Source organism: Lathamus discolor, chromosome 16, assembly GCF_037157495.1.
Source record: "Lathamus discolor isolate bLatDis1 chromosome 16, bLatDis1.hap1, whole genome shotgun sequence".
Lineage (NCBI taxonomy): Eukaryota > Metazoa > Chordata > Aves > Psittaciformes > Psittacidae > Lathamus > Lathamus discolor.
In genome coordinates this window covers 3,656,167-3,726,932 of record NC_088899.1, presented here as the reverse complement: position 1 = coordinate 3,726,932, position 70,766 = coordinate 3,656,167, and the positions used below count along the sequence as shown (strand labels likewise).

General features: G+C 48.5%; 1 protein-coding gene across 1 annotated transcript; it reads left to right on the top strand.

Moving 5' to 3' along the window:
• Positions 1-35,160: 35,160 nt before the first annotated feature.
• Positions 35,161-70,415, top strand: DISP3 (dispatched RND transporter family member 3). Its single transcript, XM_065696481.1, has 21 exons — positions 35,161-35,265; positions 52,759-53,695; positions 54,919-55,138; positions 56,529-56,665; positions 57,078-57,212; positions 57,418-57,578; positions 57,951-58,090; positions 58,865-59,010; positions 60,441-60,602; positions 61,001-61,162; positions 61,561-61,683; positions 62,292-62,428; positions 63,099-63,280; positions 63,734-63,864; positions 63,973-64,148; positions 65,138-65,264; positions 66,415-66,560; positions 66,894-67,053; positions 67,437-67,550; positions 68,526-68,692; positions 68,947-70,415. Exons 2-21 carry the CDS (start codon positions 52,768-52,770, stop codon positions 69,307-69,309), a joined length of 4,017 nt encoding a protein of 1,338 aa, XP_065552553.1. The 5' UTR covers positions 35,161-35,265; positions 52,759-52,767; the 3' UTR covers positions 69,310-70,415.
• Positions 70,416-70,766: the final 351 nt, after the last annotated feature.

The window sequence follows — 70,766 nt, the reverse complement described above, 5'->3', positions numbered from 1 at the left end:
TCATGTGGTTTTATTATCCTTTGTGTGAAAAAGCAATGTCATATTGCCTTTTCCTTCCCTCTCTTGTGGTAATCCCCCCTCCAAGGTATTTCTGGTATTTATTCAGTGCATTTAGTACATCTGTAGCATACAGCCCTGCTTGAAAACCTGAGCTGTTTTGGAGATGATCGGGTAATGGCTTGCAGTTTGTTTAGCTTTTATTTAGGACTCCAGGGTGGAACATCTGGAAGCCGTTCCCTCTGCTGTGCTCTTGTCTCTTCATTCAGTTCATTTATGAAATATTTCTTTCTTTACTTCATTGTTTCAGATTTTTACTTCCCTCTCACATCCAGAGGAACGAGAGAAAGGTTTAATTCATTGGCTCCTGCATATACTGTTTCTTGGGGAATTCCTCCTGGAAATGCTGAGCTGCTTTGGTGCTTCGTTGAGTCCTGTTTCTGAGTTTCATGTTTACTCCATTAGCTAAAGATGATTATTTAACCAACCAGCAGAACAATTCCAAGCAGCTGCGAAGCTTTAGTTGTATTTTGCTTCTCAAATTTGCAGTGCAGTTTGCTCAAACCCACTGTCTGAGTATTTAAGAATCATTTCTTCCCCTCATGCATGCTTATTTATGAGAGGAAAAATAGACACTGATTGCATGGTGTAGCTGATGAGTTAAACAAATGCTCTGCAAGCCTCAGCCATACTGGAGCTTTCTGTATTGACCCTATATACTATTTCTCTGCATATACTAATTGCCAGGGTGGTCTATATTCACACTTGGCATAAACTGGCATAGGAAGTGGTGCTGATTTACACCACCTAAAATGCGTTTACCCTGCTAGTAATGATGGATTTAATCAACACTCCTGATGCCACTCGCAGAGCAGATTGTAATGAGAGCAGGATGGGCTGGGATCAATAGCATTTTGATTTCCTTAGGCCTGCAGTCCTGTAGGAAGCACAGTTTTACATTGTTATTCTCTCTGGACCATGGCTGGCAGCCAGAGTAGTTCCACGCACAGCACTAAGCTCTCGGAGGCATTGTGTCTCTTGGTTACCGACAATGGCATGCGAGTCTCTGGTGGGACTGTCTAAATTCACTGCAGGCCTGAAAAATAGAGAAATGATTCCCCAAATACATTTTCCTAATTCAGAGTTAAAAAAAGAAAACAGATTCTGCCTTGTTCTAACAAAGTTTTGCCTTCCCCTACCTCTGGGGAATCTGGCATTCTCATTATCACTGAAGTGATGGTAGCAGTCGCAGCCACAAAGGGACTGAATGCATAGGACACGCTCATATATTCTTACAGCTGAGACAAATACAGAGAGAGCAGGCAGGGGGGAGTTGGCAGGGAAGATGCAATACTGCCATCCCCAACTGCCGCACGTTGAACACTCATCTTTAGAAGATGTTCCCTAGACACAACTGGGGAGGTAATTGGATAACCCTGTGAAAAACAGCCTGGTAGCCAAATGTAGGCAAGAAGCTGAAGAAGTAGTGTACTTCTGTCCATGGCAAGCAGTAGGCATGAAAACTAGCTGTTCTCCGTTCTACCACTGCAGCCACTGGAAGTCTAGCCTCCTCTTCCATAAAAGTCCAAAGAGAAGCAAGTTGATGAAGAGCTGTTCATCCAAAGGACTTTGGACAGGATAAAGGATTTGTCTAATGTGACATCAGGCAGGATGCAAGGGCATTGCATTCACAGAAAGATGCAGTGGGATGTTTGTAAGCAGGGATGGGCTGCACACACCCAGGGCACATGGAAAGCGTGTGCAGCCATACTGCAGTTTATGCTTCTCTTGCTCCTATGTGCTTCTTTAAAGCTGGCTCTTCACATTGCAGCCAGGCTCCAGCTGCATGGAAGGGGAAGGCAACAGGATAAATCAGTTGCTAATACTCACTTTTACATGATAATGGAAAGTGGAATTCCACAACTATCACATCCAATTGGAATAACGTCACAGCATAGTCAGGACTGTTTACATTTTCGGGGTTGCTTTATCATCAGGGGACCTGAACATGCTCAATTGTGTAGCAATTATGGATGTAATAACTTGACAATGTTAAATATCATTAATGACTGATCTAAAGGAACTTGCAAATGATCATGTAGTAGTTACACAGTGTTTGCAGCATAAATACCAATTAACGTTGTAGCTGTAGTGCTTGTATTTAGGAGATTATATCAGGGAGTCCCACAGAGAGGGAAGGAGTCTCAAATGATCTAACACAGGAGAAAAGGGTGATAACATGAAGCTGATAATGAAGGAAAATCTTGGTCTTCCTTATTATACATCTGCTAAAGCAATAGGGATGCTTAGCAGTCATGCAAACCTGAACAGCAGTATGTATGTGTCCATATCTATGACAATCCATCTGTCCCAACCAAATTAGGCAAGGTAAAGGAATTAGTATGGCATTAAGCTCAAGGAATTTTGCTTTAGCTTAAGCTGCAGCAGCTCTATTTTTGGAGTAAAAGGCTTGGGACTCTGGGTTTTGCTCTCAGTGATTTATACAGTAATTGTCTGCACCATGCAGCACATACATTTATTTCAGCAGGAAGCTGGAACATGCTCCAGTGCAAAGATACTTTTGGACTCCCTCCAGAGCCCACATTGAATCCAGTGAGTGTCTGTCACAGTCACTGTGACAAGCCGCAGTGCTCTGGGAGCACCAAAATGGTACACCAAGAGTTTCTATCTCTGTCTGATGCACTAATCATCCACTAGATGTTTGTCACTCCCGTGAAAAGGGGAGGAAGGAGGCAGTTAGCCAGGGTTTGCTTCACAAGGAAGCTGGGGAAGAAGAGTTCGTATTTCATTGTAGACAGAAATTGCTGATGCTTTCTTTCCCCTTCCCTCAGCTGTAAATGAGACCTGGAGAGAGGGACAGAGAGGACAAGGAAAAAGAACTGATAAAATGCTGTACTGATCTTTGAAACCTATTTCAACTTAGGAACTTCAGCAGCAGCAGGGCACAGGGTATGTTCTGCTGCAGGGTGCTCATCCTGACGGTAAGAAACCAAGTATTAATAATATTTACATCAGCATGAATAGGAAGTAATCCCAGTAAAATCATGGTGTTTATCCTGGGTTTGTATCAGTATCAAAGAAAGCAAAATCTGTCTGATTCAAGTCAAGGGCTTTCTTTACTGTCATGGCTAACCCAGCCCTGCATTGCAGCTTCCCTTCCTGCAGGCTTAGGGATGCCCTGCTTTTCTTCAGTACAGTTTGAGATCTCACTTCTTGGCCCAGTGGTAAACACTCTGCCCTTCCCTTCAGAGATTGTGGCCTCTTTCCTGATTGGAATTCCTGATTTTATGTTCAGTCCTACTATATGTAAGAATAACTCCATCACAAGTGTTGGAGGAAACATCTTTTATGCCTGGCCTGGTATCCCAATTTCCTGCTGGGGCCAGTAATAATCAGGCATTTGTGTTTGAAAGAAAGAAGTTGTAAAAGGAATAAACAAGGATGTGTGGAGAGAGGGTTGCAACGTGTGTGGAAGAGGCAGGAAGAAAAGAGGGGAGATGCAGTGGAAAACTGAAGTGACAGGGTTGGGGCATTAGATGATGCATCTGGACTTCTTCCATATCACACCAGAAGAGGCCCTGCCCCAGAACTCCCACCTCAACGACTCTTGCATTAAAAATCTGCCTAGGAAATCCATCTCAGGAGGATACTGGCAGCTAAAGGCATGTTGTAGGGTGAAATCAAAAGACCTAAATGGATAGCTGTGAATATCAAATGCACATAAGAGCTGGGGAAGGCTTTAAATGTGGTGACTAGGACATGAGCATGGAAGAGCTGTACAAGGGAGAGCAGCTCAGGAAACACTGTTCTCTGATGTGTCAGTCTCTAGAGGTGACAGCTGTCAAGGCAGATGACAGCCTGATGGATTGTCACCTGCACTGACAGACAAATGAGTTCTAATTATTATGGAAGATTTTGGTTTAATGATGTGCTGCTTTTTTCCCCCTTTTCCAGAATCAGAGAGAGTTGTCTGGATTCTGATCTCTGTTAGATATTGCTACTGGTTGCCACTGAAACGGAAAAGCCTTCAGAAGATGATTCAGCTCTTGCTCCATTGCTCTCAGTGGAGTTGGTCTTCTCTGAGTGAAGTCAGGAGGATTCTGTAGGCACAAATGCATGCAAGACCAGGGGATGCTCACATTACCTGGGGCTGGCACTCTTGTGTGGCCTCAACTGAGTGTAACCTCACAGTTTGGAGTTTTCTCCTTACTCCTCTGTGGACTTGAGGAGAGGTTGAACTGCAATGCTAACTACTAATTCAGGAGACATTATAGACATTATCTATGCTTCTTTAGTAAACCATTCAGTTCCGCACAAGGATTAAAAAAGCCTCTCCGCCAAAGCATTGCTGTTCTACTCAGTGTGCTGGCTGACAGGCAGGGGCAAGCAGCCTTGGAAATGCACCATTCATCATCAGACAGGCCAGGAGTGAGACACTTCCTATCCCCAACAAATTCTGGAGCAGATTATCAGGACATCAGTGTTTTGTTGATGCTGTTGTGTCTTTTTCCCTGCCAGAGAAGTGATAGCAAGGGAGGGTCTGGTGATGACTTAGTTCTGTCACAGCTAGGAAGGGAGCAGGGCCATTCTCCATTCTTGTTTTATTATTATAAGCTCACTCAGTTTGTTCTTCCTGTGTGTTTCTTTGGTTTGTATGTGAATTGCTGCACACCTGCAGAGTCACTGCACAGTGGGCAGCTCCTTGATTAGGTCAGGGCTTTCTCCTGGAAGGATGTTCTATAGCAGGAAGGACTGAAGGTTTATCCCTGGCCTGCCATTCCATGTTTAGCCCCTGCCTTCTCTGCAGGCATCTCCAGATGCCACCTGCAGCTGTGATTCCAGTTACTGTACAAGATCAATACAATCCTGGTTCTTCTGGCAGGACAAATACGATTTTTGCACTCTGTTACACATGGCTGCGTTTCTGTTGGATAAGCCCCATGCTCTCAGCTCAAGCTTTAAGCCAGTTTACACTTTTATGTCAGATCACACACTGCCTGTGGGATGACAAGCAATACCTGATCCAACATCAAGTTAGATCAAGGCAGGCAGATAATGTATATGTTGTTTGGTAAGTGATGCTTTGTCCTCCCAGCTGGGGCAAATACAGAACAGAAAGGATGAAGATACCTGGAAAGGGAGAGGGAAGTGGGCTAAGTTGAAAAAAGAATGGCAGAAAGAACTAGAGAGAGAAGAGCAAACAGGACCTAATACTGTATTGTGCTGAGTTCCCTTTAAGAAGCATATACAGCCCTCAGCTCCCAGTGACTGCGCCAAAGGTGGCTTTTACTGAGTGTTTATATCACATTTTATTACTCCACTCCACAGTTACAGCCAGGATTAGGATGGAGGCAGGAAATGCTTTGGACCTTGCTGGATCTGACCCATGGTGAAAGAGAACAATAAGGGCACAGTTCAGGCGTTGTATAAGAGCCGGGGACTGGGCGCAGGCAGGAAATCTACTGTTATCATTTATCATCCCTGCTCCACAGCCCCTTCCGAAGCATCAGCAAAGATTCCTTGCCCTTTCCAAAAAGCAGGAAGCCATTTTGCTGGAGGGGAAACAGAGGCAGGGAGAGAGGAAGCCTCTGTTTTCCAAACTGGTTTGGATGACTCCGTTTCCTCCTAAAACATGCACCAGGTTTGGTGTTGCCAGAAGGGAGCCAGCAACAGAACCCGGGGGGTGCAGCATTACATCCCAAAGCAGCTGAAGGTACAAAGGAAGGGAGGAATCCGCAGCTACGGTGCCAACTGAAATAGTTAATGGAAGGAAACACTCACCTAACCCTTAATTATTTAGAACCAGAGTTAATTTTGCAGCTCCTCTGGCAGGTTTCTCTGGTCATTAGGGCACTGGCAATGAGTCTTTCCCAGCAATCCAGCTATCGATCAGTCTCTCTGAAGGGCCAATGTGTCACTGAGAGCTTGGAGATAGCTGTGTCTCAGGGCAGCTGCTGAGCAAGGCAGAATTTATCCATGCTTTTAAACTTTACTTTTCCTTCTTTCCTCCTTCTCTCAGAGACATGATAAAGACACATAAACCCAAAAAGAAAGAATGGTGGCTTCATCCTACTGAGAGGCTGTATTTTGAGGTTTTGGCTGGTTTCATCTGACTTGAAGAAATTCTTTTGATAATCTAAACCTTGGCTGGAGTAAATTGCCCAATCCCAGTAGATTCCTTGGGATTTACAACAGATGTTGAATGAAGGCTTTATCTGTTGCCCACCAGACCTGCATGGCCATTCAGAGCTCTGCTGTCCCTAGGGGCATAGGGCAGCATTGGAGGAATCATCTTTAACCCCCATCTATTGTGCAAAGATCTAAGGTGCAGGGATCACCTGATCCTACCCAGGACACAAGGGTTATTTCTGATGGAAGGAGGTCCTGAATAGAACCTCCAGCTTTCCTTGGAAAGATCCCTGGAGGGACAGGGTAGCAGTGTGTAGGAAAAGGGAATTAATTCTGGGCAACGCTCTGCAGTGTTTGTTTGCGTTAGCTCTCTACTTTCTTGCTTTCTCCTCCTGTCCACACTTTTAACATCACACAAAGGTTTGGGAGTAGTGGGAATAGCTTATATGTTATTAATGCTTGTAACTAGTGGCTGGGCTAAGCGAGCTATTACAAAGTCAGCTCCATTTCATGCCCTCTTTCCACTTTCTCTGCCTTCACTTTTCTGCTCTATTTGTCTGAAACGAACAGAGATGAAGTGAAATGACTTGAAGCCTCTCCTATTTCATACTCAAGACCTAGAGGGAGAGTAGAATGTTACTGTGTCTGGCTCACAGTTTGTGGCTCTGCTGCAAGCAGTTCCCTAGCAAGCACTAGCAGGCACAGAATCCTTCCCTCCCATTCAAACCCTAATTTGCGTGCACCACCCACCTCCTTTCTGCTCTTACTATCCCTATGCTCTGTACACTTCCACAGGTTGAAATCTGGCAGATGTTAAATGTTCCCTGAGAATTCCAGCAACGCACAAGACTACACAGGGAGTCCAGATGTGATAAGTGAACTAATACCTATGTGCTTTCTCACTCAGACCCAAAGGGATCTTGGGAACACAGCAGGATCCTTGCCCAGGTTCCAGGGAATAAGTGAAGAGGCTCTAAGGAGAAAAGGGCAGTGGCATTCAATTTAATGAGGCTTTTTCCTTTGGGACCTAGGAATTGTAAGGTAGACACACAACATCCGCACCCCACCCCGCAATGAGATGTTATAGCACGTCTGCTGTTGAGGCTTCTGCCTTGCCATGCTGGGTAAAGAAGTTGGGAGGTCTGCCTGGAGTCAGCCAGCTGTGGGAAGCCACCACACGCTGGGGTTGCATGGAGAACACCCATCAATTATGTCTCCTTGTGCTCTTTACTGGGTGAGAAATTGTTCTGGCTCTAAGTTTTAATCCTTTCCATATAGAAGCTTCCAACTGGTACAGCTTAGTTTTCCTGCTTAGCTAAATGTGTTTTCAACCACCAGCCTGAAACTTAGTGGATGGTAATTACACTTTAACATTAATATTTAAACCACAAACACAGTTAGCACTCTAATACCGTCCCCAAAGGCTACTGCTTATTTAAGTCTCATCCTTATGAGACTTAATTATTGTCAGGGATGAATCCTAAAACGCAGGAAATATTACAGCTTGAAGACTAAGCATTCCCTTGATTACTAGAGCTACAGGATTTGGGCACAGAGTGTGGAAAGGACCTTGGCTATGGTGGTACCACACTGCTACTAAAAATCTAGTGAGTTTTCAATCCTAAAGCCTGATTTTAAATGGCTGCTGAGATTTCTTTATACTTACACTTCTACAGAGGTCCCAGCATTCAGTTTAGCCAGAAAGTAAGTTCGCAAAACTTAGATGTCATTACCTGTTATACAGATGGAGAAACAGCAGTGTTTCAAGGGCCTGATCAAAGGCACCGTCAGGACTCTGTAGTCTTAGCCTTTCCCTCTCTGGAATTCATAGCTGAGGTGGTGAGAGCAGCAAGTGCCCACTGTTTCGAGCCTGCCACTTAACTGTTCTTCAAGCTATTTCTCCAATGTAACCTCTTTCAAGACCTTTTATAAGAAAGAACCCTGGGATCACACATTTTCAAACCAATTTGTGTGGCTGCAGTTCAGTTCCCAGGATACGAGGTGCTAGCTGACCATTTCAGATGCTCTTTGGTATTCTGAAACACTTTATTGTTTGCAATACAATAGGGCGATCTGTTACAGCAACACCAGTAAAAAAGCTACTCCAGAAGCATGAAGAGACTGGGCTGTGAAGGGAGCTTGGCTAAACAGCACCGACTTGATCCTCAGTCAAAACCAAGTCTGGGTGTCTCATGTCTCTGAGATAGCAGCTCCACACTGGGTGAGAGAAGAACAGTGAGCTGGAGCAGTGAGGAAGAATTCCTATGTGTCCTTACATTGACAGGCATCCCTGATGGATGCCACCCAGCAATAGGATGCCAACTGTTGTTGAGGAGACAGGCCATTGATAAAAGCTCATGCTCCCAGGGTCATCACAGGGGATATATATGAACTCAACCAAGTTCTGCCCTGAAAACCAGATAATGTCAGAGGGTTTTCTCAATCAAGTCAAGATTTGTTGTCCTTAGCAGGCTCCAGATCAAAGCTTGAACCAGAGCCAAATCAGATGAGGCTAGACTGTTTCCTGTTGTTCTGCATTAAAGGAGGAGTCAGTGTGGTTAGGCTAGTCCATAGCTGAAGTGCATCAGGATCAGGGCGTGTGTACAGAGGTGACTCTCCTTCAATTCTCCAGCTGCATTTCACTGAGGATCTCCTCATTTTTGATTTGAGTGCAAACAGATCATTAGCTGAAATTGCTAATTCCACCTGGCTTAGCACCAGCACTTGTAATCTGGCTTGTTTCCAGGCTTCAGAAGGGAAATCATGCGTTTTCAGAGGTCTGATCACAACTGAAGCCAGGTTTAAATTTGCCACCTTCTGTCAGGAATTCGGTCTTCAATGATGTTGCATTGGACTCAAGCTTACTCCAAAATCTTACACATCTTGGCAAGCCTCTGGCTCAACCTGGGATGAATTTCAAACCTGAGACTGTACCCTAAAGTATGTGAGGTGTCATTAATTCCATTTTGCATGGTTCTAATTAAAATCACAGCCAGGATGCTGAATTTTGGTTTTCCTCCTGCCTCCCCTAGTCTTTCTCTCAGCTTCTATTCTGTGCTGGCTCCTTGGTAGTGATACTGGATGTGGTGGAATCTTTTGTCATGTATCTTTAGATTAATTCCTAGTTTATTTAACAGCCTCAAAGCCTGTAATGAAGGGTGATGCAGACTCTACCATGTGTGTCCAAGGGAAGTTTGCTGCCATCTGCTCCCTCAGCCTAAAACTAAGGAGTGCATGAACTTCCAGAGAGAGATTCTTAACCTTCCACTGCCTGTGGATGCTATGAGCTGTTGATGTTTAAAGAGTAACCTCCAAAGATTGCTTATCCAACTGTGCTGTTTTATTTAGATAAACCCATCAGAAGGCTCCCATTATTCCCAAAAAGGTGTTTCTGGGCTGTGATAGCTGTGTGATAGTAGACTAAATCCATAATTTACGTTGATCAGGAAACAGGGCTTGTAAGCTCACTCCTGCCATGTTGGCAGATGATTTAAAAATAACCAATACAGGTATATTGGATGTGAAGTCTATGTCCTCTGCACACACGTGATGTATGTAGGATGCTGGAGCACCAGAGTAACTACTAGTATGTTGGTGTAAATGGTGACTCAAGGAGCAGTGAAACCAGGAGGATGTGAAGGACTCATACAAAGAGCAGGGCCATAAGTCACAGGTCCCATTCTGCTTCCACTTTAAACAGTGCGAAAAGCTTTTTTCCATACTGCCACAGTCCTGCATTTATTTTCTCCATATCCTTCTAGTCAAATTAGATTTGTCCTCCCTTTGAGTGTGTCTAATTGCTCTCTATTTAACATGCAAGTGCAATGTTTTAAATGAGAAGCCTTGATTTGTGGGAAGAGGCATTGACGTTCAATCTATATTTGAATTTATGGGCGAACAGCCTGTGGACTGAGATACAAGCTGACAGAGTCACTGAAGTCCCCATGGAGGCTGATGCTGGGAACCTGAATCACTGGTGTGCTTACCCTGATAAATGGATGGTATAAATATAGATCAACACAGGGGTGACTTTTGACTTTAACACATCTTGTTTGGCTGGCGTAGAGGTGGGGTGCACACTAACATGCCTTCTTTAAATGTCCCAGCTTGGTTTGCCTTGGATCTCAGTTGGATGCTGACCTGAACCATTCCATGTACATCTTTCTCATTTTTAAACACCAAACCTCATAATTTTCCAAGCATCATTTTGGGCTTTAGCCAAGTGACTCCCATTAAAGACAACAGCAGTCACATAGTACATTCTCATGTGCAATTTATCCCAAAGCATCCTGGGATGCAGCTATCAGCGATCCTTCTGCTTTTTGGCAGTTGCCAATCAGGAAAGGGGGGTGCATTTCCCTGTTGTGTTGTCTGGTGAAATACTATGCTGTGTGAAGCTGTTGAGCACCTGCTTCTTCACAAAGAGAGAAGGTTGAAACTACTCCCTCATGCCCTTTAGATGCTGCTGAAAAGATAAGGAGGGAGTTGGAGTCAGATGGGTAATTGCTAAAATGAGCAATGTGCTAAGTGCTCCCAATTTTTGGCAATGAAGCTTTGTGCACAGTGAGTTTAATGGAATAAAAACATGAGGGAAAACAAGGTTTTGCTGTTGATGTTGTTGGAGCTGACATTCTCCTTGAGGGTGTGATGTTAAGTGCTAATGCAAAGGACTGCGCAGCAAAGCCCATTTGCTCTACACAATCTTTATTATGTTTAATACGCAACTTCCAGAGCATGGTCTCCTGGCCCTTTATTTGTTAAGCTGTGGGTACCAGATGTCTGGGTAGCGCTTTGGTAGTGTTTGATATGTTAGTGACCCAACAGTGTCTGATGCAGGAGTGTGGATGATGACACAGCCTATAAAAGTGAAAATGATACAGTGCAGTTTTAAATCTCATTTTGTAAGAGACATTTCTGAGGTGCAGAGGTTAGTTTTGTCCCTTGGATGAATGCACCTAGTGCTTTAAGGAATAGTTTGAGCATTTTCCAAGACCCACTTCTTCTATGCTTCTTCTATAGATGTGAGAGGTGCCCTGGGAATACTGCTGATCAGGCCAATTCAATGAAGGGCCCAATTCTGTCATAGCACCTGACTCTATTCAAGCAATTGGACATAAAATCTTATTGATGACTCCGAGAGAGACTTGCCAAGAGATAATAAAGAATAAAAGTGGAGGAGTGTTCGTCTGCAATTACCTTAGCTGCTTTTAGTAACAAAAGAATGAATGATTTTGCATGCAAGTGAAGCTACACAGGGATTCATTTGGCTTACAGCTTTCTTTTCTTGTGAGTTCTCTGTACATTTGTCTTTTCAAAGTCTGTTTTTCTGCAAAGGGAGATTGACCATGACATAGAATGAGCACATGGTAGTTTTAGGAATAGCCTGACATGGCTTGTTCATCCTTCAATTTCGAAAGCACACCAGATCGAGCTATCTATCTAGTCCTTCTGCTGTAATTCTCTCCTTTTCTTGCCTTTTCCCCCTCTTCTTGAAAATTACAATAGTAAAATTGCACAGGAGCTGAGATCTTCTTGACTAAATTGTAGCACAGGAGTAAGCTTTCTGTGCCAAGACCTGAAAAAACATCCTCAGAGGATATAGGGAGTTAAGATGGAAATGCTGATACGACCTTAACTCTAGTGTCATCCCCAGCAATGCTTTAATTTATCCAATCAATTTCAGGGCCCTTAGGCTGGGAAAGGATAATGCTAGGGATATTAAATCTGTCCCTCTCTCCAATCTGTCACTGGTGTGTCAGAACACATTGATTCTTCTAGTCCTGTTTTTATTAACTGTCTCCTCAGTGTGGCTTCTCAGTCTATCACACACTAACCTGCAATTGCTTGCTGAGTGCAAGACCCCTGCAAAACCTCAGGATTCTCTGCTGACCCCATTCTACAGCACTGTCAGTGCAGATGTGATGACCTGCTATTACCGTGTCATTCATTCCTGTGTTCCTGGGAATTGCCATGGAAGGCTAGACTGGAAGCCTGTTTTGTCTTTACTCTCTCATTGACTAGTGATACATGCATCAAAAAAAGTTGTATTGTGCCCAACAGTAAATGTAAATCCCATGGCATGAGGAAGGGATGATGATGATGTGTCCTGCAGGGTTGGAGCTGATCACCCTTGTATTTTGTCTGCAGCTTAGTTTAGTTGCACACGCCATTCCTGCAGATGGCATTTCCAGCTTGCACTCTCTTGGGCCCTGGGGCAATTGCCTGGAGCAATAGCTGCTCACTGTGCATACAGCTCAGAGCTGAAGGGCAGGCACTTTTTGACTCAGCGTAAAAGCACCTAAGGCTGGCCTGATTGTCCCTAAATTATTTGTGAGCTTGAGTATTATAAAAAGGGCTGAACTCATCCCTCCTGTAGCTTGCTTAGTATGGCTTCAAGTCCTTTTTAAAGGCTGTCTACTTGTTAGCATCCTGTGGATTAGTTTCTGAATGTAGTCACTAGATCTCAGATGTCCACCTTTGTGGCCAAAGCTGGCACACCTTTATGCCTCTGCATAATCATAGAATCATAGAATAGCTAGGGCTGGAAAGGACCTTAAGATCATCAAGTTCCAACCCCCCTGCCATGGGCAGGGACGCCTCACACTAAACCATGTCACCCAGTGAAGCACATAGTCATGACCATTAAAGCTGGAAGCCACATTCTGATCACCTGCTCTGTACTTCTGCCTACCACAAGCTAAAGGCTCCAACCAGGCTGCCTGTCTCTGCAGTTTGAGCTGACTCCTGTTCATTTTGGTTTTAGAAACTGCCAGAGCTGGAAAATCCACAAAGCATCTTTCATACAAGTTGAAATGAATCAGGTTAATCAGAGAAGTAAATTGCCCAGGGAGCTCAGCAGAGTCCACATCCAGCACACCCCATGTCACATCATGAGTCCTACCTGACCGTCATTGCCACCATGGATTTATCTAGTCCTGTTACTCCTGTTTCAGGTTCCCATGATCACGTTTACAGCTGCAGCATCCAAATCCACCTGCAGCTTTGAAAATGTCACCTTCTTGCTACCTCCTGCTTACATTATCCACAGCCCCAGAGTGCTTTAAAGATGGCCCCAGTGTTCTAAACAGTGCAAAGGCGGGTACCGGCAGTGGGCTGCTTTGGAAAGCTATGGATTTTTACCAGTACTGAAAACCCTCTGTTGTAAAAAGAGGTATTTTTCCCCTCTGTAGTCTGAGGAACTGAAGCCTCTCTTTCTTGATTTATTTGCCCATAAAATTACAGGTGGTTTTGGCACCACTTCTTTCCCTGTAGCGTGAGCAAATATTTAGCAGCAAATCCTCACCTTAATTTCATTAGTTATCTGCAAGGGCTGGAAGCCTCTGAAATAATGGCTGATTTTAACAGCAAAATAAGCTCCCAGTGCCTTCTCTTCTTTCAAAGGTCTTTTTCTCCTTTTACTTTGAGTCTGGTTTTAATTCCCTCTCCTTCACCATCCAAGGACTTTCAGGTTTCTTTATTCTCATCTGAGATGGAGAAGAATAGGGAATTGCGTTTCATTACCATGTGCAATACAGTTTCATCTGGGGTAAGTTTCTCAGCCCACAAATAAACAGTGAAATAAGATCCCTATTTCATCCAAATGATTTGTCTTTTTAGTGCCAGCATGCATAGTTATCACTGTGAAGATCAGATTGGGAAGAAAGAAGCCATCCTGCTTCACTATACACATCAGAGCATGCATAATATACCAAGTGAGGAGGGGAAGTGGAGAAGAAACAGCTGACTAAAGTCTTTCTGAAATGATCCTATTCAAGATGCAGACTCTTATTAACTGAAGTTCTTCCAGGGACCCCAAAGCAGCTGAGAAATCAAGATAGTTTTTTTGCTAGAGAAGTCCCTGCTGCCTGGGATTCTTATGAATCTCACTTTGATAATATCTGTGATAGTTCTGCTGCCCCTTTCTTCCCTCCTGCTGCTGCAGCAGCGCTGGGGCTGAGAGGAAATCAGCAAACGAAAAAGACTCCCAATTGTTTCATTAAAAATGAAATATTCATGGTTATGGAGGATGATGCTGAGTGTCCAGATCCCCACTGGCTTACTGATAGCAACACCTGTGCAATCACTGCGAAAGCAGAGCTGCCTGCGAAAAAGAACTGAACAGCCAAATAGGTGAAGGCCAACTCAGGGCATTCTTCACTGGCTGATGGTGCCTTGAGGGAGACCACTGCAGGTCATGGGTTTCTCTCATTACTCTGTAGTTGGGAGGGGAGAACTCAAGGTGACTGAAAAAGCCATTTCCCTTCTGATGGAATTTGACCATCACCTTCCCCTTCTTCTTAGCCCTCCCCTCTGCAATCATTCAGCCAGGGCTTACAGTGATGGGCTTTGGGAATGGTCTTGGTCTCTGATAGCAGTCATGTCCATGTCTGGGTCTGTCCAGGCCTAAAGTTGGCCAACTCACTTTTCAAGTACTGTATTCTGTGGATCCAAACGATCTACACATTCCTCACAGAGTAAAAGGGGCGCTGTCTGAACCACAGTTTTACATCGGCATCACTGCCTCTTAATTTAGAGTTTGCATTGTCTGGGTATGCAGTTTGCAGCCTCTTGCAGCCAAGAAGCAAGACTTTAGTCTGATTATCCTTCTGGTTGCAGGAAGGAATATCCTGAACAGCGATCCCGGCAGCCTCAAACAGCTGAGCAGGGTAAGGTGTCCGATGGAAGCTCTCCATGACACCTCAGAGAAAGTATGTATTTATTTTAATAGATCAAAGGCTGAGCCATAGCTCCAGGCATGGAGGTGATTCAGTAGCACTCCTCCATCCAAATGAGAGCACGGCATGACATTTGGTCATGGAGAAGGCACATGTGTAGCACAGACACCCCTTCTGTCCTGGCCAGCTGTTGAGAAGTTGTGGTGGTGTTTTTCGTCCTGCTGCAGTGGATGGGATTGCATCCTGTCTGGCAGTGTGTGTGCATTCCCACTGCATTCATGGCTCTTACCGTGGCACAGCTCCTCTCTTCTCAGTGGCGAAACCTCGTCCTGCTTCAGAGGAGCAGGAACAGGCTCACACAGAGCAGGAACAGGCTCACACAGAGCAGACATCCTTGCGTGTCACATCACTGCATGGTTTCAGTGGCAGTTGTGTCCCTCCCCAGCCATGACTGCACAGCAGGGAGCAGAGCAGCTCTCTCAGCACACACAGAGCAGGTCAGGGGAACCTCCAGTCTCCAGTGATGCCTTTCAGCATCGCTGACAGCCCCTGCGTGGATCCATCACTCTGGGCAGATTCAACACTTGTAGCAGCTTAAAGCAGCAAAACTGTTCATTTTCCAAACTTGACTTGCAGGTTTTCTTCTATTTGTGCCTCTGCTTGTCCATAGAATCACAGAATGGTTTGGGTTGGAAAGGACTTTAAGATCGTCCAGTTCCAGCCCCCCTGCCATGGGCAGGGACACCTCACACTAGACCATGTCACCCAAGGCTCTGTCCAACCTGGCCTTGAATTCCTAGTGCCTTTCAAGGAATTCAGCCCCTCAACCTTTAGCCCAGAGGAAAAACCCTGTCCTGCTGTACCCAACTAACAGGCTCAGAGGTGAGCTGAGTTTCCTTCTGGCTTATTCTCTGTATTTACAGCATCTTTTAGGTAGGAATAGGAGGCTCTTCAGGGCACTGCTGGCTTTCCAGATAGACAAATTTGTAGCTATCATAGCAAATCAATCTCTTGCACATAGAATATCACTGCAAACAGGGAACACATCTCTCATCTAGTCCCTCTTCTGGGACGAACAGGCAGATCAGAAGTTCCAGGAAAATGAAATACATCTTGCTGAGGCTGGATCAATGTGCCGGTTTATGGGGAAGAGCAGAGTGCAGGCCGTGTGCAGGGGTGAAGGGGTGACAGCTGCTATCAAATCCTATCCAAATCGTATTAAAAAATGATGTGCTGAAGAGTTTGTGGGGAAGGCTCTGTGAGAAGAAGGATGAGGGAGTCAGAGAAAGGGATGAAGGTAGGTTTCACTGAGCAGGTTTTCTTGTTATCGCTCCTGAGAGCAGCGTGTGATCTGTATGAAGATGTGGTAGATTGCTGTGTTAGTGAATTTTAAGTGGGAAAAATCACTTTTGTAGGAAAAGCTTGAAGACAGGATTTCAATCACTGTGAGCACAGAGAGCACAGGCATTTGCAGAGTGCTGGTAACTACTTAAATACCCAGAGGAAGGAAAGTTGATCAGTTAGGACGGTAATCCCAGACCTGAGAGAACTCACTTCAAGAGTGCCATGAGAAAATCACTTAGAAGATCCCCCACAATAATGAGGTGCTGTCTCTCATCTTCACCCTAAAGGTATTTGTTGGTTTGTCTCCTTTTTAATCTGAATCTCACTTCCCCATGCATGTAAGAGGGAATATCTGCAGAGAGCCTTTGGAGGCTAAATATATTATCCATTACGCATCCTGGTATGAAGGACTGACAGCACTGGGTGGACAAATCCATAAGCAGGTAGCAGTAGGCAGACAGGTAGATAGACAGAGACAAGCAGACAGGCAAACAAATCCCTGTGTGCTGTATGCTTTACTTCTGCAGCTTCTATCAGCTTATTGACTCACTGTCACAAGTCAGTATCTGAATTTCTGCTCTCATCAGGAAATGAGTATGTGGTTTGGGGCCCAGGCATCAGCACACTGACATTTAAAGGCTTGAGTGAAGCCAGGTATTTGCCTGTTTGTGCTTGGTTGGAAATTCCTCCCAAACTTGGTGACTCTCAGCAAGTTAAACAGAGAATTGCAGCAACTGTTGCAATCAACTGATGGAAATACAGATTCCTGAAGAAACACATTGCATGGGGGAATAGCACATCTCAGGTGGAAAAGTAAGGGCTAAAATACATTGCATGGGGGAATAGCATACCTCAGATAGAAAAACAAGGGCTAACATCTATTTCTAGGCCTTGAAGATCAAAGTGTACGGGATGGAAGAGAAGGGTCTAGCTCCCATAAGTAATTTTGCAGGCACATCCACAGTCTAGAACATGTTCCTGACTGTGCCTCATCTGAGCAGTTGCAGCTCCAAGCTGAATTGCCTGGTTAGGTCATCTCTGCATCTCCTAATCATGTGTGGCATTAAACACTTATTCAATGAAACGCTTTTCTCCAGCACCAGTTATTAAGCATGAAAAGTTGATATTGAGCGAGGCCACTGAGCCAAGACAATTCAATAACTAGCAGGGAGCAGAGATTATTTCAATAGAAGTTTGCTTGAGCCAGATGGAGCTCCGGGGCTGCACTGGGACAATATGACACATGAAATCGGCCTCTGGCTTGTGTTGACAACTCTAACTGTGCTATTAAAAAGCCAACAATGAACTGGAGTGAGGAGTTGCAAGAAAGGACATGATAAGGGGGGAATTGGGGGCACTTTAGACAAAATGTAGGGAAGTGGTGGCTATAAAACGCAGCAAGGCATGGCTGGGAGACTCCAAATGCCTCTGTGATCCTCAGTGCCAGAGATGGAAGAAAACTGCTCTATTTCACCATGGTTAAGAGAAATGACCTGCCCTGCAGTGTGGGACAGGCTGGTCCACCAGTGAATTTCTAGCTAAAAGACCTCTGCATCCCTCCCTCCAGTTTCAGAAGGAAATGCTTGGTGTTTGTGCTGGCAAAAATCTCCAAGTTAACCAGTCCTCCCCTTAGATGTGGAGGCTGTTCCCCAAAGGCGCAGCTGGAACACCAGAGCCTATGTCTACCATGTGAGGCCTACACACCAGGTCTGAGACCTGCCAGCTCTGTAGAGAGACACGCAGAGATGTTTGTGCACTAAAAGACATGTTCATAAAACCAGAAAGCACATTTTGAAGCCAAGCTCCTTCTGCTACCTTCTCCTCCTCCTTTTCTCTCCTCTTTCAGAGTTGCTTCCTTCCCTTTCATTTCTTCATCTCCTTGTTGTTCCATATCCCATGCCTTGTCCTGCTTTTCACCCTCTCCATTACTAACCTGACCCTGAGAGTCCAGTTTGTAACCAGGAATGCTCAGAACCAACCCCTCTGTGCCCTTACTTTTATTCTGTACTTCATGGGATCTGTGCCTTGTTCTGTGTCCTGGGATGCTGCTAACAGCCTCTTTAGGGAAGGAATTGCCATCCTACAACAAGCCGGGTGGTATATGACATCCAATTATCCAAACAGAATATAATGTAATTTCACCCATGGGCAGCGCTGAAAGGAATGAATTTCCTCTGAGTGTGATGTATGAAGCGTCCTCTGCTATCGCTGTTTGCTGAGCTTCTTGCTTTATTCCTACCTCCCCAGCAAATCTCTAAAGCTCAGAAGACGCTGGAGCACAGCACATTTCACAGCTGAGGAACCAAGATAAACCAGAGACATTGCAGCTTGTTGTTTAAATCCCAGAGCAAACAGAGGCAAATTAATGGGTCTTTCTATATCCCTCCCTTTCACTCTTCTGTTTGTCTTCTCCTTTCTTGTTTTCTCTCCTCTTTCCCTTTTCCTTTGTTCTCTTCCTTCTTTGTTTCTTGTTCTGATAAACATGATTCATGCCACAGCGCCATTCAGCCTTGGAGGCTTTGCTTTGCATCAGGGGAATGGCTAGGACAAGACAGGACAATTCAGGGATTTAGCAACTTGTATTTAGCCTGCTTTTCCCAGGGATGAGGTGCTGGTCAAGAAGAATGGAGCTGCACTGTGATGGGTTAGTTAAATCCTGAAGGGAAGGGCCAGCAAAGGAGCTGGGCTTTTTCCGATCTTACATCTCACAGGTTTTTGATAATAGTTTTAAATAACTTAATTCCTACACTCCAGTGAAGAAGTCTGAAGGATTCCCGACTGACTCTGCTTTGGGACAACAGTTCAAAGGTAAGGTGGCATCTATGGAAAGAGAAACACAGCTAGCAAAATGTTCAAAGCACCTAAGGCAGTTCAGGTGTCTGACTGTGGACAGGACAGGGTTACACAGCTCTTCGGATGCTTATTGGGATCTTGCTGCACGAGTCTTACTGAGGGATGCTTATTGGGGTCTGCATCATTAGGTGTCAACAGCCTACAGTAACTCTGGCCTTGTGTTTTAGCTCTGGCCTGTGGATGCAGGAGCCTGTTGTGCTGCCTCTGTGCACCAAGCGTGCCTGCACTAAACACCACATTGCTGCTCCTGAGTTAGAAACACTGAGCAAACCATACTCCTGAATGTGCAGTGCCTCAGGCACTTTGGGGAGGGGTAAACAGAGATCTGGGTCCTATTAACATGCTACCTTGAGCACTTAAAACTTGTCTTTTAGCAGAGTTGTGCAGATATGAACAGCAGGTTATGCCATGATTGATGAATGTCAGGTGTGAGGAAAGAGGAGGAGGAAAGGAGAAAGGAGTTACTAAGTTAATCCCTGGACCCAGCTCTGCTCTGGACCAGAGCCGCAGGGGCTGCTGTGTGATTCCTCAGGCCAGAACTGGGCCCAGCTATGACACAGCTTCTGTGTTTCCCAGTGAAATGCCTTGTTGCAGAATGGAATTAAGGGGACTAAGGGTTGATTTTATGTCTTTTTGATGCCCTAGGATAAGCTTTAGGACTTCTTTGTGGGCTTAAACAGCAAGGAGAAAGGCAGAGGAGGGAAGAAGAGAAAATAAGAAAGGAAAAGACAAACAGAAGTGTGAAAGGGAGGGATATAGACAGACCCATTAATTTTCAGCTCACTACTTCTGTGAGCTGAGGGTGGTGTCATTCATACCACTGCAAAGTTAGAGCCACTCAGCACCAAGCTTCGAATGTGTCCTAGTCTAGCTGAGACCAGCTGTGGGATCACCAGCATGTAACAGAGTGATGGCTTGTCTAATGAAGACTGCTGCTGGAAAAGGGACAACAATACAAACTTCAGAGGGAAACATAAAGCGTGTACACTGCCCAGCACTCATCACATAAAGGCATGCAAGTGGAACGCTGAGGACTCTTTGCAGGGCAGGCTCAGTGTGAAATTGCTTTGGCCAGAGCATCGTGCCTGTGTCTCCTCTCAGGCATTGCCTTGATTGGCACTGGCTCTGTGCATGCCACTGATAAAGAAGCCAAGATACCTCTGTGCCCTGCAGCAGGTTGTTGGCACATCCTTCCCTTCTGAAGGTTTAGAAAGGGGTGAGAGGAGAGTCTCCCCTTTGTAGCACTGGTGGGAGACTCAGGAAAGGCTGTGCAGGAGTGAAAGGAGCCCCCAGCACTGCCCTGCACTGGCAGGAAACATAAAAGCAAAAGCTGTGTTAATCCTTCTGGGCTGGGCTGTGATCGCAGCCTTTAATTGTAGGATCACACACAACCTCCTGCATCATGCACCACATCAAACAGCATGCTCTGCAAACTCCAGCCATATCCTGCAAAGCTGCTGCCTTCATGTTTATTTAAAAGAGCTGTGAAGCTTGGTTAAAAGTACATCCAATGGAAAATGACAGCAAACAGTGCTGAGAGCAATTGTGTGGATCCCAAAGGCCTGAATACAAGGGAAAACCCCTTTCCTATGGGAAAAGCACAGGGAATACTCAGGAGAGGCAGTCCTGCCAACCCTTTTTATGTTTCTCTTTTCCTACCCTCCTCTGCCTTTCTCCTTGCTGTTTAAAGTAAATACCAACCGGGTGCTTGAGGCATCTTTGGCCCTCTGAAGTGGTGGTGCCTATTTGATCTGCTATTTGAAAGGACGTTGGCACGTGCTATGTCTTTCCTGCTTCCTTGCTGCATCTTTGTCAGGGGTATAATTCAGGACTAATTAGTTCTCAGTTCTCAGGCCTCGCACAGGAGCATCAGCACCTGGTGGACTCTATTTGCTAAAGCCTTTCTGAGGCAGGAACACGCCACTCTTTCATCTTATTGTACAAATAATTAGAATAACTCAGCCAAAGCCCCCTGGGATGCAGTTCGTGCTTGAAACACTTCCTTCAGTGACTGGCTACTTTGGCAGCCAGAGTACAGAAGGGACTGAGACCTCCTGCCTATAGATGGCTGCCAGCCTTTCATCTGAATCCCCATGGGCTCCAACCCTTTCTAAGAAGCCCTATTTAAGAACTGTACCTCTCCGAGAAAGCAGCTGAACTAAAGACTGACATACAGGCTTGGGAGAGGTGGGATGGATGACAGATTGTCTATGTAAATGCAGTAGATTCTCTTCTAACTTTGTGGTTCGGGTACATAGTACATGCCCTGCTCTGGACTACATGGGGACCTGTTGCCTTTCTGTCAGACCCTTCAACTCTACATGGTCTGGGTCACCCCATCAGCTCTGTACAATGGAGAACCATGTCTGCTCAGTGGCACTACCTTTGGCTCTGGAGTGCTTTTGCACCTCTGAGACCAGTGGAGCTCAGCATTAAAGGTAACACCACCTCAGTCAAGTGGTTCTGCATGTTGCAAGGTTGAATCACGTTTATGTCCATAAAGACCAAGATCTCTGAGATCTCTTCTTTTTGGTGCGACATCTCGTCTCAGACAGACCTGATTTCAACCTCTCTCGGTCCTTCCACTGTCAGCAACAAAATCCCCTCACACAAATTCAATTGCTGCCTTGGGTGATAATTTTCCTGCTTTTAATGTATGTGCACATTGAGGTTGAGTTACAGTTGCTGTGGGAACCATAACTTTGAGTTTTATGATTCAAAAAGAAGAAGAAGAGTATATTTATATACTTTATTTTGCTTGTGAATTGACATGTTAATATTGATGCAATGGAAGAAGAAAGAGAAACAAACTTCTAAACAGAAAGCATAACGGCAAGTACTGATCTGTTTATTTTCCCTTCTGCAAAGTTCCCCTCACAAGCAGCATCCTCACAATAAAAAGGGGGAAATTATGTACTGTGAAGCAGACAAAGGGGAAGAAAGCAAGCAGCAGATAGCTGAGAGGTTAAATTATGTGTTTGCATTTACCAGCCATAGATGGCAACATGCTGGGAACCTTTGTCTAAAACCAGCAATAACTTGATGAACTGAGATGGGCAGAGTCCACAACTTATTGTGGGCAAATGGAATCATGCTGCTGTTGTTGCTCAGGGAATTATGCAGGGAAACAAAACAGGCACTGAAAAGCACATGGGGGAGACATGAATCTGTTTATGGTGTCCCCCCACTGCTCTGGGGATGCTCACAGGCTTGTGGATTTGAAGCAGGTTTGTTCCTCACAGACTCGGTGGAACTGCAGAGCATTTGCAGCAGGATCGAGCACAAGACTGCATTACACTCTGTCTTCCCATTCCTCAGAATGAGAAATCTGCTTTTGGTCTTGTACCAGTGTTAAGTGAGAAGGAACTTTCTTCAAGTTGATGGTGTTAGATGGTATAAATCAGAAGTAACGGGGGAGAACCAGGCTGTGCAATGTACTACACCCGTGCTTCACTGCCCAGCAGCAGCCAGTAATGTGTCCTAGTCACAAGTTAATATGATGTAGGATGCTAAAGCACATTCTGTGTATACCAGAACCTTTCCCACATGGCTACTTCTGCTGAAGCCACAAAGTTATCTCTTTATTCAGTTTCTCTCTGATTTGAAAACACCCCCTCCTTTCTCTCCACAGCCCACAGCCACTCTGCACTGGTCACACTGCCCACTGGGATCTAGGTTGTTAGTGACTTTTACTGAGCTGGTGTCCCTAACCGATGTGAAGCAGCCCGAATCACAAGTCACTTCAAAATCATGACAAGCCTCTTACCAGCCTGTGAAGAAGATGACTAAAAAGGACTGGAAAGGCAAAATCAATCTGGCCCCTTCTGAAAGTTGTTTGGGTGCACAAAACCATAAGCAAACATTAGCAAGCTTCAGCTGGGCTAATATGTGACAGAAGTAGCTTTGTTTCCTAAACACAGAGCAGGGATTTGTTTCCACAGCAGACAGTGATGGCTGAGGAGGAATCACTCCAGTGTGTCAGATAAATAGCATGTGTTTCTAACATTATTTTTCACTCCAAAGCTCAAAGAAGTCATAATGGCCTTCAGGACAATAAATCTAGAGAGCAAGTTATGGATTTAACGTGTTAGCCCCTGGACAGCTGCTGTGAGAGAGATATTAAATGGCTATTCTGGTGGATTAATGGATTCCCAAGACACACATGTCCCTGCTTGGCTAGGCTCTTACCACGCTGTGGGGAAGGCACTCAGAAGACTCCAGTGGAGCTCACTTGCAGCCCCATGCACACATTCTAGGACCAGCTCCAAATCTTGTTGTTTCAGCGTATTCACAGGATCACTGTTTTCCTGGGAGCACAGTATGTGGACATTTATAGACATAACCTCAGAGAAACCTTGGGAAGCAGTGAAGCATTGGAATACCCATGGGAATCAGACACATGCAGACAATATGTGACTTACCTGGTGCAGCGCAGTGTCTCACTCAGCACTTACTCTCAAGGTCCTCAGTGGATATATACCAGTCTAAATCCATCAGATTCACTGGCAATACACTGACCACATTGACCTACACCATGAGAGCTGGTAATTGTGGTCTCAGATGGAGTTAAAGTAGTTGCTGACTATGAGAAATCTCTCATCAAGCTCGGCTGGATGTTGATAGAGCAGGTGAAGAAGGAGAGAAGTCCAGCAAGATCTCTGCATCTCCTCCTGCAAGGCATGAGCAAGGTTTGGCCAGGCTATTTCTGTTCTTGCCTGTCAAATGTGTTAATTCTCATTTCCATTGCATCAATAATGGCCACAGCAAATATTTGATTTCAGTGAAACGTGAAAGGAAAGGAAACTGCTTCTCCTTCCTGGCTCAGGGTGCGCTGGATGTGAGTTGGATCTAAGGAGGTAGGGAGACAGCTGGGGAAGCAGCTCTCACAGTTTGTGGATGAAGTGGCATGAATATGTACAAGACTGTAATTGTCTCCCACATGTAACCAAGGTGCCTGAAGGCCCAGGTGTCCTGGCTAATTGTTGTAGACAATTAATAACTTAGATTCTATTAATTCCATATCATGCTGTGCCACTCATTAGAAGAGCAGAGAGGGAGATTCTCTGTAAACACTGCTTGGAGATAGGGAGTGTATGGGGATCCAGGCTCAGGAGGTCACATCTGGGCTGGCACCATGCTTGGCTCTAACAGCAACAAAGAGTCATTATAAATCACAGTGACAGCAGGAGACAGTGACACACTGTCCATCAGCCTCTGGATGTGTTCTGGGGTCACAGTGAGGGAGAGCTGTCACCCTCTTGCTCCCCTCTGGAAACAGGAGCTGGATAATGAGTTTGTGGGTTTAGTAAAGCACAGCATAGATCAAACCACATCCTTGTCCTGTGACCCTGCTTACACATGGACCTTTCTTGTGATGATCAGCATCCCAGAAGTCAAAAACATAATCAGACCGCATCGTGTCCCACCCGCAGGCATCTCCTGCAAACTGGATGCTTAGTGGTGCTGTGTGACTTCCTGAAGCACACTTGAGGCCTTCGTGATAACCTGCCACTAAAATCAAGTCTTCTTGAGAGGAAGCACTAGTAATTGTAAGAAGGGGATGTGGCAGTTACCCAATTTGGTCTCTGATGCAGGGCCTAGAATAGATGCAGTGTATGTGGGAGGACTCACGCAGGCATAAGCAATGCCTCCCTGCATGCCCTGGGGAAAGCTGGTATCCCTCTCAAGCCAGACTGTTTTAGAAGTAACCTGAGCAGCGATGGACCAGGGTTTTCAGAGTGTAATAAAGCTCACTTTTTCTGGGTTTAATGCACTTCTCACAGCAGCATTCATCAAAACCAAACAGCACCTGAGAGAGTGCAGCTCCCTGGTGCTTGAGCGCCCAGGAAATGGATGGTGCTCCAAGCTGAGCTTTTGCAGGCAGCATGGAGCACATTACATCTGGAAGCAGCTGACCTTTTATGGTGTTCCAGCAAGCTTCTCCACGAGCTACCTCTCCCTTCTCCTTCCTCCAGCATTCACATACTTGGGCTTGCTGGGGTTTTAACTGCACCACTTCAGTGACTTTGTGCCTCTTGTTTTAACTTTCTCCTTTTCCATTCATTTCTTTCCTGGAGTTTCACGCCAGACAGAAGAAAGTTCCCCCTCTGCAACCTTCCTATCCATCTTGCACAAACTTTATAGCAGTGATTATAGGTACCTATGCCGTTGTTTTCCTCTTCTTTTGTACCATTTTTAACCCCTTCACCTGCCTCCTTTACTCTTTTTTGTCTGTTCTCCTTCCCATACCGCATATTCCCCTGCTTGTTCACTGTCCTTCCTGCTCTTTTTGACAGCAGAAGAGGCTCTGCAAGACCATGGTCCTATCTCTGAGGGCTGAAAGGGGCTCAAGTGTCCCTCAGATTGATGCCTCAGCTTGGATTACAAGGGGGATGCTGGACGCCCTGGTTTGTGAGCTACATTGGATGGTTACAGAGATCCAAATAACTGCAATTCTAAAATATAACTGCAGGGAAAAATGGGAAATAATTATAAATGACTGAATGTAACAGACTGCTGATGGGCACTGGTGGAACTTTAATCTCTGGGCCTTATTAAAGTAAACACATCATTGCCACCCACCAGCTCTGGCCTTTCTCACTGCTTTGCCATCTGCTGCAGGACGGCTGGATGGAAGCAATTGCCATAATTTGCAGAATGGCCTCATGCAAAGCACAGTAGGAAGGCTGCTGATAGTTTCTGGTCTTCTGGCTCTGAGGATACAAAGCTGGGCTTTCACTGTAGGCAGAGGATCCAGACTACTTCATTCTGTCTCTTGAGTTTCCGAACTTGCAGAAGTTTTCCAGGCTTTGATGAAACTCTCTTCATTGCTCCCCAGGGACAAGGAATTTCCAAACCATCCCATGGATTGCAGCTTCAGCCAAACACCAGCACCGGAGGCAGTCTGGGAAGCAAAACAAACAAGTAACACCTAAGCCACACACACTGTTTGAGCTTAATGCAAATAAATCACACAGGTATTAAGTTCAGCTCTAAATCCCTCTCTCCATCTTCCTGTCTTTCATGTGGTCTGTTTCTTGCCTATTTTATTAGTCTGCCAGTGTGGGTTTATGTACAGTTTAGCTTGCTGCTATGGCTGTGTCTTGTCTGTCTGCTTCCCTGGTTAAGCTTCTCACTTTATCCTGATAACACTGTGTTGGTAAACAGGAGCATGCCACCAGAAGCAACTGCAAAAGGTACTTCTCCAGCCCCATCTCCCAAGGGATAGTCTCCATTCTGAGAGACCAGGGGCTCTTTTGCAGTGATGATTCTAGTTCTCAGCTACACTGAGGTCATCACTCCCATCCCGGAGCCAGTACAGCTGGATCTGTCCCCACACTGCCATGGCTGCAGTTCGCAGCTTTCCATATGGACACAAGCCCAGTGACAGCGGTATGTAGGGTGTATATATGGTGAATGATGTGGACCCACCCCAACAGAGCAGAACTGGGGCAGAGCCTGTCAGAGCCTGAAGCCATCCTCTTTGGCAATGCACATCTGCCTGCCTGCGCTGCAGTGCTCAGACACACACAGTGTCCTCTTTCCTTGCTCTCAGAGAGAACCTGACCAGCCGTTAGCTGCCTCACCCACAGGATAGAACAGCCCTTCTCCACATCAGCAGTTCAAGCAGGCTGCTGTTCAGGTGGAAACGTCTGCACAAAGCAAAATACAAAGCTTCACCGAGAATAGGTGGAGGATTTTGACTGCACTCAGATTGCTTGGGGTATGAAAACAGCACAAGCTCCTATTCTGTTTCATCATCTAAGGCAGGATGCTTTTCTTGGCTAGGTGGAAAGACCCAGAGATGAAAGGCACACTTAGCTGCTTAGCTTCCCAAAATATAGCTGTTGCTGAGATAACTCTATGTGCTATTTAGAGGGGGGACAAAAGATTTATTTGCCAAGTGGATACCATATAGAACTCCCTGCTATTGCATGTTTGAATAGACAGGTAATGAGTCATATGCTCCATTGCTAGGAACTGGCCAAGCTTCTGAGATCAGAATAGAACAGGACTGATTTATGGCAGCTATGAATTTGGTTCATGTTTCCTTCCCACAGTTAATTTTTTCCCCACAGTGGTAACATTAACAGGAAAAATACCTGATATAAATGTGGGGAATTTGAATGACAACTTCTCTCCCATTAATCATCAGGCTGGAATGTGCCCTGCATTTGTTATGTGCCCACTGGAACATTTCCCACATATTGTTCTCAGTGATTTACATCAGGAGTGGGAGGCCTGGTTTGGAAGAATCCTTTTGCTTGCCAGGAATTTCTGATCTAGAACCTTCCTAGGAATTTTCTGGGTTTCAGGAATTTTTTGCGTTCTGGTAATTTTCCGACCATAATTTCTCCAAATCCTCCTGGTTCTCCAGCAGCTGAAGATTCCTGGTGTTTCTGAAGTGGTAGTGGCTATGCACATTTGCTCCAGTGTGTGAATGGGTTAGTTTGACAGCTGCCCAAAGAAGCTGTAAATGCTCCATCCCTGGCAGTGTTCAAGGCCAGGTTGGATGAGGCTTGGGCGACGTGGTCTAGTGTGAGGTGAGCCCATAGCAGGGGGTTGGAACTGGATGATCCTAAGGTCCTTTCCAACCCAAACTATTCTATGATGATTCTATGATTTCTTGTCCTCCTTTTTCCCTGATTCTGATTATGTCCTGGTTTCCTGGAGCAGGCATTTCTCCCACCTGATCCTCAGAAGCACCTTTTTACTGCCAATGCCAATATGCAAAACCTTCTGAAAGTCCCCACTGATGGGGAAGGAGTAAGAAAGGATGCTTTGCTTAAGAGTATTTTATTTTTATTGCTCCAAAAAGGGGTATCTGCAACCCAAATATTTCAGCTTAAACTTATATTGGTTCCAGACAGTGCCTCTTACAGATTCGTGCTTCCAGTGAAGAGCTGACATTCTCTGCTGGTACACTAGAGCATTTTTTGACATCTTTATTCCCATTTACATACTTGAAAACAAATGGCCAGGTCTGAAAAGCTTTGAGCACTCACAAATTCTGTTACACATAGTGGGAGCTTCAGGTCTGATGCTTTGGGTTGCCCAGAGAAGCTGTGCCTGCCCCATCCCTGGCAGTGCTCAAGGCCAGGTTGGACACAGGGGCTTGGAGCAAGCTGCTCCAGTGGAAGGTGTCCCTGCCCGTGGCAGGGGTTGGAACTGGATGAGATTTAAGGTCCCTTCAACCCAAACCAGCCTGGGATTCTGTAACTCTATGAAATACAGATTTGAAACTGGCCTTCTGGCATCAGGATTTGAACATCTTGGCTTTTCATTATTGGAATGCCCTGACTTTTCCCACTGCGACTGCTTCTCCTTGTGGTATATTCCTCCTTTGGGATCTTGCCTTCATCAGAAAGATGATTCCTGAAATGCATCAGGACACAGAAGGCTCTGGATGATTGCTGTCTGTGACACACAAGAGGACTGGAGACTTCTGCTACATGAAGGTCAGGCAGCTGCCGAGGCATTTCTGTCAGGGAAAACGCAGTTGAAGCACTCAGTTAACAGTGGTTTTGGGGTGGCTCAGGGGACCGGTAATGGAATATAGCACTTTTTGCCTCTGCTTTAACAGTTAATACCCTCTCTGATGAGTAATAAGTGAAGGCTGGTGCCAGCTGACTGTGATTTTTGGCCTCTTCGATGTGACCTTGAGGAGCGAACTTAGTCTCTAAATGCCAGATTCAGCAGCCTTCCTTCAGTGGGAGGGAGCATTGCAGGTGAGGTGGGAGGAGGTTTGTGCAGGCTGCGGGTGGCAGAGCACAGCACTGAAGAGCCAAGCTTAGAAATCACCAGTTTAACCTTCCAGGTTCACTAACACTGGGGTCAGAGTGTGGTGGAGGCAGCTGGTAAGAAGAGGCAATAGTGGACAAATATATGGCACCCTAAAGCCCTCCCAGCACCAGGCTACACAGAAGGGAGCAGAAGGCTAGAGGAAAGCCAAGGCAGAGATAACTGGAGTGACCTATTCAAGATCCCAGAGTGGATCCTGGAGATCCAGGAACAGAGGGGTCCTCTGGGCTGTGATGTGCCTCAGACCATCCCCCTCTATAGACTGTTATTGTGTTTATACCTTTAATAATGTGGAGAAAATCTATCTACAGTAAAAGTTCACTTATTATGTCCCCCCTTCTGTGTTCAACTGCTACTATCATCTGTGTGGTAGAGTCCATTCAGGGACAGCTCTTCAACTAGAGGGCAGGTAAAATGGTATTAGATGCTCTGCAGGTGCATGTGAAAGAGTTGAATTTCAGAGGGGTTTCTGCAGATTCTGGGGCTCAAGGAGGGGACCAGCTCTATAGAAAAATGCAAGGGAGACACAAAGCCATAGATGAACTAGGGAACAGGAATAGGAATAGGGAGTAGGAATTGGAATAGGAATAGGAATAGGAATAGGAATAGGAATAGGAATAGGAATAGGAATAGGAATAGGAAAGGTTGAGCAGGCTCTGCCAGAGGATGACCATTAAGAACAGGGCAGCACGATCCCAGCTCATCGGTCACTGCAGGGGCACAGTGGGCACATTTCTTCTGATGACCTTCACTTCAGAGTGGCCCATAATGTATAACCTCACCAGGAGGCACAAAATAGCCTCATCTCTGTCCCCTCCACTGAGTGTCCTCTGATGAGAGCTCTGAAACAGAGGAAAGGATGTCTTGTGCAGTCACATAGCAAGGCAACGGCAGAGCTAGCTGGGGACAAGCCTCAGGGCTTCTCGAGTCCCTGGCCTGCATCCACTGCGCCTTCACTGGCACAAAGCAGCTCTGCAAATCCCACATTCTTTACAATACAATAACGCTTTGCTGCATGGGTCTGTCTGGGGTTTTTTCCACAATGTCTCTCAAACCCAAGAGTGATTTGCATTTTAAAACCACCCGTTACAGCGCAGGAAAATGCTATTCAGTAGTTCCCAGAGCTCAGGAGTGAAGATTCTCTCTCAGTTGTTCTCTCCCAGTTCTTTTGCCTAAAATATATTTTTGTCCACATTGCACATGACTTATTGCTAATGTTTATGTCATGAATATTCATGATATCCTTGGGCTTCAAGCCTCCCGTGGAAAGGCAAGCACAGGAGGCAATGGCAGCCCTGAAACTCCTACACTCCATACATACAGCGTGGAGACGTCAGGGTGAGGAGGCTTGTTTGGTTAGGATGTGAGCTGCGGGATACTAATGCAGTCTGAAAGCCTTTGGGGAATGCTGGTGAAGCTGTTAAACAGTGCAGCAAAGGCCTTTTGAACAAACAACTTCCATATAACCATAAGCTTCACTTAATTGCAAGGAAACGGACCCCCACACAGCAGGGGTTTAGAATATGCTCTGTCTCTCTTCACATCTGTTTCTTTCTCTCAGGCAATCTGCACATGGGTCTCCCTTTACCAGAGAGCTTCAGGACTGGGGAAACTTCCTCCTCCTCAGAAGTGTAGGATTGTACCTGTCAGCAATAGTGAGTTGGGTTTCCACCTGCAGATTTACACTGCTGCTTGCAGCCAAAACAGCTTCACCCTCCCATGCTGCCCTGTGCCCACAGCATGGGCCTGAGGATGCATCCTGCCCGAGCCAGAGCTGCTCTTCAGGGCAGGGTCACGCTTCCCTTTCGCTGGTGTGGCTGAAGGCTCCCAGGCTCACTGCTGTTCAGATGGTGCCATCTGGCTCTCATGAAATAGATGAGCAATGTTATGCGATAAAAGAAGGGCTGGCTGGCTGTGCGCCTTCACCTCTGTGCTCTTGGGGGAAGTGATTGTTTCTGGGTCTGGGAAATGTTTGACATAATTTCTGAGTACTGGTGTTGCCTGAGGAAGAAACAATAGGCTGGCAGCTTGAATTCAGGTCTGAGTCGGGGGGAACTTGGAAGCTATTCCACTCGATCAGGTCAGGGCTGAGGTTTATAAATACAAAGCATAGAGGAATAGCTGGTGATGTGGTTTTGTTAGTTTTGTGGACAGAGAGGAAATATCCCTTTCCTTGATGTTCCATCAAGGAGGATGTTTGGATTAGGAAAAAATGAAGAGAAAAGGTCTCAGTTCTCTGACAGGAAGACAGTAGGAAACAAAGAGCGCAACTTCAAAAAGGCTGAGGGAAGTTTCTAAACAGAGCATTTTCTCCCCACTCCCAATTTTTTTCCATCTGAAAATATGCTTTATCTGCAGCTCAGCATCCTTTAGGGACTGTCCCCAGGAGCTGAGGGATGCTGGACATACCAGATTCTCCTGGGACACTCAGCTGACATTGGATGAAACAGAACCCCTCTGGCTTTGGGGGCTTTGCCCTTTCTCCCTGGGTTTCTCCATTATTTTCTCTCCACTTTATTAAGCTCACTGATGTATTCAAACAGCCTTGCTTTGAGCCCTGGTTAACAGCAAGCACTCGGAGAAAGCTGCTCAAATAGGAAAGCTCTGAACTTGGGCCAGATTCTGCGCTCAGCTGTGTCACCATAAACCCCATTGACTCCTAAGCACCTACTCCGTAGTGACATCTATGTTGCTAAGATCAGGCCCACTCTTTATTCATGCACCCACAACCTTGCACTCACTCACGCACAATTTCATCCTTCGATGCAGGTACTTCTCTTCAACAGCCAAGCACATGCAGTCAGAGAATCATAGAATGGTTTGGATTGGAAAGGACCTTAAGATCATTTAGTTCCAACCCCCTGCCATGGATAGGGACACTTCACACTAGAACAGTCATTTACACTAACAGCTGGCAGCCTCATATGTACTCCAGGGACGCACTGGCAGGCTCTGCATGCACTCGTGTGCATTTCACCTTCCCCAGCCTGTCTCCCAAGCCAACAGTGGTGTTTAATAGAAGTCCAGTGTTCAGTTGTTACCCAGCCCTTGCTGCTGTGTGGCTGGTACAAACGTGAAAGCCTTTCAGGCAATCAGGCAGTAATAGACCTTGTGGAAGCTGAAAGTCCCCCAGATCAAATTTACAAGGCCTAGGAGAACCTGCCTGGCATTATTTAATGCTTTAGTAATGAGCACCTGAACAGGAAAGATTGCTTGGGTAGTTTTACTCTGCATAGATAAGCAGTCAGAATTTCAAAGAGGAACCATAAATATAAGCAAGGGGAATGGCCGCTGGTGCCTGATTTTGGTGCTGAAGGCAGTCATGCTGAGGCTGTGAGGTTAGAGAGCATGAATAAAGGGGAAGATATTTTCCTTCAGCTTCCCAACTCCAAAAGGCATCGTTTAGCCAGGAATGGCTCTCGGTGCAGTAGCAATCCTTTTCCTGCTTGTGACTGTGAGCCTGTACGCGTGTGGCCAGGCATTTGCAAACAAGCTGCTTGCTAACGAAGACTGCAGTACAGTGCTAATGGCTCTTGGTGTCACACATGTGTTTGTGTACCTGCATGGTTAATAAGGACAACAGCAGTGTGCAGCACCTCTGTCTGTGTGCTGTTTGTGCATGTGTGGGGTTAATAACAGCCACAGATAATACTGATGCTTTGTGGGCACATTTGCATTGCTGGTAGAGTCTGCAATATAGCACTGAAACCTGTGTGTATGGATATATGCAAGTATGGGTACAGTTTGATACAGTTTGTATTTATGTGCATGACAGTGCTTCTTATGTGTGCAGTTGTGACCTGTGTCTGAGTAAAACATGTTCAGTGTTGCTGATCAAAACTAGTCATGAACTATTTATTCATCTTGGCAACACATGCTGTTTTGTTGAACACTTCTGCGAGGCCTGAGGGAGGGGAATGATGGCAGGCAAGGGCTGATGCTCTCTGAACACACAGAGGCATAGAAGGGAATGTTAAGTCAGGTATGAAGATTTCCACTGTGCATCATCCTGCCCCTCTCGTCCCCAAATACTTGAAATCTTTCATTTCCTTCTAATGCAGAACAAAAAGAGACTGAAATCACTGAAATCCCCATACAGCAGGACTGTCAACCCTCCCATCCAGGTGAGCATTCTATTACAGTGCTTTTTGAGGACTCTACAGACCCCTATATTTTCATGGAGTGATATTTAGCAGGTGAATGTGGCAGAGTGTCTCTGTATTGACAGGAAAAAGCACATTTTTACTGTATATGCTTTAGGTGCAACACAGCAAGAGAAACTTCTAGTGCGATTTAGGGCTAGCATAGCTCCGAAGTGTGCGTGTGTGATGAAGGAAGGTGTTGTGTGTGTTTACGCTGTCAGAAAACCATGTACAAGTCTTAGAAGCTACAGCTGTCAAGCTGATGTACTTGTGCCTGTGGAGAGGAGATGGGCACGGCTGGTCCATGTGTCAGCACCACTTTGTGTCTGTCTGCCCGGGTGAGCATCACAGGGCTTGGAGCACAGTGTGCTTGTGTGAAGAGCGGAGCAAGGGGGTCGAGGGGGGCTCACCCACGCCTGTCTGTGCCCAGAAGGCTATCGGGAACGCTGCCGAGGAGAATCCTGTAATGTACAAGTGCTCATCGCAGCGCTGAAGGGTAACTCCCCGCAGGTTGCTGGGCTCTGCTGTGTGATGGATTGAGCGCTGCTGCTCCTCACATCAGCGTGGGCTCTGCTCGCAACACCGGCCAAGTTGGGAAAAGCTATTCTGCTGTTTACTGAACACTTGCAGCTTTCAACCAAATGGTTCACCCCTTCACCACCACCTTCCCTGCGGAAACCTCCCTCACTGGCACAAACACGCAGAGCAATTTTACTTCAGGAGCCTCATTAAATTTGCATTCCCACAAGGAAGCCCCACAAGGAAGATGATGGTCTGGCTTTGTCTGCCTGGCTTCCTGTGCACTTTGGGTGATGCATCAGAAAGGGCATGATGCCTCTGACACTGCCGCCTGCCTGGCCAGACTGAGGTGATGGGTTCAGTTTACTGCACTGCTATTTCTTGCTGACTTGACAAATCTACCCAAAACCGGGAGTGAGGGGTGTTTTTCCTAGACACCATCAACACTCAATAAGTGAGAATACTGGGCAAAATATGCTCAGGTCACCTCTGTAAGGTAGCCTGATTAAAAGCCATTCCCATCAGGTAGTTCTGCAATTTACTGACATAATCCTACTCTTACGGGAGTCCCCATTGTAGTAACAGGTCACGCCAGTAAATAGGCAAAGGAGGGGTGGGGGGGATGTTGTTCTCTTCCTGCCTCCTAAACCGGAGTGAGTCATAGATGAGCACACAGTAAATAAAGACTGCTGTATGCAGCACAGTCATTAGAGATCTTCTGCTAACACAAAGCCCCTGTACTCTGGGACGTCTTTATCATAAATAGGACTCTTCAGGCTCCTGAAAGCCAACGCAAGGTCGTTAGATACCTGGCTGCATAAGGGACCAGCATGAATGCACAGATGTTTTCTCTACCACCCTAGTAAATAAGCCTTTGCCGCCTCCCATTTAATGACTCGGCTTAATTCAGAGCTTGCTGCTGCACACCTCTGCCGCTGAATGCATGGAGCTGTGTCTCCCATATGGAGCGTTAATCTAGCGGCGAGAGCACCAGCAAGGAAACCAGCTGAGTCCTTCCAGAGCCCTGGCTCCTGGCACGGGGTGCACGCAGCTGCTGCAAAAGTTTCTGGCAGTTTCTGTTCCAAGATCCGCCCGGTTGCGGAGGGGGGTGATGGTGCTGCCAACCCTGGCAGCGCCGGATTCCCGCAGCCCGTACTCCGGGGCTTCTTACACCGCAATTGCCTCCACTCTTCCTCAGTCCCCTGTGAGCCAGAGGCTCTCTGAAGGCGGGCAGGGCAATCCCGGGAGCAGCCGCAGCTCCTGCCCGCTCCCATAAGGAGTAGCACAGGGAGGGCACGCACCGGGCATTGTGTCCCCGTCCCCCCCGACCCCGGTCCCCGCCGTCCTTCCGCTGGGGGCCGGGCCCGGCGCTGCCCTACCGGAGCCGCTTCCGAGCGCCGCCGCACCGGGGGCCGGCGCGGGCGGGGGCCGCGCACGGGGCAGGGTTTATAGCGCGGCCGCAGCGCCGCCCGCAGCCCGCCGGGGCGGCACCGGCACCGGGCACCGGCCGGAGCTCGGCAGCGCTCCGAGGCGCAGCGGCGGGGGCTACCGGTCGCCCTCCCCTCCTTTCGTTCCCCGGGGGCCGGCGGGCCGGGCTTGCAGTCGGCAGCAGCGGAGGGCATTAAAAGGCGGCGGCGGAGGAGGAGGAGGAGGCGGCTCACGGCGGCGGGGCCGGGTGAAGGCTGCGGGGACCGGGACCAGTGCGCGGCGCTGCTGGGCGGGCATCGACGTCGGGGAACCGGCCCTGCCCCGGCATCGCTGCGAGCCCGCGGCTGCGGGCGGAGGTGAGTGATGCGCTGCGCTGCCCGGGCTATGGGGGGTGCGGAGGGGCCCGTGGGGCTCCGGGTCCCGCTCATGGAGGCGGTGGTTAGAGGAGATCCCAGGTTGCGATCGCTCCTTTCACCCCGCTCCAGTGGGTACTTCTTTTGTTAAGCCCTCTGCTTACCTCCCCCTCTCCCCCTTATTTTTCGATGCTGCGAGTACAGCAGCTCGGTCCCTCCGCTGCGTCTTCAGCCAACTCTCCCTGGAAGCTCTGGAGTTCATGAATATGCACGGAGGAGACAGCTTTCCCCGGGAGGCTGCCTCTATAATAAGCTGATGGAGCTGTGCCTGCAGCGGGGCTGTTCTGGGGGAAAGTTAGGCACCAGTTGGGTCCCCGACCTCCCGGGGCTTGGCCTGCTGCCCTGGGGAGCTGAAGAGCCAGAAGAAGTGGTCTCATTGCTCCGGGATGTTAGTAGTCCCGTCAGGCAGGATCCTCATCTCTGGTAGCAGCTGGTGCCAGATCTTTGTCTGGAGGGTGTAAGGAGAATCATGTACCTTGCACATGTGAGGTAACCTTCCTGTGTCGTGCTGGCTGGTGTGGAAAGGGACTTTTCCTGCCTAAAAAACCCGGGTCGCTTAGTAAGGGCACTCTATTGCTTAGCAACAGTCCGGACTGCAGCCCAGTCCTGGGCCCTTGCTATTCCAGGTGGTCTCCAAAGACATACCAGCGAAACAGCCTGGGTCCTGATGAAAAGGGACTCTTCCATGTGCTTTCCTATTTGATGATTTGATGAGCAAATCAATAGCAGGGCTGATTCCACTGTCCCGGTGTTTGAAAGCACTTGAGAAGGGTGGGAGCTGAGTAGAACTGAAACCTTTCGGGGCAGATGGAGTGGGGTGACAGTGGCAGGTCCCCCAGGTGTGTGTAGCACCTTGCTGCTGCGTCCTGTGGCACTTCGCAGTTCTGTGTTGTGCCTGGGCACAGCAGTGTGCTGGTTAACAGCCTTGGCTTGTGTGATTATTAGGAGAGTGCTTTGACAGATGTGCTGAGTCTATTGGGTTTAATGTAATACACAAATGAATGAGTCCCTTTAAAACAAGGCTGATGCATGCCCTCTTTGTGGCTGCAAAACACAAGTTAAGTGGGGTGAGGACTTGTGTATTGGAAAAGAAGTACTCCTGCAATTCAAACGACAGAATAAACACAAAAGCCACATGCTGGTGCACATAAAATCTGTTACCCTAAAAAAGCTCAGGTTTTTAAACCCAGTTTGCCCATGAAAATTTGGGTGAGCTTTTGAAATGAGCTTTCTGTCCATGGAACTTTGCTGGGGAACAATGTTTTTGCTTCTTGTGGAGTGTTGATAAAGGTATTATCCACAGCATCGCCTTCCTTTGATTGCTCTTTTAGGCTGTGTCTAGATGGAAACCTAGCAACACAATAACTGTGTTGAAGGGAGATGTTTCAATAGCTACACTTCTTTTATCACACTGGATGCATCTTCAGAGGTTAGGCTCATCAAGCCGAGCTCTTTACCTCTTTGGAGCCTTATGGTTTGATTCCGTAAGCCTGGAATAAGACAGGCCTGAGCTAGCGGAGAAAAAAACCAACAAAGATTGAATGGAAATGCTTCATAGGATAAATAATCCATTCCTCCTTTCTTCCTGCTGCCCCTGCAAATACCTGCTGTATTCCCATGGGGAAAAGACTACAGGATGCTTGTCTAATAGAAAAATGGATTGAAGGGGAAACTAGCCCTCAGCATTTTTACCAGGACACGGGGAAAAGCTAAAGGGCAAATGGCCCTGAGCAATGTCTAGGTGTATAATAGGTGAGAGCCACATTGGTGTTTGGGAAGTAGATCAGCATCATTCCAGTCACCCACTGTGGTGAAGACTGTGATTCAGTTTCTGCAATGTACAGAGCCGAATTCGTCCTCAGGCGTGGAAAGAAACCCATCACCTAAAGTCACTCTGTGCAGCTTTACCTCCTGGCTGTATTCTGGTGTTCTGAGCTATATTGGCAGATACCCTGGTTGTGCACGCTGTCTCTTCACAACAGTGGAGTAAGGTACTTATAGGGAGTCGCCGTGACAGTATCTGAGTGGCTCTGTGTAATCTGGGGGCACAGAATTGAGGGATTTCACACTGGTGTTTGGGGAGGATGCAGTTGCTGGGTGCTCAAATGTCTCCCAAGCCCTAGTACTTGAATCATGCACTTGAAAAATGAATTAAGCATCACCAGTGCCTTTGTCAGGCCAAGAGGGAAAAGTGGTGAAGTTACAGGAGATCTCTGACCACTTCTGTGTGTGTTGTTTCAGAACTGTTAATGAGAAGTGTTTGTAACAAGCTGTATTGTGCAGGGGGGTAGCTGGCTCGTGTGTGTCTATGTGTATGTACCTGTACAGCATGAGTGTGATGGGATGTGTGCATTTTAGTGTGGCCCTCAAGGGGGGTATGCATACAGTGTTAACGTTTTGCACCCAGAAATCCACAGCACGTATGAAATCCTCTTGTGATGCCAGTGCTCTGACAGAAGTGCTGCTTATACAAAGACTTGCCTGTTGGGTACAAGTGCTTAGTAAGGAAGCTTGACTGAAATGGAGAGGGACAGGAGTTCGCACCCTGCCGGTGTATGGAAAATCCGGATACGTTGTGACTTCTATTTCTGAAGCTTGAGCAGGTCCTGCTGTGGGTCCCAGGGTCTCGGGGTGATGCTGCCATGGTCTGTGCATGCCAACAGGCAGTAAATCCTGACAAGACTCTCTTCAGCATGAAGCATTTAGCATAGAGTTGATTTAATCCTGTAGTCTTAGCAAGCACTGACAGAAGTGAGAACTGAACAGATTAATTCATTCTCAAGACTCAAACCCCGTTATATTTCTCAGTGTAGTGCACAAGATTTCACCTTTCACTTACCTCATTGGCTTGGGGGGGTTTATTCACTGTTTAAAAGTAGCCAACTATAGATTTGGGCTCAGTGGTGAAAGGTGCTCTGTGATCAGCTCTCCTGTGGTGTGAGTTGATCTGCTGTTGAAGCAGCCTCAGGAGGTTTCAGATCAGAGCCAATAATGCCGTCTGAGGGTTGGGTAACTGGGAGTTGCAAGGATGGCAGAGGAAGGAGTTGCTCTAAGTGTGGGTACTGGTTACCTCCTTGGTGACAAGCAGTCCCTGTTACTTCCTGTTCCTTTGTGCCAGGCAGGAGGAGTGGAACATGTCCTTTGTCTTCCTCCTGTCCACACACCTCCCTGTTTGTATACAGAGAGATAAAGCGGTCCTCACAAGGTGTGTGTGCAAGCTGCCATTGGGCTCTGTGAATGCGTGGCCAGGGGCAGGGGACTGCGTTTCCAGACCTTGTGATGGAGTTGAGCAATGAAATACTGGTTTCTGGCACTCCCTTATGTCTCCCCTGTGATAGTACAGAACAGCCTATCTCTTGAAATGATTGATTTCACACAGATTTACTCGAGTTCATTCATCTCGGTGCAGTTTTACCAGGGTGAGTTTTTCTGAGGTCTTGCCTTACAGATGTCTTTCCTAAGGGCTGGATCCTGCCTCCTTGCCTGTGGCACAGGAGCACCTTATTTCATGAACAGCGCCGCTGCGTTCAGTGAGACTGGTTAAAGAGTAAGGTGCTGTGGTGCCTGTGATTCAGACTAATGCAAGTGAATTTACAGGACAGATTAAGCACAGTATGAGTATGGATTGCAGTGTTTGGTCCTTAATGAATAATTCAGGATCATGGAGAAGCCAACATAAGAGTGAAGTGCTTAATCCAGATCTGAGGTCAGCAGAACACTTTCCATTGACCCCAGCCCAGAATATGCTTCAGCATGGGTTTAACTGGGAGGTTGTAAATTGTCCCATTGATGGCAAGATGGCAATGTGCTTCAGGCATGGGTGACAACGACTGTATGAATTAGCACCCAGTAGGATGTTATTTACAACCCTCTTGCCTGTCACACTGCAACAGCAGCTCTTGTTTGATGCTGTGGGTCTGCAGTAGCTGTGGAAACCCTGTTCTTCCACAGGGATTTGCTTTCCCATAAAGGTAGAGCTCAGCGTTAGTCATGAGCAGTGCTGAGGTTTTGATGATAGCAGCATCATTGCCTTGGAGGGGCAGAGCATCTCCTTTCCTGTTGTAACTCTGGAAGTATAAAACCTTCAGTGAAACCTATGCCCTTGCTGTCACCCCAGTGGATCCTGGCAGTGCAGCAGGCTTTGCTGGCTGTGGGCAGCCAGGTAGGTCTATTGCAGAGCACCCCACACATAGGCTGTCTCCTGCCCTGGAATAAGAGCTTTGCAGGTACTTGGTCCTTTTTCTCTCTGTGGAGTTATCTTTGCTTGCTGGGAGAAGAGGTTTGGGGAACAAGGCTGGGATACTTTCCCTGCCATCTGCCTTAAGGCAGCAGGCTTTAAAGTTGGCACAGTTAATTCCTGATCTTTGCCAAGCTCTGTTAATAGGGAACAGCTCCTCCTGAATAGAAGACAGTTCATGTTACATAAATAGTGGAGCAGGGGGAGAAGCCAATGTGTTTGCAGGGGGTGAGAGACATACTGGCAGTTGTCTGGTTCTTAAACTGCTGCTGCTGCTTTATGGGGGAGAATCATTCTCCTCCCTGGACTTCATGGTGTGGGTGCTATTGCTCCTGGGGCTGGTGCCACAGCTGTGATCTCACTGTGTAAATGCAGTCACATCAGTGAAGTCCCTTTGGATTTGTTCCTGGGAATGTGAGCGCAGGATCTACCTGCTAAGGTGACTCATGAGCAAGCTTGTATGGGCTTCAGGGCATCCTGTCTGATGCTGCCACAGATTTTCTTCCTATCTTTTGCATAGCAGAGATGCCTTTGGCTTGAACACAGAGATCTGGGAGATCCCTTGTTTTACTCTGAGCTCTCTTGGCTGGCTGATGTTGGGCCAGCAAGTCACAGAGTCTGTTTCTTCATCTCTATGTGGAGATATCTATCTAATAAATAACAACAATGCCCTACGTTGTATTGGCATTTTCATTCCCAGGGTTATTTGGCTCAACACATTCTTTCACAGCCTGTTTACAAAACCATATTGTAGGGTCCATGTTTCCCCCTGTCTTCCTGTGTTCTTAAAGGATCTGTGTTTGCAAACCAGTAGCAGAGAAGGCAATTCATGTGTTAGCATCACAGGCCTCTGCTGGGTATTCAGTTCTTTACACTTTCTAACACTGAGCACGGGAGAAGCTGCAGCATCTGGTAACCAAAGGAGAGGATTGGGAAGAGCTGGGTCCTGTTGTTGCTCCGACTTTGAGCAGGTCTGGAGGGTTGCTGTAGCAAAGATGACTCTGGGGTTTGGATGCCTCAGTTTCTGGACACCCAGTTTGTGCCACTGCACTAACTAGAGTTGTGGGTACCACTGCTGCTCCCCATAGGGCAGCTAACCAACGTTAGTTGTAACTTGCATGGTGTGTGTTTAGCGTCTGTCAAAATCAGCAAAAGTAATGGCTGAATTCCAGCAGAGCTGGAGTCAGAATGTGGAGCTTGCTTAATTCATTTGTAAACTTGCATGTAATCCGACCTATTTCCCTAGAGGAAGAAGGGAATTGGATCTGATACGTGTTTGCAAAGGGTTTATGCAGTCTCTGATAGGAGCTGATATGATGCACAAATGCAAAGTGCTTTTTACTCCTAGGGGGATGTGCTGCTATATGTTGACTTGTTTCTTGGCTCTGTTTTACACCCAGGAGCAGAGAATGAATTGCTTTTGAGTGCTGTATTAAGGTCTGCAGAGACAATTTGATAAAAAAAACAACCCAAAACAAGACCTAATCCTTTCTACTGCTTGGGGTACTGCAGAGCACGCAGCGCACTTGATGCCATGAATGGAATCGTTTGTCTTTTTGTTCTTCCTTTGAAGAAGGAAAATGAATTTCTGAAGAAGATGGGGCTGCAAACTCAGGTTTGAACTGGAGCCCAATGGGGCCTTTCAGATGTGTCTGAGAAGCCCAGAGCAGTCCTGGCTCCTGCTTGCAAATCAAACCTGGCCAAAGCCTCTGTCTTCATATTTCCTCTGCCACCTCTCCCCTCGCACACCCTCCCACTTGCTCTCCAGCTAACAACTCATGCGCCAAGTCTAATCTCCAAGCCAATTTTTATGGCTGAGTTGAGGTGGGAAGGTGGACAGGCCCACAAGAGCATGAAAGTGACTCAATAAAACACTGGGCTTCATTTAAACCAAAGGCTGTAAGTCTCTACAAGAGACAAACAGCTTGTTTTGAAAGCTAAATCTGTCTCGCTGGAAAGCTTGGGCTGGTTCTTGAACCATGCAGAAAGCTGCTCCTTCTGGTGCTTCCCGCCAGCAGGTCCAAACTCCATGCACTGCAAGCTGTGGTTCTTCAGGACCAATTCAGCACTTGTCAGTGCCTTGGATTCACCCAAGTGTCAAATCTGTGGCTATGCTTTTAAACAGAATGCCTTGGAATCTGATGTATACCCTTTGAGCCATCTTGTTTTCCACATCCAGACTGAATTTTCCTTCAAGGCCACCCCTTCTCTTTCTCCCTATCCTAATCCTTCCATCTCAGCTCTGTCACTTGACATGGGGCTTTTTGGGACAGGCAGTAAATGGACAAATGACCCTTGGCATTCTCTGGTCCACTTTGCTTTTGTCACTGATGTCAACATTCTTGTGCACAGAGCATGGTAGAAATGCTGCAGCATCGTAGGGAGCTATAAAGCACCAGCCTGTAACAACTGAAAACAAGATATATCAGCAGGTAAATGTTTCATCCCCTGTGGCACTGCTTAAACTGAAGAAAAGAACCTTCATTCCTATAAATCTGCTACATGGAACCAATTCCTTGGTGAAAGTCACTGCAGAGTTCATAGTGGTGTAGTAAAGGGTTTGACCTTATTTAGATGCCAGTAACAAAGACCTATGCTGTAAGTAGCAGGGACAGATTAAGTTAAGACTGTGGTGACATTTCCTTTCCAGACCTCTTGGTGTTTCTTGTATTTCTAATGTGTTGTGGGGGAGATCACTCCTCCTGGATCCAAATCTTGGCACATACGTAGCTAAATTCATTCCTGCATGTACAGCACCTGCCTACATTCCCATCTATTTGGTTCGGTTGTGGATCATGGTACTGTTTGCACTTCCAGTCATTTGGGAAGTGCCTGCAGTGAGTTTGCTCCCTTACTCGGCCAGCTGGCCCTGGTTTCCAGAGGGCCAGACCCAGTTCCACTTCAGCATGGGGCAGTGGAGTGAGTCCCTATGAAAACCAGTTTCCAGATGTCTGTGCAAAACCAGCCTGTGTTTGCTTGTGGAGGGGAGTCTGTGGGACAAAACATATTGTGAAAGGATGGAAGATGAGGTCTCAGACTCCAGAATATGAGAGCAATTCAGAAGCAGCTGATGTGATTTGCCCCAGGAAAGCTAGAAAAACTAATAGCAGCACAACAAATGCTTCCTTTGGGTTTGTGTTTAAAGTGCAGGACTCAGTCCTACAGTTAGCACAAGCAGAATCCCAGTGTGTGACTGCCTGGGTGAAAGTGTGGGATTCGGTAAGGAAGTAGGAACAATTGCATGGAATGCTTTGATTCTGTGCCAAATGGCAGTCCCTTAGCATCCTTTGAGTTGGATGATTGCGGTTCAGGAGCCGGGGAGCTCCTACAGCTTGCATGGCTTTGATGGTAGAAGGGGAATAGGAACAAGGGTGGTGCCTGCCTCTTCTAGAAATGCTCTTGTGCTAGGCTTGCATCATGCTTCTCCCAGTCTGTACTGGGAGGGAAGAGAGGGGAGACCGCTGCTGTTTCAGTTCAGTCCTGATGGCCTAAAGCTGTATCCTATAGACATGGCTCCACTGGCAGCTTCTGGCTGCCACCAGCAACATTTCCTTCCCTTGCACAGGGACTAACAGGAACCAGCTCTTTGTGTCTTGTCTGTACTAGGAAGCATCCTGGGCTCTCCCTGAGATTTATGTGTCATTAAAGCCTGTTTGCTTATTCTGAGCCTCTGCCCCCTCCTCTGCTACCGGTCTGCAGGACTGTGCTCATCGAGCTGTGGGAACATTTAATGTGAGTTTCTGCATGGTTGGTGCAGCTGGCAGTAAGCTTTTGAGTCCTTGTTCTGGCAGGGGATCTGCTGACGTGCTGCTCAGGCACTGAGGCGTCTTGTCTCCACATCCTCCTCTTCCCATCAGGAGGCTTCCCTTCTGTTCTGGAAACCCTTGCGTGCAGCCAGGTCCTGCGCTGGGGCACTCAGCAGTGGCACTGGAGGCTCTCTAGCCTCTGGGTTTTACACCCCTGCTTCAGGTTCCTTGCTGATCCTGGGAAGATGAAAAAGCAGTGCTAATTAATGTAATTCCAGAAGCTGCAGGTTTTCATGGGAGAGCAGTTAGCTGCATCTGTCTTGGAGAGAGAAGTGTGGGAGGTAAGGAAGATAAACCTGCTGAGATCCCGCTTTGTAGGCTGTTGAGAGCCAGCTACCTACAGGCTGCTGCATGAGTCCCTCTTCATCCAGCAGTGAGTTTTCCATGGGTGACAATAGAGCATGGATTGCTGCAGTCATTCCCACTCAGCTGTAGTGACTGTCAGGATGAATTCACCCCAGAATCCAGCCCCTCACATTCTCGGAAATAAGAGGCCATGTTACACCACAGCTCGGTGCATGGATGACCTTGGGTTTGTCTTCTGCTCCCTCATGACTACAGCATCACCCATTCCTCTCATGCTGGCATGTGGGAAGCCCCGTTGCAGAAGTGAGCGTGCCTGAAGTGCTGTGGGAGCTGTGCCCCCACCACAGATCGCAGTCCTCGCAGCCTTCCTGTTGTGAATCTGGCTTTTTCTGATGCCAATTACAGCAGCAAAAGGCAGGACCTTTGGATCCATCAGGTGGATGCTTGGTAGCATCTGGAGTCAGACACTGACACACGTGCAGATGGGACTTCCTTCCTGTACCTCTTTCTCCTGGAAGGCCAGAGCATCATGACCAGAGCTGGCCAAACAGGCACTTAAGGTGAAGGGGAGCACTTGCAATGCTTTCTTTTAATCTTAATGCTCTTTATGCTGGACTGGCCAGAAGTGGAGATGAAAGAACTGCCTGTGCTGGGTTGGTAAAAGAAGGGCTGGCGCCATAGCTTTGGCATCCCTGCATTACCTTTCATGCTGCTGCCCACACGACCACAACCAACAATGTCCTTTAGCACATAACTGCTGCTGAGGCTGCTGGCAAGAAAGCAGCTCCGATGCATGGTGAGGAAGAGGTTGCCCTCCTCCTCCTCAGTAATGAGCTGGCAGCTTATGGGGAGGCTCTGGAGAGGGGCCTTAGGGAGAGGGTGTTTTGATTAGTCCCAGCAGCACAGTGCACACAGGCAGGCTATTGCTGGGGAGCTGCAGATGGAGGAGGGTGCACAGCCAGCCCTTGTCTTCACGCTTCCTCCTGCTGCCAGGAGCAGATGTGGGGAGCAGGGCCAGAGCTGGGATCATGCAGCTGAGCACAGAGTGGTACCAGTGCCCACGGTGACAAAAACTGGGGGGCCTGAGCATGGGGTGCAATAATAAGTGATTGACAGGGGGACTTGGCTCTTCTTCTCAGGCTGACAATGATGTGGGAAGCTGGAGCTGATCTATAAAAGAGTAGCACACAAGCCTTGGGATGGCATTATGGGTTTATTCCAAGGGCTTGGGAATCAGTGAATCCTCTCTGTGGTCTGCAATTCCTTCCTGGAGTGAGTGATGCTTCTTGGGATAACCCAAGACCCTGGTTTGTGTCAGCCATCAGTATTTAATGTTCTGGGAAGGCTTTGTTGTGAGCACAGCGGTCTGGGTGCGTGGAAATCACCGCACTCGTAAGAAGCCTGGGCTGCTGGTGGGACCCAGGGTGCTTTTGCACCCATATGAAGGCACCCAAAGGCACGCAGCCGATGCAGAAGCCAGCCCTTTGCTTGGAAACAGCAAGCGGCAGGGGCTCAGACAAAGTCCGAGTCCTTTCTGTAGTGCTTAGGTGAGTCATTTGTGAAGCGTATCAGAGGCTCAGCGTGCAGAAACCTGTACATGCCACAGCCCTGAGTGACAGCGGGGCCCTATCATCAGCATAAGCAAGTAGCTCAAGTGGTAAACATGGCACAAGGCTGCAAGGCACGTTTCGTGAGATTGTAACCCAGAAGCTGTTTTCTGACACCGACAATCATTCATTACAATAACCAGAAGCAAATTATTTTATCAGGAAATGAATTTTCCTTGGCAATGATGTGCATGGTTAGTGAGGTTCTCATATAGGTTTAGCTCTGCAGCAGTCCTGGGGAGGCAGGGCACCAGATGCACATGGTTTGATGGCAGCAAATTCTGGTGACCTTTCTCTTTGAAAAGTGCCAGTTTCAGTACTCTGAGGCAAGTAGTTTGGGGCAATTCCTTGTGAGCTTTTGGACTGGATTTTTAAATCTATCTGGATACAGATTCTCTTGGAATCACTCGGGAAGTAGCACCCTAGGACAGACCTCACAGCTGGTACCTGCTGGAGCCATGGTGGGGCTGCCTCAGTGTCCTGTAGTGCCATATGAAGATCTCCCCCTGATCCAAGGCTGTGGGATCACTGTTTTTCCCTAGTTAAGGAACCATTCAGGAAAGCCGTGGTGTTAAAATAGGAAACTTGGATGGCTGAGCTAGCTCTTATCTGAAAGCATCTTACTCCTGGCAAAGCACAGTAAAGATGCTTTTGCTCTACTCTTTGCTTTTGCTGTACATCCTTGTGTGTATCACAGCTGTGAGGTTACCTGGTTCTTCTGTCCACTTTCTTCTTGGTCTGCTCTGTGTGCAGGTAGTGGCTTCTCACATAGCAAAGCAACACCTCTTAAACCAGTCTCTCCCTTTTCCCTCTGTACTGGTCTTGCAGGCCCTTTCTTCAGCCTGTTCCTTGTCTGCAAGACTGGCTTAGAGGTAAAGAGAGATGAGGGAGCTGATGATCCTTGGTGTCCCAGGTGCTGGCATGCATGTCACTGGTTAACATCGATTGTATGGTGTTGGCTCTCACTGTGGATGTCCCTTACCAGCACAGAGGTTATGTTGCTTTTACGCCTCAGATCATGGTGGCAGAACAAAGCGGAATTCGCAGTTTGTTATGCACAGCCCCACCTGTGCCATTCTGTGAGAAATGGGGCATCTTGTGTGGCAAGCTAGGCACCCAAAATAAGTGTCTGTTTTTCTTCCCCCTTCTGAGCCGCTGCATCTGTCAGATGCAGACTACACCACCCCCTCCTTCTCCTAGAGATGCCAGGAGAGGATTCAGTTCCGTCCTGTTTGCTCAGCCCTCAGACTCTGTCCTGACAGGCAGTGTTGGAAATGAATAATTCTGCCTCTGAGCCAGAGCACGAGCAGCGTGCAGGAAATGAGCCATGAGACCACACACTCAACACTGAGCAGACAGCAAGGTGGCAAACAGCTTCTGGGTTCAGGGAGCACAGTCAGGGCCACAGTCCTTGCCTTGGGACACCAGGCTTGGAAGCCAAACTGCACTGCAAAGCATTTGCAGAAGGGGGGCAAACTGAGGGTGCTGTGTCAGCATCCATCCCTCCTGGCTTGGGCATTTCCTGACTGGTGAGTGCTTGACTTTGCAGCTAATCTTTCCACGCTGGTTTTGACATACAATTATGAGTAGATCTAATCAGTGCTTGTCAGACACCTGGAGTGGCAGGCAGGAGAGATCCTTGATGTAGGCTGAGGGAGCTCCATTTGTCCGTTCTGAAAGCAGGTCGATCGATCATAAAATCATTTAGGTTGGGAAAGAAAGGCCTTTAAGATCCTAGAGTCTGACTGACTCCTTCCATTTCCAGCTGCTCTTATCCTAGCCAGGGTGCAAAAGTGCCTGTAAGGGGAAAGAAGAGTGGGACAGACAGCAGAGAAAGAGGCTGCCTCAGTTAGGAGTGAGTGTGCAAGCATGTACTTACTTCATAAAGCTTGGGAGATCTGGCAATCCTCCACCCTGTATACAGCCCTACCTATTGTCTTGCCTCCTGTGAACAGACAATAGAGCTTTAAATACACTGTTTTAAAATCATTCTGTTGAACTTCTCCTCCAGCAAACACACATTTACATCATTGTGCTTCAATTCCAACAGCATTGTGCTGCTGGAGCAGTTTGATGACATTCTGATCTGCAGAGTGCCTGGGGTCTGGCAGTGTTTGTGTGTGTCTTTCCAAAGGATTTAAAGCGAGTGGGAAGGGAAATGCAAAGGGTCCAGAAAGAGAATAGATTAAAGCTTTTCTTCCCTGCATTGTGCTGTACAGCTGGAAAAGTACCTGCTTGATTAACAATGCTGGAGCCAACCCAGCCAGCAGTTTAACCCAGTGCCTTCAAGCAGCATGTGTCTCTCTGGGCTCCTACCCCAGTGAAGCAGGTTCAGGGCTGTATCCTCATGCACAGGATCTGGTCAATGGCTGTATCAAGCCAGTGTTTTCAGAAGTGCTTCAGGAGATGGAGGGTCAGGTGCCCAGTGTGAGGTGTCCTGGGTCTGCTTTGCTATTCTGGAAGTGCAGCACCTCTGAAAGCCAGAACTCTCAAACGGGGGCCCTGAGATTGTATCCGATTCCTCCTTACTGGTTCATTTCCCCCATTCATGAAAGCAGAGGGCAACACACAGCTTATTCCATGCACCCAGATACAGCTGTGTTGGTAAAGGCAGAACAGGGACCTGAGAGATCCCTTTCCAGCTGTGTTTTCAAATGTTACTTGCGGACAAGTCTCAGGGATTCAAGTGCAGAGCAGATCTCTGGTCCCGAGTCTCAGTGTCACTGTGGAGCCCTGCTTTAGAGTGGGTGTGCATTAATGATGCCCTGCAGTTGTTTTACACAGTGTTTTCCAGCATAACAGGGCCTGGGAGGTGCTGTGTCCATCCCTGCCATCAACTGTGCATCGTTAGAGAGGCAGCTTTTAGCAGGAGCTGGATGATTCTGCAAGCACAAAGGCCATTTCTCTCCCTTTCAGGGGAACTTTATATAGCTAACAAAGGGCCATAAAGCTGCCTTTGGTAGAACCTCCAAGAGTTTTCAGGCATACAAATAGGCCCACAAAACTGCTAGCTGTGCTCTGAAAGCTTTACCCCTGGGAGAAAGGAATGTGAACTTTAATTATTTGGTCGATAGGAATCTCCCATATTACAGAAATTGTCTTTCCCTCCCCTTCCAGCCTTGTGCTTGCTTTCCTTTTTTCTTCCTAGCTTGCTGATGCACAAGGCTTCCCTTTTCCTATCAGAAGGAACAACTGAGTAATTGAAATGGAACACTAGTGAGGGGATTTTAATCTGGAATTCAGCATTAATTAGCCAGGTCGGCTGTAATTAGCTTCCTCGTCTGTCACTGCCTCTCCACAGCTTGTCAGCGGCTTCCTTCTATCCTGATTTCACTGCAAAGGAGCTCATATGGGATCTACATGGGGGTTGTCCTGGTTGGGGTGCAAGTGAGTGACAATCCCTGCAGCGCTGCCGTGGTCTGAGCTGCATCCCACCTACTGCAGTCCAGGGCAAAAATCCTCCTGATCCGAAGGTCCCCCAGGTTTGGCTTTGTCCCTTCTTTACTGCTGTGTGTCACGCTCACAGGAGTCACAACTATTCCTACCCTGTGCCCCATAGCCCTGCAGTGCTTTAAATGCCTAATTCATTACTCTGATCAGACTGGGAAGCTACAGCAAGATGTGGAGGATGCCCAGGTTAAATTGCTGAATGGGGGTGCTCATAACAAGAGGCTTAGAGATCCATTCTGGTTCATCTGTGACAGTCATCCATGGAGGAAAGGGGTGAGCATCTTCCATTGGGCTCTGGTAGCATTCATGGCCATGGTGCTGAGGTTCAGCTGCAGGTTGGTGGCTCAGATCTGATGTGAGATGGCCTCTGGACAGAAGTACCCATTGGAACTGGAAAAGAGAGTCCTTCCTTGTTTTCCTGTTGGTTGTGTTTCCACGCTGCTGCTGTGGCTGTGAAGAGGAAAACCATATCCAGCTGGATTCTGGCTTTATTTGTACCTCCCATAAAGCTGTGACTTTGTACCACTGCAGCGTTGGAAGATGTGGGTCTCTTCATAGCCCCTTGACTCTTTGCTGTGATGGAGCTTTTGAACTTGCTCCTTCAAGAAGGAAGGGTCTTCACCCTGGGAGGATGCTGAAACTGCCCAGCAGTCTGAGGGCTGAATGCTAAAGGAGGAGGTGTTTTATGGTCTGAATCCCTCTCCTGCCTTCCCTTTCCAGCGCAGTATTTTACAAGCTCCCTCCAAGCTCAGCTGTGCTGCTGAATCAGCAGCTCACTTGCCTTTCCCCATCCCCAAGTGGTTCTTGGCTGGCTGAATGAGCGTGAACATGTGCCAGCACCAGGCTAAGAGGTGGGTGAGCTGAGCACGAACTGTGCAGGCTCAGCTCTGGTGGAGGTTTTCCCTTAAAGTATCTATATACCAACTGCCTTGCTTGGACTTATTTCCCATTTGCGGACTTAACGGAAGCTGTGCCTGTAGCAGCACCCTAAATCCGAGCCAGGAACCTTCACAGGAGCCTCTGCCACCCTACAGAGCCCTGAGTGGTGTGAACCAGGAGGAAGCCTGCTGGGTTTGGAAGGGGCAGAGGGAAGCCCAAGAAATCCAAATGCTCACCTGAAGTGGATGAATCAGTGCCTCTTCTCTGAAGAAATGGATCCAGGGCTCCTAGGAGGGCTCTTGTGCTCTGCTTCTTCCAACCTGGAGCAGGCTAAGCTTGTGCAGAAGGAAGGCAGCGCTCTGAGGGCTGCAGGATTAGGTCCACTGTGCATATCCTGGAATGGAAAACATAGCTGGGCCATGCTTCAGTGCCTGGGGTCCCTGGGCAGTGGTGGAGGGAACACAGGTAGAAATATAAGCAGAAATATAAGTAGAATATAAGCAGAAAAAGTGCATTTCACTCCCCTTCTGGCTGCTTTGAAGGTTTCTCTCCCCACCAGTTCAGTTTGCTGTGGTTTGGGTTGGATAAGCTTTCATCCTGACCCAGGCAGGATCTGACAGAGATGGTAAAGCCAGTTGAGTCCCAAGGGCAATGCTGAGTGAGCTGTGTCTGGCTTTGTAGCTGAATCATGTGGTAAACTCTCTTTTGAAGAGGGTTGAGAGCTGTGGTGGAAGTAGGGCAGGATGCATGCAGGTGCTGACTGCATGCAGAGGGCGGCTGTCACCATCAGGGACAACTGATGCCCTTGCCAGTCTGCCTGCACCAGATCTTGGTCTTTCCCTGTTCTCATGTGAGTGCATGTGATCTTGTGGCTTTTGCAGCATCAGAACTTGTACCAGTCTTTAGCTAGAAGGTAGCATGCGTTGGCCTTCACACATCATAGGTGCCTATAAGGTGGCCTTTGCAGTCACTATGAGATGAGAGTAGAGGGAAGAGCCACAGGGAGATGCCTGAGGTCTGATCCCTTCCTTGAGTTGAGGATTCAGCTCTTGGTTAAAAAGAAGATGGTATGATCCCTTTTTCTGCTGGCTTATTACTATCTCAGTCCCTTGTTTCCCTTTCTTGTCACGTGCAGGCTCTTCTGTTTCAGGATTAGAATCTTTTTCCCTCCTTCTCCTCTGTAGCTCAATAAATGGGAAATTATTATGGCTCTTTACCTCTTTCTAAAGAGAGAATATATATGCTTGATCAGGTCTTGCAGTGACTCCATTCTGTTGAAGCAGAGCCCAGGGCAATGGGAGAAGGGGCAGCTAGATGGAATGCAGGGAACTGCATGTACACACCAACTTGTGCAGATGGGATGAGCGTCCCGAATATTAAAGGAATCTTAATGAAGCCTAAAATGAACTAGATTTCTCCTAACCTTTCCAGAGACTTGGAAATACCACCTCCACCACCCTGCCCTTGGCTCTCTTCTTGCTGTCAAACAGCCCTACATGTAAAGGGGGAAACAACGCAGCAGTCTTGCGAGCCACCCTCTCCTCCCCATACTGGCCTTCTGAGGGCCGGAGGTTTGGCAGAAGAGGGGCTGTGGCCATCTGCCATCAGCGGTACCCACTGGGGTTTTGCACAGTGTGGTTACAGAGCAGGAGGTGGATCCAGCCCAGGCTTACACCTGCCCTCCTGCACAGTTCTGCAGCATGGCTGGGGAGGGTGAGCGGCTGCGTGAGCCCCACCATGGCAAGGGAGTAGGAGAGTCCTTGCTCTCACACTCACAGGAAGGATGGGCTGCTTTGAGACAACGTAAGTTGCAGATTAAAGCCATGGATCGACAGTTGTGCTTCCCTTGCTGCGAGCAGGAGGCTGCAGCTCAGAGGTTCGGGTTCCCATCTCCATGCTACAGGCTCTGCAGTGCTGGGAGTGCTCTGTCCAGCCTGCCAGCAGAGATGCTGCTCAGACTGGAATGGATCCTATGGGAGCTGCTCCCTGTGAGCAAAGCCGCAGGCATCACCCAGGCTGATCAGAGCCACGGAGATTGCTGTGACCCTTGTTCCTTTGCACATCCCTCTGCTGCCCAGGAGCATTTCTGCCTCATTGCTTTTGCTCTTGGTCCACGATCAGGCAGCTCTCAGGTCTTCTGAGGACCTGGAATTAAGGGGTGCTGGCAATTCGTCTTCTGCTGATGCAAGTCGTGCTAAAATAGAAACACTGGTTAGGAACAATGCTGGTAAATTGCTTCTGGCCTGTGTGTAAATTGGTTGCAGCTATCAGGGTCAAGTAACAAACTGAATCTGCTCATTCATCCGTGAGTGGGGGCTGCTGGCTTTGCTTCCCTGGGGAGGAGAGCACCTCTCCTGGAGGGTCTCTCTTGCTTTCCTCCCAAGTGTGAGCTGATCAGGGAGAGTTTTCCCCCTGCTCATTCCACGGGTGCAGGAACAGCTTTTGCTTCTGGCTTCTTCCGTAGCAACTTGGAAAACCCATTCCATAAACAATATCCAACAGGGGCGGAAGGGAAGCAGAGTTGTTCAGCCCTTTCCCTTCCCACACGGGCAGTGGATAGCCCTTCAGGGACTAGAGCAGGGTCACAGGGAGTTCTCTGCGGAGACTTGTATGCGTGAGTGCATGCACACGTGTGTGTCTGCATGCGCTGCTGTGTGTGCATACGTGTGCCTTTGTGGGAAGGATGAACACAGCTGTAAGGAGCTGGGGAAAAGCTATTGTCGGTTTTGAAGTGAGGAAGATGGGGTCCCTTGCATTTTTCGTCTGGTAGCATGGATTGTTCCTGGGCATAAGAACCAGGTTAGCTAATTGAATGCTCCTGCTGCAGTCTGAGCAGCACACTGCGAATCGCCTGCTGGCTCTAGCCTGGTGTTCCTGGAACCGTGCAGAGCCCTCTCCTGCCACAGCACTGAGTTCTGGGGCTGTAGTTGGAGCTCCTCTCCCTGGTTCCTCCACCAGGCAGGCTGTGGGATACCCGGATTCTGGTCTTTCAGGGGCTGAGGTTTAAAAGGAGCCTTGCTTTGCTGAGAGCTGGAGTGTGCCTCCCTCCCCGGCTCTGCTGCTGAGACCCTTTGGCAATTGCTATGGGCTCACGGCTGTGCCTGGGGACACCCATTGCTGGGCTGTGCTGACTGCTCTTCTCTTTGTGCAGGCACTGGACATGGACACAGAGGATGACCCCTTGTTACAGGATGCCTGGCTAGAGGAGGAAGATGAAGAGGTAGCCCTCAGCTCACGGAAGAGGCATGAGGGTGCTCTGTTGTGTGGCAGAAGCCCCTGCAGAGTGAGGCCCCTGCGTGTCACTCTGCCTGTGTCTGGCTTCTGGAATATTGTCGGATGGGTATTTACGAACCCCTGCTGTGCTGGCTTCATCCTTTTCCTGGGCTGTGCCATCCCTGCTGTGCTTGCTGTTGTCATGTTCCTCCACTACCCAGCCCTGGATATTGACATCTCCTACAATGCTTTTGAGATCCGCAACCACGAGTCCTCGCAGCGCTTCGATGCCCTCGCCTTGGCCCTCAAGTCCCAGTTTGGGTCTTGGGGCAGGAACCGCCGGGACCTGGCTGACTTCACCTCAGAAACCCTGCAGAGGCTCATCTTTGAGCAGCTCCAGCAGCTTCACCTCAACGCTTCCCACCTCAGGGTGAGCGCACGGGTCAAGCGCAGCACCCCACAGGGCAGGACGAGCTCCCCCAAGCCCCATGGCCACCTGAGCCCAGGAAACAGGACTTCCCGGACTGCGAGGGGTGCCCCGCGCTGGGACTACTCCAGCACTTACATCAGTGCCAACACACAGACTCATGCCCACTGGCGCATTGAGCTCATCTTTCTGGCCAGGGGGGACTCTGAAAACAACATCTTCACCACTGAGCGCCTGGTCACCATCCATGAGGTCGAGCGTAAGATCATGGATCACCCTCGCTTCCGGGAGTTCTGCTGGAAGCCCCATGAGGTCTTGAAGGACCTGCCCCTGGGCTCCTACTCCTACTGCTCCCCTCCCAGCTCCCTCATGACCTACTTCTTCCCCACTGAGAGAGGAGGGAAGATTTACTACGATGGCATGGGACAAGACCTTGCTGACATACAAGGTGAGCTGAGGGCTGTGGGTGAGGGCTGGCATGGCATCTCCAGCTAAGACGGGTGACTGCCTTGTGCAGAGAGGAAGGTGCTGCTGTGTTGTGCCTTGAGGAATCATCTTTGCTGTGCTAGGGCCCCTTTTCAGCCCTTTCAGCAAAGTCCCTGCAGTTTCCAGTCACGGGTCACACAGACCCCAATAGGCAAGCGAGAGGGACAAATGAGGGGGAAGTGCTGCATTGTAGAGATGACTTCTACTGACTCTTGTCCCCTGTAAATGACTGTGGTTAACCAGAGGCATGTCAGGGTTTGGACGGACAATAGGGATGAGCTTCCCTGCACTGCAGAGCAGATGAAAGAGGTCTGTGGGCTGCTCTGGAGCTTGAAAGGCAGCTTGTGAGTCACCGGCTGGAAAGGTTCCTGTGAGAAGAGGAGGAGGAAGGTCCTGCCTCCTCCCAGCTCCATACCCTGTTCTGTCTCCCTCTAGTAGAGCAGAGGCTCTGGATGGTGAAAAAGAGGTGAATCATGAGGAGTCTGTGGGTGTGATGTGGCTGTAGGATGAAGCCTCCATCTGTCTCCCAAGCACAGGCTGCAGATGACAGCTATCCAGGAGCCACATAGGGAGCAGGCAAGGAATTAACTCCATCTGCTTCAGTGTGAGTAACAGTTCTGCTACCAAAACAGGAAAGAGCATAGTTTCTGGGTCTTTCTGGTGTGAACTTAAGGGAGCTTGGATTTTAGGGGCAGACAGGCAGTGTCTCTTGCTCAGAACTGAGTGCCTTCGTCTCTGCATCCCTCACACCATCAGATAGGTGGCAGAGGTCAGAGCAGAGCCAGGACTCCTCATCTTCCATGGGTAGTATTTAGTTCTTGTGCTTCCCAAGCAGCACATAGCTTGATGGAGCAAATATCATGCCAGTGTACAAGAACTAAGTGTATCCAGTAGTGGGAGTATCAATGGGGATGTGTGCATTGCTGCCTGGGGGAGTTGTGGTTCCGATCGGAGACAGGTGGAAGATGTGTCCTTGATGGGAAACTGCATGTAGGCAGCATAGTGGAATGTGAGCCTTTGCAATACAGCTTTCCCCAGCCCTTCTTGCTCTGTGCAAGGCAGCAGCAGTCAACATCATGCTGAAAGACAGGGTCACTCCCAGTTTCCCTTTGTCATGCTAGACCCTGTGCCATGCCAAGCGAGCTAAGCAGGACTTAACCAAAGCGGTGCTGCTTTCTGCTGCAGGATCCCTCGAGCTGGCCATGACCCACCCTGAATTCTACTGGTACGTGGATGAGGGCTTGTCTGCTGAGAACATGAAGAGCTCGCTGCTGCGGAGCGAAATCCTCTTTGGGGCACCGCTGCCCAACTACTACTCGGTGGAGGACCGCTGGGAGGAGCAGCGCCGCAAGTTCCAGAGCTTCGTCATCACCTACGTGGCCATGCTGGCCAAGCAGTCCACGAGGTGAGGCTGTGTGCACACAGGGCAGGTCATGCTGGGAAGGGGTGAGAGCAGGGAAAGGCAGAGGTTGGCGAGGATGGGGCTCTTCTGGAATAGGGTGCTTTATATCCTTCAGGGTGGAAAAGCTCCGTCTGGAGGTTTACGCAGACATGCTCTGCTCTGTAGCCATGCAGCATCCAGCCTCAGCTGGAAGGCTGTAGGCACAGGAGGCTTGGCATGCCTGCTCAGTGCTGGTCAGGCTCCTGCAGTGGCCATGGCTTAATGCTGCAGATGAAGGACAAAAAGCATCTCCTTGAAGTCGGGCTCAAGTACAGTGGTGTGAGTGAGGGTGTGGAGCATATGGCAGAAAACCACTCATCTGCTGCACTTTAATGCCACTTCCTACTGCAGTAGCATGCCAGAGACATTAATAGAGACAGTGAAAGGGAGCCAAAGACTGGATCCAGTGCCTGCCCTTCCACTCAGCCCCTGTCTAGCATTGGATCTGTTTGCTTCTATCTCACCAGACCTATTCACTGGCTCTAACAGAGCTGCTTCTTTGCCTTCCTGGTCTGAATTTGGCCTCAGCTGGTCTGATACAGGAGGTGAAATGGTCCTTAGTCAATGCATCAACCTGTGGATCCAAAGCTGCTTTTGCTCATGTCAGTGTAATTCCTTCCAGAAGTGTTTGCTGTTTGTACAGAGATGGGGAGGGCAGGTTTAGGGCAGGATAAGTTTCAGGAAATGCAAGGATTTTTCACCTGTATGACTTTGAAGAGAGCTTTGCTCAGTGCTTGCGAGAGGGAGATGGTAAAATAGAGCTAAAAGGGATAAACGAGTAGCCCAGTATCCAGACAGCTGAGGGAAGGCAGTGAGTCCCAGTGTCAGTGCACCTTCTCCAGCTTTCTGCTGCTCTGAATCTCAATAGCTCCTAGAACGAAGGGATATGGATCTTCAAAAGCAGAGTGAAATGCAGGCAGCCACAGAGTGTTCTCAGCAATGGGCTGGCAGAGTGGGCTGCAGTTATGGGAAGCCAGAAGGGAATTGGGGCCAAGGCTCAGTTTTGAAGCTGGGATTCCGGATAGCCTCCTATGGTGCAGCGTTATTGTACTCCTGGTGAAATTATCTTGGATTACTTCCGCTCAGCGCCTGCTTCCAGAAGCAGAAGCTGGTAAATCACATGCTTTCTGACAAGCTCTCACTCTGCCTGCATCCGCTGGTTATTACCTATGTGCTTAATATAATGAGCAGTGATTAAGATTCCAGATGGAATTGGCTTTGGAGGCTTCGGGAGCTGTCTGTCAGTGCCAATACGCACCATACACTGGAAGCATGCTTCAAATGCCTCGACTCTGCTCCCTGTACACTCAACTCTTCCTATTCCTCTTCTTTCCTTCTTATCTTCCCATCCTAGCAAAGTCCAGGTGCTGTACGGAGGAACGGACTTGTTTGACTATGAAGTGAGGAGGACTTTCAACAATGACATGTTGCTGGCCTTCATCAGCAGTAGCTGCATAGCTGTCCTGGTCTACATCCTCACCTCCTGCTCAGGTAGGCTGTAGCCATGGCCGCCCTGCTCTCACACAGATCCAGATGTGCTCTGACTCCCTGTGTCTGTGCAAGCCTCAGGCTCTGATGCCCTCCCACCAGCCTGGCTTTGTGGCCCGGAAGCATGCAGAAGGACATGCAGGTCTGATTCTCCAGAGCAGGGCTTAGTGGGCAGGGTGGGAGGGAGGCTCGCAGCAGTAAGATGCGGATTTCCACCTTACTAATGCTGGTGTAAAGCTGATGTAATTTCATGGATGGGCCTCAGGGGAAGAGGTGCTCTTGCAGCCCTGATCTATTGTCTGTCACCAGCACACTCTTGGGAAGCAAGTATCCCAACAGGGCAGGTGAGAGGTGTCTGTTCTCCATGGGGGTGGCCTGTGGTGCTATATTTTTCCCATGTTCCTTTCTCCTGTAGTGTTCCTGTCATTCTTTGGCATTGCCAGTATTGGGCTAAGCTGCCTGGTGGCTCTGTTCCTGTACCATGTCGTGTTTGGGATCCAGTACCTGGGCATACTCAATGGTGTGGCTGCCTTTGTCATTGTGGGGATTGGTAAGCACGTCCTTACTCAAAACCTCCCTGTGCTGCCTCGCCATAACTCCTGCCTGCAGGTGATGGTGGCAAACGCAGATTGAATTTTCCAGCCCTTTCTCTCCATTAGCTGCAAGTGAAATATTTGCAGGTCAGATGTTGAGCGGATATTTAGTATGTGTCCCTACTGTGAGCAGAGCATCACAGTCTTCCCCTCTTCTCCCAGGGGTTGATGATGTCTTTGTTTTCATCAACACCTACCGCCAAGCCACCCACCTCAAGGACCTGCGGCTGCGCATGATCCACACCATCCAGACAGCAGGGAAGGCCACCTTCTTCACATCCCTGACCACGGCTGCAGCATATGCTGCCAACATCTTCTCTCAGGTACACTGCAGCTTTGCATCTGGGGCCTTATGTTTCTGCCACAGGCCCTAACGGAGACGGGAGCTGCCATCACCATTTTTCTGCCCCTTCCTCCAACACAGGGCTTACTTGCCCTACAGGGCTGTCCTTTACCTGCTATAAGGCAGTGGACACTCTCCCTGTATCAGTATCAAAGGCAATACTTCCTGTGCCACTGATCTAACAGGATCTAGTGGCTGTCAGGCTCCAGCTCAGCTCTTTACCTATCAGGTTAGCTAACTACTACGGCTGAGGTCTGTATGTGCTATTCTCATGTTCCTTCAGATTCTCTCTCTAGCCTGGTGGTTCTGCAGGTGTCCTGCCCCAGTTAATCCATGTTCTCTCTTCCTGTAGATCCCAGCCGTGCATGACTTTGGACTCTTCATGTCGCTGATCGTGTCCTGCTGCTGGGTAGCTGTGCTCTTCACCATGCCAGCTGCTCTTGGAATATGGACCCTTTATGTGTCCCCGTTAGAGAGCTCCTGCCAAACCAGGTGAGCTCTGGAGCCTCCTTGTGTGGGTGGGATGCTGTTGTGCAACTCATGGCCAAGGCTGTGCAAATCTTGCCCCATCTTCTCAGTTATCCTCACCCCCACAGGCAGCTTGGCTTTACCATTCCCTGTTAGTCACTTAGAGAAATGTAACTTCTACCACTCCAGAATGGAGCAAAATGGAAGGGCCAGGCCCCAGTCTCTTTCCCCCAGTGCACACACATGTGCCTCCAAGGATCCAGACTCTGCACGGCCAGTTGTACCTCTTCATTGCATCTATGGAGTATTAGAGCCATTCGTGTTCTCGGAGCACTTACTGCACAGCTAGATCCTCAAGCTGTGAAGACACAAGCCCTGCAAGGCAGAGAGACCAGCATTGCTCCTGACTGAGCACAGGCAGGGCATGCAGATTTGTACTTAGAAGTCAGGACATTTCCCCTTCCCCTGCTCCTTACCACTGCAGATGACCTGGCCTGATTTAATTCATTAGCAAAGAGATGAACTGCTGAAACTGCCATCACTCAGCGCCCAGCTCTGATGGCTCAGCCCTGCTCTGTGTATCCAACCCAGCCTGCTACTGCTTTGCCATAGCAGCTCAGCCCCTGACCTTTCAACAATTAGCAATGGAAATGGATTGTGACAGGGCCTGTTGTTTTCCCAAGTAATTAGAGCAGGCTGCTGCTCCTCTCCTTGTCACTGGAGGAACCCACTGGTAACTCTTTGCAGGGTGTGTGGCTTGAAACTCATGCCTTTGTCTCCTTCCCTGCTCCAATCCAGCTGTAATCAGAAGTGCACCAAGAAGAGTGCCTTGCACCTGGCTGAAGATCTCTTCATTGCCTCGGAGGCCACCTCCAGAGCAGGCAGAGAGACACTTCCCTATCTTGATGATGACATCCCACTGCTCAGTGTGGAGGAGGAGCCTGGTATGTGCCTGCTGTGTAGAACTGTCCTGGGGACCACACTGCCCTGTTCATCCTGCAGTTTTTCCTGTCCATGCTTCAGTTTCCCTACTTTTAAGCTGGAGATTGTGCTGTCACAGGAAGTGGAGAGGTCTGAGCTTGCTAACAGTTGTAAATTGCTTTGAGATCTTCAGTGGGTGTTGATACCTGCTTTGCTAATCTTCTTGGGTCTAATGTGGCTTGTACTTCCTGGGTGAAAGCACTGATTGTGACATGAATACAGCCATGAAACATCTAATCTGTAGTACCAGGACAGCTCACCTTTGAATTTTTCCCTCTTCCCTACCATTCAGAGCGCTACATTTGGGAAGCAGGAGAGAGAACACTTTGTTCTCCTGCATCACCTCCTCAGGGCATCTCCTCAGTCACAGCAAGAAGGCAGCAGTTACTTGCCTGGGACTACCTAAGTAATCTAGAAGAGCCTAGAAATGCCCTGTATGTTGTTAGCAGGAGATAATTCTTCTAGCCCTGATCAAAGCTAAGGGTGCTTACAAGGCCATGCTCTTGTACTTGGCTTTTAAAACTTGCTGGGATCTCTTCCTTTTAAAACACCCAACAGAAGAGGTCTGGCCAGTGAGAGTAGCTTTCAGGCCTAGCAGCAACCTGGAACTGGAAGCAAATGGATCCACAGCTGAGAGTGCATCAATCCCACAGCAGCGTGTGGAGCCTCTCCCTGCAGAGCAGCCTCTGAGCTGCCTTGGCGAGGCAGACAGCTAAGCTTTGGCTCTGTGCTGCAAGAGCTGCCTCCTTAGTATGCCAGAGCCATGTGCAATGGTAATGTATGGAAATAACCCCTTCCCATCCCTTGAGCAGAGTCAACAGCAGGATGCTTTTCTCCAGGGGCCCTTGGGCATCAGTAACTTGTGCAGTAGCAAAGCAGCTTGTTCCAGTTGGTGACCAAGCATGGTTTGTGGGTCAGCCATGCAACACACCAGGCACACAGACCCTGCTACAGCAAGTGCCCACTTCTCACCTGCAGAGGACAGTTCCCTGAGCATCCCTGAGCTAAAGACATCAGATAGTGGCCAGGCTGCTGTCAGGAAGTGTGTAATTAGCTGTGCTTCATGGCACAGGGACAAACTTTGCTTGGCCCAAGAAACATGCAGTGTTTCTGTGACCTTATGGACAATTCCTGTGGGATCTGGCAGAGGAAGAATAGCCTGAGGCATAGGCTTTGGACTGAGCAATGGATTTAGAAGTGTAGCTGTCACACAGTGACTCAACAAGGATGCTTCTCGTGGCAGTCATTGCCTCTGCCTGGGTCTTGCTCCATGTCTTTAGCTTCAGTGAGTCATACAGCACCTTGCAGAAGATGCTGTAAAGGAGAGCAGAAAGCTATAAGAGACACTCATGACACTGAGCACTGAGACTACCTTTGATTTCTCTCTTTCTAGTTTCCCTGGAAATGGGGGATGTCCCCTTAGTGTCTGTGTTGCCAGAAAATCTGCAGCTCCCTGCAGAGAAGAGTAACCGGGGCCACTTGATAACTCGTCTGCAGGAGCTGCTGGAACAGTGGGTGCTGTGGTCCGCAGTGAAGAGGAGATGGGTGATTGTGGGTAAGGAAGGAGTGGGATATTCCATCTGCATGGATTCTAGAGGATTTAACAGCATCTTAATCAGTCTCTAAGCCTTGAATATTAGCGACAAGAGACTGTGAAAAGGGACACAGTAGTTGGCTTCTGGCTCAGTGAGAGAGTGTCCCAGGAACAGTCAGTCCCTAAGGGAACTGTGGGAGGAACTCTGACGCTTTCCGTCCCCCTCTTTTCAGGCAGATCTGACACGGCAAGCCTGATGGGGTTTTCCAGGCATGGCAGACCAGCTGCCGGGGTGCTTGAGGGGCTGTTCATTTTTCCTGCTGCAAATACCCTCTTTCTGCCACAACCCTGCTGTCTGAGTATGGCCTAGGAGCAAAATGCATGTAGGATCCCACACACTTATGATCTTCTCCTTGCAGGGCTCTTTCTCCTGGTTTTGCTGCTGTCCATATTCTTTGCTAGCCGCCTCCATCCAGCTAGCCGTGCTCCAGTCTTGTTCCGACCAGACACTAACATCCAGGTGCTGCTAGACCTCAAATACAACCTGAGTGCTGAAGGCATCTCCTGCATTACCTGCTCAGGTGAGAGTGCTGGACCCCAGACCACAGTGGGTGCAGCCTGGCCTAAGCCCTGGGCTGAAGGAGCTGAAACATGAGATAGAGGCTGATGTTCCAGTATCCCATTGCACACTGGGAGAGGGATGCTCGGGTGGCCTGTAGGAGTGGAGTGTTTTGAAACATGTTTCCTGCTTTAGTCAGGAGCTGCCTGAGTGTTTCTGCTGCAGCAATTCCGTTACAATCAATGAAAACTGCCTGTTTGTATATGCTGGTGACACACCAGTGACCAGCTGAGGGTCTGTGCCTCTGTTGCCTGCTAAGGGTTTGGTGTTCAATAGCAGAGTTCAATAGCAGTGTGGAGGGCTGGTGACTCTCTTGTCAGGCCATTCGCTCTTTCCTTCCTGACTAACCTTGTGGGACAGGTTTGTTTCAGGAAAAGCCCCACAGCTTGCAGAACAACATCCGAACCTCCTTGGAAAAAAAGAAGAGGGGCTCAGGGTCACCCTGGGGAAGCAAAGGGAGCATAAGTGATACAGGGCAGCAAGGTAAGTGGGCATGGTAACTCTGACCACGTTTGGATCCAGGGCCCAGGGATCCACTCAGGTGAAAAACTGATGTACAGGATCTCTGAATAGCTGATGGGGAACAAATCTCTTCAGCCCCTGTCCTGCTGAGCCCTAACGCTGGGTGCAAGGGGCATGTTACAGTTCCCATTCCCTTGAATGCCTACTGCCCTCTAGGTCATGGTCCTGTAACCCCGGTGGCAGTATAGTGACAAATCCCTCTGGTCTGCATACAGGGCCAGGAGCTCAGAGCTTTTGCATCCCAGTCCTGTGTCAAAACCTTGTTGACAGGCCATGAGGAGAATAAATTCAGCCTGCTTTGCAGGGGATTTTGAGGATAAAAGAGTTGTTGGGCCAGGTCCCGAGCTGACATGAATCAGTTAAGCCATCAGGAATTACTGCAGCTTAGGATATACTTGTGAAAACCTGTGAAAGCTGTGCTGTGCTGCTGGAAGGAAGAGCCTGTGCCTGCTGCCCCACAGGAGATGGCACATCAGACCAGAAGAGCCCTCTGCTTTGGTGCTGTCTGTGTCTGTAGGATTCAGTGATTGAGAAGTACCGCTCGCTCTCATACCCTCTGTCTTCTTCAGATCTCCAGGGGACTGTGTACATCTCCAAGTCCAGAAGCAAGGGAAGGCCGGCTGTCTACAGATTCTCACTGAATGCCAGTGTCCCTGCCCCCTGGCAGATGGTGTCACCGGCAGACGGGGAGGTGCCTTCATTCCAGGTGAGTCACTCCAGGGGTATTGGACCCCTCTATCAGGTGTTCAGCACTCAACAGGTGAGCCCAAGAGTCTCTTCCTGTCTCTCCACGGGGTTGTAGGTAGCTCAGGGTGAAGTTTCATAGACTCATAGGGCATTGCAGCAAGGTGCTAACACAGAGAGCATTGTGCCTGGCATCAGTAAAAATGACACCTTGTAGTGCCACAGGACTTACCTGCTGTTAGTGTGATGTGACTGTTAGCAACAGGAGCAGAAGTGTGGGTGTCTGTGGAGATCAGATGAGGCCTGGCATCACCAGCTGAGCTATTCTAGCAGGAGCTTCTACTGGGACAGCTCACGGCCTCCTGTCCATCCACAGACACGGGCAAGCAGCCAACACTGCTTGTGCACAGGCCGTGTTGGTCACACACCCCCAGCAGGACTCGCTTTCAGATGTTCCTCACCCTGGACAAAGCAGCCAGCATTCAGCCTAGGCCACAGAGAATGGGGGTGGTGAGGGGCCCCATCACACACTGGGGAGGAGGCAGGCTGGGGGCTGGCTGGGTTTGTGCCTGCAGTGCTCATTCTGTGTGGCTGTGCCAGCGCTCAGGGAGGAGGGGAGTGTGTGATGCTAATGTGCAACAGGCTGCAACCCTGTGGAGTTAAGTGTCTGTTTTCATTAATCCATTGCTTAGGTGTATAGAGTGCCTTTCGGTAACTTCACCAGGAAGCTGACAGCTTGTGTGTCCACAGTAGGGCTGCTTAAGCAGACGAGCCCCAGGAAGTGGATGATGACCACCTTGTCCTGTGACACCAAGAGAGGCTGGAAGTTCGACTTCAGTTTCTACGTGGCCGCCAAGGAGCAGCAGCGAACACGGTAACCTTCCAAAAGCCACCCGGGGGCAGGCAGCAAAACCAGCACAGCTGAGTGGCTGATATGCTTTGCCTAATGTCCTGTGCCAGTCCTGCCCTCCATTGGTGACACCCATGGTCCTAGGACTTGCTTTGCTGTATATGTACCCCATCTTTGCAAAGTTACTTTGCAAGCCTTGTAGCATCATTAATGTGCCGAAGGCTTGACAGGGGCAGGACTGTGACTGGGGGCTTCTTTGGGTGGCAGAAAGACATTGCCCATCTTGATCTTGCCCTTACCCACCTGAACTCTTGGGCTGAATAGGCAGCACAGAATATGCAATGATTAGAGATCCAGGCCTCGGGTTGCTCACCTTTTCCTTTCCTTCTGTCACTGAGCACATCTCTTTCCGTGTAATGCTTTGAACACATCTTTACTGCCTCTGCTCCCCCATAACGAGCTTTCTTTGCTGCACAGGAAACTGTATTTCGCCCAGTCGCACAAGCCCCCTTACCATGGCCGAGTGTGTGCAGCACCTCCTGGCTGTCTTCTCAGCTCTAGCCCAGATGGACCCACCAAAGGCATCCTTTATGTTCCCAGTGAGAAAGGTAAGCAGATGGAGGACCTGTTCAGCCACCCCTGGCTGTCAGGTCCACAGGGTCAGACTTTTTTTTGCTGCCTTCTGTCATAACCAACCTTTCTTCTGTATTTGCCAGCAGCACCCAAAGCAAAGCTGTCAGCCACTTCTGGATTTAATCCCTGCATGAACACGGGCTGCGGGAAGCCAGCGGTGCGGCCGCTCGTGGACACAGGAGCCATGGTGTTCGTGGTGTTTGGTATCAGAGGTGTTAATCGCACGAGGCGCCTGGACAACCACGTCATTGGAGACATGGTACACACAATCTGCATGCTCAGGGCTGATGAGTGTGGCCTCCCTGGGTGGTGTTTACTTAATCCCCGCAGCATAGGCAGCATGGTCCAGTGGTCTAGACAGATGGAATAGCAGACATGGTCACATTGTGGTGAGTCAAAAGTACACTGCTATTTTTAGCAAGTTCACAAGTAATGGACATCAGGAAGCCCTCACTGAAATCACTTCAGACTTTCCAGAAAATCCCTTTCTGAGTGCAGTATCTAACTTTCTAATTGTGAGTCTCAGTTTGGCTTTCCTGAGCAGTTTGGAAGCAAACCTATCTTGAGCTCAGTATGAAAATCTCTCTGTAAATTGAAGATCCAGGGAACTGATGTTTTCTATAATTGCTTATCTTGTTTTGAGGCATTAACATGAGAAAATACAAATCAGTTACTCAGAGGAAAGGTTACTAAATGTGACTCTTGAAGGAACAGCTTATCTCCCAGAGCTGATACCGTGACACACTCACTGCCTTTCCCCAGAAAACTCATGCTTCACTCTGGTCACTTGGCAGGTGCACTTCAGCTTTCTGCTCTTCCTCTTCCTACCTTCTTCTCTGGGGGCACTGTTGCAGGATCAGCCTTTGCTTGTTTCCTTTGAAGGGGGCACTGTGGAATGCAGGCAGTGGAGTGGGCACAAAGCTGGAGCACTGCCAGGCATTCAGAGCTGCTCCTTAGGCAGACCCTCATGGTTTGGGGCAGTGGTGCCCTTTCATTTATCAGTGCTTCTGTCACACTGCCTGACTTTTGCGGGGGACACATGTAGTTTCTTCCTGTGTTATCACATGTACTTTCTTCCTGTGATATCTAGTAAGGCAAAGATGTCTGGTGGGCTTTGCCGCCATACAACATGTGGTCTGTGTAAGCTAGTCCCAGGCTGCGTAGCCAGGAGAGGTTTCAGCTTCTGTGCCAGTTGCTGTGTATCTGCCTCACATGTGGTTCTCTTGTTGTTGTGTCTCCTTGTGAAAGGGCAGCGTTATCTACGATGACAGCTTTGACCTCTTCAAAGAGATTGGCAACCTGTGCCGCCTCTGCAAAGCCATCGCCAGCAACACGGAGCTGGTGAAGCCAGGAGGGGCTCAGTGCCTGCCCTCTGGTAGGTAGGACCAACACCAGCATGGGATCCTTGGGGAGATCCTGGGTCCCTGGGTGGAGACTGGTTCTTGCCCTCCAGTCTGAGGAGTCTGGCTGCTAAGGGCTTTTAAACATTCAGGTCTGGCTTGATAAAGCACGGAAAGGAAAAGGGGAGGTACCAGTCAGTAGTGGATACAGGCAGTGCAAGGAGGAGAGGCATTTCTTGGCAGTCAGCTCTCACCTGGCTGCAGCACAGCTCTACCTGTTTCCCCGTGGCTTAAGTCACAGCTCCCATCTCAGTGAGCTGTTCATCTTATGCCTCCATGTGTTGCGCCAACTGTTCTGGGGATGAGAAAGACTGAGTGGGACAGGAATATCAGTTCTGCACCTCTGCTTGCAGCAGTGTTTCTTTGGGCTGGGGTCCTCAACAGCAAACCAGAAAGGGTGGCAGCTTCTTGCTGCCTCCTTTTCTTCCACAGTAACTTTACCCTTCTAGAACAGGCCCCTGGTCGTACTATCTAGGACATAAGCGAAATGGTCTCTTTAACTCCAAAGACACTGGGCATATTCTTCAGGATTTAATCCAGTGTAAAGAAGAACAGACTTGCATCTGCTCTTTCCAGTCTTAGGTATTGCTTGTGATACAGTCTTTTGGACAAGTAAATATCTTCTCAATAGCTCCTGAATAACCAGCAGATCACTCCTGATCTCACTGGGATGAGGCTATTCACTGCCCCTGTTACTTCTAACCAGTGACTGTGTCTTTCAGCTTCAGAGGTTACAAGGTTGTGGAGATGAGTCTAGGAAGTGCATACTGGCTTCAGCCAAAAGCCAGTCTCATGCCTGGAGAAGATCCCTGCCAGGCCAAGCAGACAGCTCCTCAGTGCTTGCTGTTTGTACTGCTTCTGACAGCTGGGGCCAAACAGCAGTGGTGGTGTCCTGTCCAGTGCTGATGGCACAGAGTGCCTTTTCAAGCTAGCAGCAGCTGAGCATTCTGGTGCTGAGACCTCAAGGGCTTTGGCAAGGGGAAGCAACTGCTGGCAAATGGGGCCTGCATCTCTTGTGTGTGTGTTTGGTTTTGGTTTTGGGGTGTTTTTGTGGCTGTGTTCGCCCCCCACTCTAGTGTGCTTCTTTTCCCTGTCCTCCATCCCTTGCTTTTTCTTTCTCTCCAGGTTACAGCATCTCCTCCTTTCTGCAGATGTTGCACCCTGAGTGCAAGAACATCCCTGAGCCAAACCTGCTGCCTGGACAGCTCTCTCATGGGGCAGTGGGGGTGAAGGATGGGAAGGTGCAGTGGATCTCCATGGCATTTGAATCGGTAAGCACATGGCATCGTCATCTATCCTGAACAGTTACTTCATGTTATTTCTGGGGATTTAGCTCTGCTCCTTCCACTCTGGCCACTCATTTGCATCCATAATTTAGTGTTTGTGCCTTGTTGCGGACAAATGTCTGCACTCACAAGGTGGTAGAAGTGGCTGCTTATGCCACAACTTGCTCTTATCATGGGAGTGCAGGCAAAGAGCTCATGGCAGATTAGCCACTGCAACTCCAGCTGGTTTGTTCTACCTCTTCCCTTACAACATAGACACTGCCCAAAAGAGCAGGACTGGAGAATAACATAGAGAATAACATGTTCATCTTGTTACAGACAACCTACAAAGGGAAATCTTCCTTCCAGACGTATGCTGACTACCTGAAATGGGAGACGTTCCTACAGCAGCAGCTCCAGCTCTTCCCAGAGGGCTCTGCTCTCCGGCACGGTTTCCAGACCTGTGAGCACTGGAAGCAGATCTTCATGGAGATCATAGGCAAGCGGCTGCCATGTTTCAGTCCCTGAGGAGCCCACGCTCTCTGATACATCCTCATTGCACACTCCATCCCATCTGATTGCAGATGTTGTATCTTCAGTCCCTTACCATTGCTGTGCAAACTCGTACAGCCTGTTTCTGCTCCAAGCAGAGTACACTGTCAAAATCCTAGGCAGAGCCTAGGGGAATAGAGGAGGGAAGGAACTCTACCCTGCTGATGTGAGAGACAATAAGTTGATCACCAGCTTTCCGCTTTAATCCTCCCCTTCCCGTGTTCCCCAGTGTGAGTCCCTGCCTGACTTGTTGCTACCAAGGGACATGGTGCCTTTCTCATCCCAACTGTCACCTTCCAGGAGTCAAATTAAGTGGCTCTTCTCTTGCAGGAGTGCAGAGTGCCCTGTATGGTCTCGTCCTCTCGCTGGTTATCTGTGTGGCTGCAGTAGCCGTGTTCACCACTCACATCCTCCTGCTGCTGCCAGTGCTGCTCAGCATTCTAGGTAAAATCACAACTCCAATGTATTAAGCTTTCCCTTTGCCTGAAGCTGGTGGGTTGTGGCACTGCTGAGTCTCTGCTGATTTTGACTGAATTGCTCTTACTCTGAGTAAACCTTTTTGGCTTTCCAGGAGCTAGTCCTGGAAACACCCAGGTGAATGGGAGAAACTCCACAAACGCACACTGGGAAAGATTTGTGTGTCTTAATTCCCAGTGTGCTTTATCTACACAATCCCTTCTGTTTGTTTAAGTAAGGGGTTTAGCAACACAAATGCCATCCCTGCCTGTTATGTATAATAATGTGATTAAGTCCCACATGCTCTGAATCACAATTGCACTACTTCCCAAGGATCTGCACCACGGCTGCTGTTTCCAAGCAGTGGGAGATTTGAAAAGCTGAATATTTTAGTGGGTTTGTTAGTATTTGAAGCAAATGTGTAAATAGCTCCCTCTCCCTGGCTGGTGATTTGAGGAGATTGTGGTTTAAGTGTGTTGCTAAACTTCGCAGTTGAGAAATCAAATCTGTCATTTTGAAACCACTTTAGGCTCCCACACATGGCTCACAAACGTCACTCTTGCCTTTAAGAAAAGCCTGTGTGTGAGCACAGCCTGTGTGTAACTCTAGCAAGCAAAACTAAAGGCCCTCTTTCCTGCAACGCACATGTGCACACATGCACACTTGCCTGGGCTTGGATTCATAATCCTTAGTTTAGATTGGCATCAGTCTGTCAGTTTTGCCAAAGCAACCCCTTTTCATGTCCCATGTCACTATCCCCAGCAGGTCCCTTATTGAATGGCCCCTGTGCCAACAGAAGGTGAGGAAGTGTTTGCAGGGAACGTATAAAGGATTTGGACAGTCTAGAATGCAGAACTGCAGGGATAGGATCCCAAACACCCCAGTGACTGACTTGTATCAACAGGGCTTGGGCAGCAGTTCCAGACTCCTTTAAATGTGCCTAACATGATGTTTTTCACACAGGGGTGGTCTGCTTGGTGGTGACCATCATGTACTGGTCTGGCTGGGAAATGGGTGCTGTGGAAGCCATCTCCCTCTCCATCCTTGTTGGCTCCTCTGTAGATTACTGCGTGCACTTGGTGGAGGGCTACCTGCTGGCAGGGGAAAACCTGCCACTGCACCAAGCAGAGGTGAGCTCTTTCCTTCCTATAGCCTTTTATCCATTCCCCTTATGCCCTCCGTGCCACTTGGCTGTAATGCAGGACCTCAAGCCTGATGGTCAAGAGGGGATGTGTCTTTGCACGCTCACAGCATGCCCAGAATGCTTGCTGCTTGTCCAGCTGACTGGTCAGAGACCAATGTACACCTGAGTACTGTCAACCCAGCTGAGGGTGCACCCCTCAGTGCAGCCCCCACTTCCCCTAATGCTGCTGTCCCTCGGCAGGACCCCAGAGCGTGCCGCCAGTGGAGGACAGTTGAAGCCGTGCGTCACGTGGGGGTAGCCATCGTCTCGAGCGCCGTCACCACCGTGATCGCCACCGTCCCGCTTTTCTTCTGCATCATCGCCCCTTTCGCCAAGTTTGGGAAGATCGTGGCCCTCAACACGGGAGTCTCCATCCTGTACACATTAACTGTGAGCACAGCCCTGCTGAGCATCATGGGGCCTGGCACCTTCACCCGCAGCAGGACTTCCTGCCTCAAGGCTGTGGTGGGGGTGCTGCTTGCTGGCCTGCTGGGTCTATGCATCTGCCTCGTCCTGCTGAAGAGTGGATTTAAGATCCCTCTCCCCAATGGGACAGCCCTGTAGACCCTATGCCAAGAGCCATGTGCTCTGTCCTCTTGCTCCCTTTCTTTTTTTTCTTTTTTTTTTTTTTTTTAAAGGATATTTTTTGTAAGAAAAAGAGGAAAAAAGCCCTAAAAAAAAGCCAACACCCCTTTTCCAGAAGTCTTTCAACTCCAGATGCACTTTATTTTCTAATGGGTTTTGCTCTAAACTTGTATTTATTTCGGGTAATGATGGATGATGGACAGTGAGGGCTGTCCAGCAGATGCCTCAGCCTGTGAGGAGGAGGGGAAGAGGTCTCCTCAGTTTTCTTTCTGCTTTGCTTTTCTTTCCTTTTCTTATTTTGTCTCTCTTTTTTTAATGATGAATTTTCTGGAACGGCAAAGCTGAAAGGGGAGAAGTTGGGAAGGCCATCTGATCCCTTTCCAAACCCTTCCCTCTGTCTCTCCCCTTGGTCAGCACTGCAACAACGACTCTTGAGGTGATGTCCTACCCCCATGCCAAGCCTGTGCCTCATTACCCAAGCCTTGGGAAACAGCAGTGAGCTGTTGGACGGGCCTGGGAAATAGGGTTGTCTGGACTCCTTTGCTGTGCCCTGTGCCCAAGCTAAACCAGCACTGAACTTGCTGCAGAGGAGCTCTTGTCGTAGGATTGTCATTGTGGGATCTGAAGTAGAGAGGTTGGGTGGCACCACCTGCTTTGCTCATTTGTGGAGGGTGTCAGGATGCATGGCTTTCCCTTTCTTTCTGAAGGGACAACGCACCTTTCTCTGGAATCTCTCGGGTCTATGAAGAGCCACCAGGAAAGCAGTCAGTGCCCTCAGCAGCCTGCCCTTGTCTCCGTCATCTTGGTGTTCTTTAGGGTAGAGAGAAAACAGACAGCCTTGAGGCCCTTGCAGAGCCTTTTGGTCTTAACCTGAGGAAAAAATCATAGAATGGTTTGGGTTGGAAAGGACCTTCAGATCATCCAGTTCCAATCCCCGAATGAGCTTTAGGATGTCCCTCTGTTGTGGAGACATGAGGGCAGCAGAGCTTCAGCCTGCAGCTGCTGCCTGCTCAGAGCAGATGGCTTATATTACAGTAAAATGAAGTCACAAACTGCTGCCGTTAACAAGTACATTTTAAGCATCACTGATTCTATCATATTTTTAAAATTGAAATAGCTAAGTGTGTGTATTGATATGCAGCACATCTGGCCCTTGGCAGAAGAGGAGGGGTTGGGCCCACTTGGAGATGCATTAAACATTATTTACAGGGATGCCAATAGAGGGGGGTGGACAGAAAGCAGCCTGACTTCATTTGTTTGCAGATATCATGTCCCTGGTGGCTTTGTATTCTCTGTCTAGATTGACCCCCCTTTTTAAGATGAGAATTCCAGGAAGCCCATCCCCATTGTCAGCCAAGTTCTGAGGACTGTGCTGCTGAGACAGACCAGCAGCTGCTTCTGCTTGGCTCAATGCATCCCAGCTCTGATCCCTGCCT

Excerpts from the sequence above, each read along its gene's own strand:
- DISP3 (XM_065696481.1), top strand. The coding sequence starts at position 52,768 with ATGGACACAGAGGATGACCCCTTGTTACAGGATGCCTGGCTAGAGGAG. Across the intron at positions 53,696-54,918 it reads AGACCTTGCTGACATACAAG|GATCCCTCGAGCTGGCCATG; the intron begins GTGAGCTGAGGG and ends TTTCTGCTGCAG. Across the intron at positions 66,561-66,893 it reads TCTCCATGGCATTTGAATCG|ACAACCTACAAAGGGAAATC; the intron begins GTAAGCACATGG and ends ATCTTGTTACAG.